The sequence below is a fragment of the Cucurbita pepo genome, chromosome 6, assembly GCF_057944985.1.
Source record: "Cucurbita pepo subsp. pepo isolate OVF chromosome 6, ASM5794498v1, whole genome shotgun sequence".
Lineage (NCBI taxonomy): Eukaryota > Viridiplantae > Streptophyta > Magnoliopsida > Cucurbitales > Cucurbitaceae > Cucurbita > Cucurbita pepo.
In genome coordinates this window covers 13,370,508-13,442,596 of record NC_141803.1, presented here as the reverse complement: position 1 = coordinate 13,442,596, position 72,089 = coordinate 13,370,508, and the positions used below count along the sequence as shown (strand labels likewise).

At 37.6% G+C, this 72,089-nt stretch overlaps 3 protein-coding genes, 1 long non-coding RNA gene and 3 other non-coding genes across 8 annotated transcripts; 4 read left to right on the top strand and 3 right to left on the bottom strand.

Moving 5' to 3' along the window:
- Positions 1 to 6,367: 6,367 nt before the first annotated feature.
- Positions 6,368 to 8,860, bottom strand: LOC111784480 (uncharacterized). 2 transcript variants are annotated; one of them, XM_087125000.1, is made up of 3 exons: positions 8,579 to 8,860; positions 7,866 to 8,425; positions 6,368 to 6,735 (listed from the first exon to the last, which is right to left on the bottom strand). In XM_087125000.1, exons 1-3 carry the CDS (start codon positions 8,796 to 8,798, stop codon positions 6,586 to 6,588), a joined length of 930 nt encoding a protein of 309 aa, XP_086981126.1. In that variant the 5' UTR covers positions 8,799 to 8,860; the 3' UTR covers positions 6,368 to 6,585. The 2 variants fall into 2 exon arrangements, with proteins under 2 accessions (XP_086981126.1, XP_023520940.2); XM_023665172.2 differs by having other exon boundaries at positions 7,866 to 8,422.
- A 20,402-nt stretch (positions 8,861 to 29,262) lies between these two features.
- Positions 29,263 to 38,132, bottom strand: LOC111784481 (SET domain-containing protein). Its single transcript, XM_023665174.2, has 5 exons — positions 37,396 to 38,132; positions 37,253 to 37,295; positions 37,070 to 37,170; positions 36,163 to 36,261; positions 29,263 to 30,301 (listed from the first exon to the last, which is right to left on the bottom strand). The coding sequence occupies exons 1-5, from the start codon at positions 38,095 to 38,097 to the stop codon at positions 29,381 to 29,383; spliced, it is 1,866 nt and encodes a 621-aa protein (XP_023520942.2). The 5' UTR covers positions 38,098 to 38,132; the 3' UTR covers positions 29,263 to 29,380.
- On the bottom strand, positions 33,394 to 36,155 carry LOC147792343 (uncharacterized). The gene is made up of 2 exons (XR_015421491.1): positions 34,301 to 36,155; positions 33,394 to 34,153 (listed from the first exon to the last, which is right to left on the bottom strand). It is a non-coding gene; the product is annotated as an uncharacterized LOC147792343 (long non-coding RNA).
- A 10,294-nt stretch (positions 38,133 to 48,426) lies between the features above and the next one.
- TRNAL-CAA (transfer RNA leucine (anticodon CAA)) lies at positions 48,427 to 48,510 on the top strand. Its single transcript has one exon. It is a non-coding gene; the product is annotated as a tRNA-Leu (tRNA).
- Positions 48,511 to 50,727: 2,217 nt separating this feature from the next.
- Positions 50,728 to 50,811, top strand: TRNAL-CAA (transfer RNA leucine (anticodon CAA)). The gene has a single exon. It is a non-coding gene; the product is annotated as a tRNA-Leu (tRNA).
- Positions 50,812 to 52,688: 1,877 nt separating this feature from the next.
- LOC111784485 (small nucleolar RNA Z247) lies at positions 52,689 to 52,828 on the top strand. Its single transcript, XR_002813543.1, has one exon. It is a non-coding gene; the product is annotated as a small nucleolar RNA Z247 (small nucleolar RNA).
- A 6,376-nt stretch (positions 52,829 to 59,204) lies between these two features.
- Positions 59,205 to 60,012, top strand: LOC111784482 (uncharacterized). Its single transcript, XM_023665176.2, has one exon. The coding sequence runs from the start codon at positions 59,290 to 59,292 to the stop codon at positions 59,773 to 59,775; it is 486 nt and encodes a 161-aa protein (XP_023520944.1). The 5' UTR covers positions 59,205 to 59,289; the 3' UTR covers positions 59,776 to 60,012.
- The last annotated feature ends 12,077 nt before the right edge of the window (positions 60,013 to 72,089 follow it).

The window sequence follows — 72,089 nt, the reverse complement described above, 5'->3', positions numbered from 1 at the left end:
AATTTACGCCTAGACAAGAGCTTAAGAATCTAAAATTCATGAAGTGCTCGCAAGAACAAGAAATGTATACAAGAAAAAATGGAGACAAAACACTCATAGTTGGCATGCACGTTAATGACTTGATCAATACTAGTACAAATGTGGAAGACGTCTAAGAGTTCAAGCAACAAATGATAAAAGAACTTAAGAAGACTGATCTTGGGTTACTCACATACTACCTCAGCATTGAAGTGGACCAAAGGAAAGATTGCATCATGCTAAAGCAATTGGACTATGCTAAGAAAGTGTTTCAGCAATTTAAGATGGCAAAGTGCAACCCGACCAAGTAGCATGGAAGCAAAGTTACAACTTATTCACCATTCTATCAACAACACTAACTCATCGAAAGTCAGATGTACTTGACTCGTACTCGTCTGAACTTTTCATATGATGTTGGAATGGTAAATAGGTACATGGAAAATCCTACTATGATGCATCATCAAGCGGTTAAGCACATTCTCCACTGTGAAGAGAACCACGAGTTACGAGCTGAAGTATCAAAGAGAATAAGGTTATGAAGAACTAGTCAATTTTACTGATAATGATTTAGCTGGAGTCATTGACGACATAAAAACCACCTCATAGTAGCACATATCTTCATTTAGTGATTATTATAGGGATAATGTTATCTCAACTAAAATTTGATCTCTTGGCAATCTCAGAAGTAGCGAAATGTGGCACTATCTTATTGTGAGGTCGAGTTCATGGTAGCAACTACGACATTGTGCCAAACATTGTGACTAAGAAATTTTTTGACCAAAGTGACCGAACATGAACTAAATCCGATCACACTCTACGTTGACAACAAATCTGCGATTGCATTGATAAAGAATCCAATATTTCACGGACGTAGCAATCACATTGACACTCACTTCTACTTCATTCGTGAGTATGTCGAGAAAAGACAGGTTTTTGTGGAGTTCATATGCACCGGAGAACAATATGTAGCTATTCTTACCAAGGCCCTAGCAAGGATTAAATTTTCAGAGACGTAGAAGTTTCTAAGAGTGAAGAATCACGAACAAAGTCTAGTTTTCGATGTATGTTCTATGTATGCTCTATTGACAACAACAAATAGAATTGAAAAGTAGTGTTTAAGGTTCTTCTATTTCAAGAAACTCTTCCTTCAAGTTCTTATTTCTACTTCAATTTATTTGTTTCAGTGTACTTCGATCAAGGGCCACATCTAACATCGTAGTCTATGCGATTGTTTCAGTTTTTTACGCCTCTCTTAGGCCTTGATCGGCTCATTCACAACTTGCCTTTCTCCATGATCATCGCATGTCTTTGATCTTCCTCGTACTTCATGTTGAAGATCTCCTCCACCCTCGATCGTGGTACCCTTGCATGGATCAGTAACCATACATTGTTGAAATATCATCACTAGCCCAATAGAGTCAAGCCCAATAATTGTACGAGCCCATCATATATTTATTTTAGTAGAGATTTAGGGAAAATATCTCGAGATTTGAGGAGGAAGAGATCTAGATATTTTAGGAAAAATATTCAGATTTGTTAGGTCTAGATTTAGATTTGTTAGGTCGGTATGCTACCGTATAAATACCCCTCCACCCTACCTACGTTATTCATCCAAGCAATCCAAAAAAAACAATAAAAGAAAAAAAGCAGTAATATTCTACCGAGTGTCTTGTATTCTCTTATCGATCGATTTTAATAAAGAGTGCCACCACAGTAAGTTGCTTTCTTAATTTCGTTTTAAGTTTTGTTTAATATCCTATTTTTAACCTTGGATTGGTCCGTCGTAGCACCTTGGCCACTTTCTCGATTCTACAAACTGCTTGCTCAAAGTCATTGTCGCCACTTGCATACATTGCAGACACTACATGCTCGGTACCCGAACGCCATCAATCATGTAAATCTACACACGCTAAATATCATGCACCATAACCCCAAATTAGTTGAAGTTTCTACAAAGGTGAGTTTCTTCGATTCAATCGGTATAACTTTTTCCTCATTTTTGTTGGTCTAATTAAGGTTTGGTATTTAGTTTTGGACCAAAATTTTATGTAGGCCGAAAGATGTCTATCTTCGTGGTTAGAGACTCAATCAAATAAGTATCTTTCACATTCAATGACTTTAGAGCTAGGTTACATGTGTATGCCTTTGTCGTAATTGTGTTGTAGGTAATTCATGTGATAGTTATGCATAGATGCATACACATATGTTGGGTTAAAATACGAAACTTAAACACTTTCGTTTTCGAGCCATTTGGGAGTCAAATTCCATAGATGTTAATATTGGAACTTTTTTCCTCTTTGAAACAGGGTCGTTAACTCGTTCATAAAAGATGTTTTCTCGTTTTAGTATCATACTATATCCACTAAAGATTGTCCTAAGCTTAAAATAAGAAAGAAAAAAAATATTTACTCGTGTCAATAAAGCCTCACTACCTCAACCCTGTCGAGAAAACCCTCATGAAGGCACTTAAATCATTATGTGAAAAAACTAAGTTTTTCATATTTTTCAACGAAGTTGCAAGAAATACTCATGTTTGATGAATTTGACACTAGGTTAAGAATATCACTTATGGATCTAATGCATTATTATTTGACATATGTAGTTGTATAAAAAAAAAATTGTGTTGTAATGGCTCGACTTTGCTAACTATGTGTTAATTCTATTCGTCGGAGTAAAGTTCATCAAGCCTCCTTCACATGTACCTTACGTGTTAGTTCCTATTGGTTAGAGTAAAACGACCCAAACTCCCTCATGTGTACTTCAAAGAATTGCACATTGCGTATTATTGATTGCGTATTATTTCAAACCCATTTTTTCATATACGAACAAGAACGTTCATGTAACGTTTCAGATTTTCTATTTTTGCCTTATTTGGTTGATTGTTATTTTTATTTCTATATATGACAAGATATTATGTTATACATTTATTATTGCCCGAAAAAGTGCAATTTTCAACATTACCTAAAAATAAAATAAATAATTAAAAGCTGGACTTTTATTACCTAATAGAAACATTCATATTTCTATGAGTTTCCTTATCCTAAAACCTAGAATGCAATTGTCTTCAGATTATTTTTATATTTCTATGCCCAACTTCTTACCTCCCTTGAAAACGATTTTCTCTCTAAACTTTACTCCGGAACCTTGGAGTTGCTCTTCGGAGGAAGAATCGGATAAGGAAGGCAAGGTTTTTGGAATAGGGTCGAGCCGCAGACGCACACCCAGCAGCTCCGACAGCTTCGCACGCGCACACAGTGCGGGTCGGCTCGCACGTGTACGAAATCGGCTCGGTTCCGTCAATTCCCGCAGCTCGACTTGGTAGCTTAGTTGGCCGGCTCGGCAACTAGGCTTAGCGGCAAGGTATCTCTATAATATATCGATTCCAAGGTTTTTGGCTCTTCCAAAGCGGTTTCTGCCCTTAGTTTTACCATCCGAGGTCAGTATGGTTCCTAAACATTAAAGACAGATTAGGTCGGGGGTTTATTTTGATAAATAGCATGAGGTTTAGCTAGGGTATGTTATGAAAGGTTCTAAGTTTTTATGTGGTTATCATAGGACGTATTTAACCGCTGGGACTAGCTCATTGTGAGAGACTTCAACCAAGACCATCGAGGTAAGTGACCTTACTGTTGGAGTTAGCTTACTAGGTGTTGTATGATGGTGCGTGCCCTGTGGCCCCTACATGCACCATATTTATGTGATATGATTATGTGATGTATGGATGGTGTTATGTGATGTATGAATTTTGTTGACTGTTGACTGTTTATGCTATGTGAAGTCATGAATGAGATGTTAGTATTATATGTCATGAATATGTTGATCGATGCCATAGATACACGTAGAATTATCGAGTCATGTCATGAGATGTTTATGCAACTAGAATGTTTTATGTAATATGCCATGTAATGTAAGTCATGTGAGATGTCATGTGATGTAAGAAACGTAAATGTGATGTTAGCACTGGTTATGTAATGGCATGTTAGATATGTTAAGGGACCTCATGCATATATGTATGTCACGTGCATCAGGATTCTTCCCCTTTATGATACGAAAGAATGAATTACGATATTTATGTTCGTCATGATATCATGCGGGCACTTTTCTGTTCTGTGGTGTCTGGCGACGTGTAACACGTTGTGCCCGACCAAGCTAGACCCAGGGGGTATGTATACGAGCCCGCCTGGTGGGTCCATGTATGAGTACATGGGTCGTGTGTGAAGGAGTGCCACACACCCAACCCTACCCAGAATAGGAAAGCGCCCAAGGCTAAGAAAAGTTTATGAAAAGTTAGATCCTGCTCATATGTGGTCCCGCTCATATGTTGCATGTGTTTGCATTCCTAACCCCAACAGTGGGGTGACTTACTGAGTATTTCATAAAATACTCAAGCCACTTGAAAAATGTAGGTAGCACGTGGCTTGAGAATTTTATGAAATACTCAGTAAGTCACCCCACTGCTAAGGTTAGGATTGCAAAGACATGCAACATATGAGCGGGACCTAACTTTTCATAAACTTTTCATAGCCTTAGGCGCTTTTCTATTCCGGGTAGGGTTGGATGTGTGGTACTCCTTCACACATGGCCCATGTACGCGTACATGAACCCACCAGGCGGGCTCGTATTCATACCCCCTGGGTCTAGCTTGGTCGGGCACAACGTGTTACACGTCGTCGGACACCACATAACAGAAAAGGGCCCGCATGATATCATGGCGAACATAAATATCGTAATTCATCCTTTCGTATCATAAAGGGGAAGAATCCCGATGCACGTAACATACATATATGCATGATGTCCCTTATCATATCTAACATGGCATTACATAAGCAGTGCTACATCGCATTTACGTTTCTTACATCACATGGCATCTCACATGACTTACATTATATGGCATATTACATAAACATTCCAGTTGCATAAACATCTCATGACATGACTCGATAATTCTACGTGCATCTATGGCATCGATCAACATATTCATAGCATATAATACTAACATCTCATTCATGACTTCACATAACATAAACAGTCAACAGTCAACATAATTCATACATCACATAACATACACAATCTACAGTCAACACCATCCATACATCACATAATCATATCACATAAATATGGTGCATGCAGGAGCCACAGGGCACGCACCATCATACAACACGTAGTAAGCTAACTCCAACAGTAAGGTCACTTACCTCGATGGTCTTGGTTGAAGTCTCTAACAACGAGTTAATCCCAGCGGTTAAATACGTCCTATGATAACCACATAAAAACTTAGAACCTTTCATAACATACCCTAGCTAAACCTCATGCTATTTATCAAAATAAAGCTCCGACCTAATCTGTCTTTAATGTTTAGGAACCATACTGACCTCGGATGGTAAAACTGTGGGCAGAAACAGCTTTGGAAGGGCCAAAAACCTTGGAATCGATATATTATAGAGATACCTTGCCGCTAAGCCTAGTTGCCGAGCCGGCCAACTAAGCCGCCAAGTAGAGCTGCGGGAATTGATGGAACCGAGCCGATTTCGTACACGTGCGAGCCGACCCGCACTGTGTACGCGTGCAAAGCTGCCGGAGTTGTTGGGTGTGCGTCTACAGCTCGACCTGATTCCAAAGACCTCGCCTTCCTTACCCGATAAGCGACGAAACCCTAGTTTCCGCCTCCCCGATTCCGGCGACGCGCCGACGATCCCACAACGTCCTCAACACCGATTTCCGACGGTCAACCTTCTTTGACACAATGATCCCAACTTCAATGCCTTACTTCTACTCGATTCTTCCTCCGAAAGCAACCTCAACATTCCGAAGGAAAGTTTGGAGAAAAATCGTTTTCAAGGGAGGTAAAAGGTTGGGCATAGAATATAAAAATAATATGAAGACATTTGCATTCTAGGGTTTTAGGATAAGGAAACTTAGAGAAATAGGAATTTTCCTATTAGGTAATAACAGTCTAGTACGAATCCTTCTATTTTCGGGGAGATTACATTTAATTATTTATTTTATTTTTAGGTAATAACTCGTTGAAAATTGCACCTTTTCCAACGAGAATAAATACATAACATAATATCTTGTCATATATAGAAATAAAAATAACAATCAACCAAATAAGGCAAAAATGGAAAATCTGAAACGTTACATTTTGCTTTCAAAATTTGATGAAAATGTTTTCGAACTTATTAATTATTATATAAGTTCCAATATTCTTAATGGAACACCGAGTAAAATTTTAATCATTCTACCTCGATTATTTATTTTATACGCTCCTTTATTATTCTTTTATGAGTTTTTAATTAACAACGAACGTGCACAACATCAATCAACCGAATAGTTCCATGAACACAAGCTATTTCGAGTATTAAATTAAGTATTATTGCACACCTTGTCCATTACAACTCCACCCACTAAAAAATATTAAGACCACACATTATACAACATACATATAAAACATTGGCCATAACATTTCTATGATAAATACACAACATTTTTTATTTTATAAGCTTTAAAAACCCATATATTTGATAGAAACCTTTAAAATGGACATTATTTGATCTTGCTTTCATGGGCCTATTCATATTGGTTTCTTGCCTCTTCCTTCTCGTGGTGCTCGTGAAATGCATACCCACCGGCCCCCACGGCCACCGCTGCCGCTACCTCCTCCTCTACCTTGTGCCTGTGTCCATGCTCTGAATCTTCCTTTGCCTCGTGCTTCTCATGCTGTTCATACATTTGGTGGCCATGAAAATAAAAGTTCAAAATAATTTAATTTAATCATGTCTACCCATATAATAATAAAATTGACCAAAAAATAAAATAAAGTATTTGGACTAAATTAGCAGATATTGTCTACCCGTTTCGTATCATCGTCAGCCTCACGGTTTTAAAACGCGTCTACTAAGGAGAGGTTTTCACACCCTTATAAGGAATGTTTCGTTTCACTCCCCAACCGATGTGGAATCTCACAATCCACCCTTTTTGGGAGCCAACGTCCTCGTTGGCACACCGCTCAGTGTCTGGTTCTGATTCTATTTTTAATAGTCCAATTCCACCATCAGCAAATGTTGTCCACTTTAGCCCGTTACGTATCGTCATCAGTCTCATGATTTTAAAATGCGTCTACTAGGGAGAGATTTTCACACCCTTATAAGGAATGTTTCTTTGCGCTCTCCAACCAATTTGGAATCTCACAGTCCACCCTTTTTGGGGTCCAGCGTTCTCGCTGGCACACCGCCCCGTGTCTGGATCTGATTCCTTTTGTAATAGTCCAGGCCCACCGTCAACAGATATTGTCCACTTTAGCCCGTTACGTATCGTCATCAGCCTCACGATTTTAAAACGCGTATACTAAGGAGATATTTTCACACCCTTGTAAGGAATGTTTCGTTCGACTCTCCATTTAATGTGGAATCTCACAATCCACATTTTTAGGGACCATCGTTCTCTCTAGCACACCGCCCGGTGGCTGAATCTAATTCCATTTGTAATAACCTAAGCCCACCGTTAGCATATATTATCCACTTTAGCCCATTAGATATTGTCATCAACCTCAACCTCACGATCTTAAAACACGCCTAAAACACTCCTACTAGAGAGAGATTTTCACACCCACCTAAAAAAATGTTTCAGTCCAACCAACATAGAATCTCATAATTGAAATTATAGGCAAAAGATTTTGAATTTAAACTAAATTATTATTTTCATACAATTTTAGCAAAAGGCTTGTTAATTAAAAAAATATATATTTTGAAAATTAATTTAAACTATTTTGAAAATTTGAACTTTAAATAAAAATAAATAAAATAAAGAAGATTTATGCATGAAATTTATATATTAAATATATTATATACCAAGGCGAAGGCACCGGCGGCTGCAGCTCCGATCTCCCCGAGGTGCTCAAGGTGCTTGTGGTGTTCCGCTTCCTTTTTGTTATCTGTCCTATCCCCACCACCGTACTCGCCGCCCTGATCTTCCAACCCGCCGTACCCACCACCGTACTCCCCGGATTTATGTCCAGACTTACCTTCTATCTCACCGTATCCACCACCGTACTCAGTGTCCTTATTTTCCGACTCACCATAGCCACCCCCGTACTCGGCGGCAGCCTTTTTTCCAGACTTACCATAGCCACCACCGTATTCGTCTCCCTTATCTTCCGACTCACCGTACCCACCCTCATACTCAGTAGCCTTATTTCCCGACTCACTATAGCCGCCGTATGCGGCGGCAACTTTATTTCCAGACTTACCGAGGCCTCCACCGTATTCACCTACCTTCTCCTCCGACTCGCCATACCCACCACCGTACTCGGTGGCCTTATTTTCTGACTCATCATAGCCATCACCGTACTCTACGGCGACCTTATTTCCGGACTTACCAAAGCCACCACCGTATTCGCCTATCTTATCTTCTGTTAAGAATGAGAAATAGAATTGGATCAAATTAGAATTCAATTTTCATTAATATAAAAAAAAAAAAAATATATATATATATATATACTACCAATGAAATGAAATAGTTCCTAACTAATTATTATTATATATTATAATATCTTCTAACTTACCGTAATCTCCACCGTCATATTCGTCGGCCTTATTTGATTCACCGTAGCCACCGCCATAACTGGCGGTTTTATTTTCGGAGAGGTCAGAAGAGTAGGTGGAATTTTTGGAGAATCCAGATTCGGAATATGGGGTGGTTTCGGAGGGGATATTTTCTTCCTCCTCCTTGTGGCGGTGGAAAAGGCCGTGGTGGTGGTGGCGCTGGTGGTTCTCCTCCGACATGGTGGTTTCTAGTTGATTGTATTGTATTGTATTGCTAAATTTGATGTCTTGCTATGGTTTGAGCCAGGAATGGCCCAAGTATTTATAGGGGAATTGGGAGGTGGATACACACCCAGTTAAGTTATTTAAGTGATTTATTTAATTTCATTATATATTTAATTAAAATTTGTCACTTAATTTTAATATTTTTTAAATAATTAAAAATTAATTTTAAGGTAGTTAGAGAATAAATAATAAAAAATATTTAATTAAAAAATAAAATAAATATCTATATCTATATATATATATATTCCCTTATCTGATAGTTATATACAGTAAGCGGTTGTTGGTGTCTTTTTGCTTCCATTTCCATATAACACCAATTTCAATTTCTAAAATCTTGTTTTCAAAACGCTCTTTCGAAATCTCTTAGCACCTGTTTTTTAAAACTTTTTTCTTGAATTAGGACCAGAGGCTCGAGCATACGTCGCTTAGTCGTAGGTGACGCAAGAACGAATATATATAAATATATATATATGTATATATTTCTAAATTAATAATAAATTAAAATTAACTCGAATCTATTTACCCATTCAATTTATAAATTTTTCATTTATTTGAATCGAATTCAAGGCAAATACATTACGGGTCGGGTTGAATGGGGTTTTGGAGTCATCGAATATTTTGAACACTCATATATATATATATATAGATATATAAATATGTACCGACAGTATATTTATCTAATTGGAAAAGGAAATTAATATCATGAACAGTATTATTGATATTTGGAAATTATTTTTGAGATAAATGGGAGTGAATAAAAGCTGTTAGGTTAGGTGGCATTTAAATCAAGAAAGGATTTAAGTAATGGACGGTTGGGATTAATTTGGAGGTCCACGTAGATTTCTGATAAGCCTTGGGACCACTAAAACTGAATCCCAATCCATGCAATGTCGACATGACGTAAAGGGTATGGAACCTACAAAGTTCGACATATCGTCTTTATCCTTGGTAATGAATTTGACTCCTGTACAACATCATCCCAAATTACAAGGGAACGCGCCCTATACACGAAGAAATTATTGAATAAAGCAAAAATAATAATGATAATAATAATAATATAGTTATCTTCCAATGAAAAAACATAAAATTTGGACGTGATTATAATATCTCACGTTGGAAAAATCTTTTAAATTAATCCAACATTTCAGGTTGGTTGGATTAGTGACGTGAACCGATCCGATTGTCAGGTTACCATGTTTAAAATTTCATAAAACTAAAATATTAAATATTCACGAGTCACCATGTTCTTAATTTTTTTATAATAATTTTAAAACTCGGTAGGAATGGGTTAGATTGTAAACTTATTTTTTTATTTGACCTGACAAAAAATGTTAATTTGCAAACGGACCCAAACTTTCGATTTTTAAAAATTTCAACTCAATTCAAACTTAAAGAAATCTTAGTTCGAGTTAGTCGGATTCTTGTATTATATGTGTTGGATGAAAGTCTCACATCGACTAATTTAGGGAATGATCATGGGTTCATAATCGAAGAATACTCTCTCTATTTGTACGAGACTTTTTGGGGAAGCCATAAGAGCTTATAAAGTGGACAATATTATGCCATTATGAAGAGTCATGTTCAACTAACATGGTATTAGAGTTATGTCCTAAAACATGTCAATAGAATCCTCAAATGTCGAACAATTCTTATGCATACAACTAGATAAATTACAAGTATGCACAAGATCCGATCAATCTACAATCAATATGCAGATCAATTAAACATTGAAATTTGAAATCAAATAAGGAACATGCTCCATAACCTAACAAAATACCATAATTAAAATCAATTAAAAACCGATGATAGTCAAAGTTATCTACAAAGTGGGGTGCAAAAGATGAGATACAAATATTAACGATACAAAAACCCCAAATTTCACAAAGATAGATGTCTTGGAACGACCCCTTTATAACTGCATAGGTCTCAAACGCTCCACCACCTTTATCGGAAGTCAACGAAGACCTGAAAAAGAAACGTAGAATGGAGTGAGTATGATAGTACTCAATAAGCCGTCATTGCATCCCGTTCCTAGTAAGGTTCTAGGAAGTTTTGGCCTAATTCTATAGCTATCTGAGTTTTTGAATAAGGCTCGATGTTTCAAGTGGGTTTTTTACTTGTCAAAAACACATTCTAGGTCTAGACATTGTTCACCAATTTTTGGCCCCGTGGACGATGTAATTTAACTCTCGGGGGAATTCTCTTTTATATTCTCATACTTAGTATGCTTACTTTGCCTTGGCAATAAACGTTGGTATCCTGGGTTAAGGTGCGATCTCATTACATATCATTGAACAGTATGGTGTCTCTTTTAGAACATCTCTGTGTAAGTTTAACTGACGACCTTTCCATAGGAACTACAGCAGAAATTTATAAATTTTAGCATTTTGTACTCTACGAGTTTGCATATTCATACACGTTCTAAGATCTAATTGGATAGAGTTTTCATCAAGTCATCTCCTCCCGGACTTACACAATTAGAAAACCAACCATCAGGATTTTATTTTCCTCTTTTTTATACTGAATGTTACAAATTAGAAATTAAAATAGAACTACAATATTCAGAGACCGAAACATTTATAAAAATACAGTAGGTCACTTTTTTTTTTTTTTAGTTTCGATTCCTCGATTTTTCATTTCACATTTAGAAAAAGCGACCTCAGAGAACTTGTGACTCTAGTGATGAACGAGTGGATGGATAAAGTCTTTGCCTACTTAATTTGTTAATTAATTTCTTGAAAGAAAAAAAAAAAAAAAAAAAAAGGAGTTGACACGTGTCAACAATTAAAGTGGATTTTAAATAGAACTGATATGAGGATTTGGTTGTGATGGGACACGGATATGAATTGTGACCGTTGGAAGTTTATGTCGGCAACGGCATATTCTATCAGCTTCCAGATGGCACTATCTCATTAGCCACAAGCTTATGCTATACTAATTACTAACCACTTCCATCCATTTTCCCCATCGAATAAATAAATAAATAAAACTTTCTTCAATAATTTGTCCCACCCAAATTATATATATATATATACATATATATATTTATTTATTTTTGGTTAAATTAATATAAAAATATCTTATATTTTGTTTTAAAAAAATATTTCTAAACTTTACAAAATTTTAATTATATTGCTCTTACGGTTAATTTTGGACGTGGACGGTGTGTAGAATAATAAATACACATCCAATTAGCCCGTTTAGGATAGCTGCCTGAGAAATATAGACTGATATGATAGGTTCTACTCATGATTGTATATGTTTGCATCTAACCCCAACAGTGGGGTCTCTTACTAAGTATTTCTTAAGATTTTAAAATCACGTGCTACTTCTATTTCAAGTAAAGGCAAGGCAAACTTGTACGACTGACGAGAACATTACAGCTCAAGACTATGACACGTGCATGATGGTGTTAATATAACACATGCGTAAGCAATTTGAATCTTAGGCACTTTTAGACATCAATTATAGTAAATAACTAGCATGTTCATTAAGTATTAAAACTTATTGAGTTTGAATACTAACCTTTTGTAGTTCAAACTTCTTTTTCCTCACGAACCGGTTTCGAACCACCACTAGTGTCTTCTCCACTATCCTCTGGCCTTAGAACGGGATTGTGGAATCCGGTGAGTGACTAAACTTTTGTAGTTCAAACTTCTTTTTTCTCACGAACCGGTTTCGAACCACCACTAGTGTCTTCTCCACTATCCTCTGGCCTTAGAACGGGATTGTGGAATCCGGTGAGTCACTAAACTTTTGTAGTTCAAACTTCTTTTTTCTCACGAACCGGTTTCGAACCACCACTAGTGTCTTCTCCACTATCCTCCGGCCTTAGAACGGGATTGTGGAATCCGGTGAGTGATTAAACTTAGGAGAGATTTTGTATATGTGAAGAGAGTGTTTGTGAGAGGTTTTTCTCAAGGTTTTTCACCAAGAAGAAGGAGACCTTCCATGTACCATGATCACTCTATTTAAAGAGTCATGTTTGCATGTTCATGCAAATTTGAGATCACCAAATTTTGACACTTAAAATTCCACTCAAATGTTTGGGATTATGTGCCAAGCATGCATGTTTGAGCTAACCAAATTTTGACACTCAAAATTCCACTCAGACTTGTGGGGTTTATTTCACAAGCATGCAAGTTTGGTTAAACCAAATTTTGACATCTCAAAATTCCACTAACATGAATTTTTCCATTAAATGAAGTCAACATTTTGACTTTCTTCATTTTAATTCAACCATTAATTTGGATAATGAATTTCAGATTAAAGTAAAATTAAATGATTAATTAAACTATTTAATTAATATTTAATATTAATTCAAATGTCAATCTCAATCAATTCGGACACATAATTGATTAAGATATTTAAATCTTATTTAAATATCTCAGATTCTCTCTTTTTGTTTAATTCGAAAATAAAACAAAAATGCGGTTAAATATATCGTATATATGTAGCGCATATTCCCTAATTTGAATTCGAACACTTCGAACTCACTCGTCACACTGTTCTATGGTTTAGTCTGATATGAGCTAGCAGAGGGATCTAATGGACCTATAGTTCATGGGCTCCAACGATCCAAGATTAACCAGTTAAACTCATTAACCTTGTTAACCAACATTCGTTAACTACTAGGACACTCCACTATAGCCTAGTAGTTGCACTTCCCTCACTATAGATATATTTCTGTCCATTTGATATAACCATGATTAGTAAGTCGATCCTTCACAGGTTGTTCGTAACTAGAGCTGGGTCAATTTACCGTTTTACCCCTAAAGTTACTTCTTGTTCCTTATGTCTCACTGATCCTCTAATGAACAATTGGTTTGTGGTCCAACCAGTAAACCGAATCCCTCTCAGGCTAATGAGAGGGTGGGGCCCCTTGTTCAAGACCTGGAGTCAGTGCTTAAGGGAACTACCTCTCTTCTATCCCTAAAAGTGGGTAGGAGTGAATTCCGTCTTGCACCCCACGTCCCCAGCCATTCACCAAGTCTTACCCCTGTAATGGGAGGCCTATTGAGTCGACGAACTAGAGCCACTCTCACCCGTGCAAATCTAAGGATAATTCCGAATAAACAGGAGTTCATGGTTAGCTCAGGATTAAAACCGAGTTACCTAGGTTATCGAATGAAAAGAAAATCAATCTCAACAGTAAACGACATTATAAAGTGAGAGTGGTTTTCTTCATGGTCCGATCTTATGCAATACTCATTGCATAGAACGCCCCCACTCACATGTCTCCACATGTACAATTTAGTGATCACATTGTTTATATCATATACAAAAGTGGGCCGCATCCATAGTGTCCCCAGAATAAGATACTCAGCCTTATCCTTATACTATAGATCATTTTGACTATATACTTGAACTTGATCCACTCTTATGTCTCTACATATAGTTCAAGTAATCATACTATAGCCAGAGTGTTCTTAGTTTATTGGATTTAGATTAATGATCGTAAAGTTCATTTTATTCAATAACAATATTTACTGAATAAACAACAATAATAACTTTATTGAAAATAGAATATGTTTTTTGTTTACAAACTATGAGTTTTAGGACATAAAACCCAACAGTGCATAGGGTAGTTGCATTTATTTCCTTAGAGTTCTGTTAGAATAGGGTGTTTCATTTAGTATTTCGTTGTGTCATTTTAAAGATGTTTTCGAACATGTAAGTCTATGACAGTGTTTAAGATGAAGTTTATGTTTTATGATGAAGTTTAAATGCTTATTTTAGCACAAAAGGATTATGTTATAATAATGGTAGCAACTCTAGGTGAGTAGAAATCTAAGGTCGTTACCTGTGGGGTCCTATGCTCAGTTAAAAACTCAATCCTGACCTATGCCCGAGGCTTCATGCATTCCCCACGACATAGTCTAATACTTGCATCCACAGCTTCGTGCGTTCCATGTGAGACAATTTGTGTATCTATGTCCAAGACTTCATGCGTTTCTGGCGACATAGTTTGAATACCTAGCCCAGGGCTTCATGTGTTTCCTACGATGTAGTATGTTTTATCAGACCATGTTGCACTGCGCATTAGGAAGTCTTAGGATATCTTGGATTCTCGTTCTAAGAGTTCTTTGTTAATTCTTGACGCAAAACTAAGGATTTTTTTTTTTTTTTTTAACAATTACGCCCTAATCCATATGAGTCATAACCTTGATTTCTTATAAACTGTCTTGAAGGGTAGTTACGTACATTTCCTCTTAGTTCATATTCCAAAGTTATCCAATCCTCTTAATATCTTACATACTTACCCTTGATAAATGAGTCTCATATAAATTTTTTGTAGTATTTTGAGTCTTACAGGTCTTGAAAATATCTTAAAATTCTCATAGGGATATTTTGGTCATTTACCACTCCAAATCTTTGTTTAAATCCTAACATATTCCGATGGTCTTGTAACTTTTTCTAATCTCTTTAAACCATGCCATAAGGCTACTCGTCAAATTTCATGTTATTTAGAGGTCACTTTGGTCATAAGCGAGTAGTACATAATTGTAGGGCTATTTTAGTCCTTTTACACCTATCATTGGTTTAGCCCCTTATCATAATCTAATGATCACCAAATTTCATACATAATCTTATCATGTCATATTGAGCCTTCTCCTAAAATTTCATGAGCAACATAGTCCTTTTAGTAGGTTCATAGCAAGCGTTTCATTGAAATCAACGAGTTCTTGTGGACACTCGTGTTGGAAAACCTTAAATACTTATCTCAACATTAATCTCAACTTTCTTGATGACTTGCTTCTTTCCATCAATTAGACTAATAGTTTAATCTATTTTATGCATTACATGGTTCTCCAAGCCAAATTTTCTAAACCTTATGGTAACAATTTTTTTCTCCTTATAACCATACGAAGCATTATAATCAGAGGGTTGTTTCTTCCAACTCTTTTGTAATATTAGGAAGGAAGCTTAAAAGAACTCTCGTCTAAAGGTTAGTATTGCATAAACATAATGGATATTCGATACTTACAGATCAAGAAACTGATTCGCTCATGAACCTCTCCAACTCGTTAGTTTTATTGACTTCAATTACCTCTTTAATAGGGAATATCGTCTTTGGATTAATTCGACTGAACTCCTTGTCCACTCTCCGGTAAATGAATTAATTAGATTAGCTTCTTGCTTTGAAAGACTCAACCTCTACGCCTAAAAAATAGGGACAAGTGATTGACTTCTGTCGAATGAATAAGAAGTGTTTACAGTCTCATTCGGCAAAGGGTCATATTCAAGATGTGAACAAATCGGGTGTGCACATGATACCACCACCTAAACTGTCATACAATAGAATAGCCAAATAGGATGGAAATTCAGCCCGCTCATTAAAAAAAAAAATAAGCGATAGGCGCGCCGCAATCACGCATTCGAGTCAGTTGCCTTAAGACAGGAGAGAGATAGTTTACGAGGTTCTGTCTCATTCATCAGCAGGAGCTTTCTTCAAATAAGAATTTTGGAACCTTAACTATGGTAATACTTTTAAAATATCTTGATATGATTAGGAAATCCAACGTTAAATTACTACAACATTTAGTTCATATTGTACTATTGAAATATATTCGTGTACGGGCATTAGAAAGATTACCATAGAATTTCTAATTGAATTATAATTTTTTTTTACATTTTTAATTATAGTGAATCCTCTCCCAAATCAATTTTAAGTCATGGTTTCCCAGATTTAAGATATCTTGAAAATAGAAGACTCCAGTCCATCTCCATACATACCCTTTAAATTTTGATCATGATCGTAATTCCTTATCCAAACTGTGGCTCGATACTTTTAAATCATTTCATAACTTTCATACTTGCAGTTGTTCTCTGTTGTGCGCCGAAAGCGGAACAAATGTACTCACAACACCAAAGTTACTCAAGACATACAATATGACACTCAAAACTTGATGATTTCAACCGCATAATCAGAATCCACATAACCAGCTACACGATTGTCAAGATTAAACATTTCTTGTTTTTGAAACTTAATACCAACATCAATAGTGCCAAGAATGTACCTAAGAATCCATTTTACAGCCTGCCAATGCTCTTTACCAGGATTATGCATATAACGACTCACCATGCTTACTGCGTGTGAAAAATCAGGTCGAGTACACACCATAGCATACATCAACGCACCAACAGCATTTGTATAAGGAATGTTCTCCATATACCTTTTGTCATCATCAGAACTTGGACACATGGAAGCACTAAGCTTGAAATGAGGAGCAAGTGGAGTACTAACGGGTTTGGTTGAATTATTCAAACTAAATCTTGACAATACCTTGCGTAGATATTGAGACTGAGTCAACCAGACTGTACCTTTTTTCCGATCTCGCTCTATCTCCATTCCAAGTATTTTCTTTGCATTGCCTAAGTCTTTCATTTCAAATGTTTTAGAAAGCTCATCTTTGAGCTTATCAATCTCCATCTGTCTCTTTGAAGCAATTAACATATCATCAACATATAAGAGCAAATAGATAAACGATCCATCATCGAGACACCGATAATACACACAATGGTCAAATTGACTATGAGTATACATATGCTCTACCATGAAATGATCAAACCTTTTATACCATTGGCGAGGGGATTGCTTCAGCCCATACAAAGATTTCTTCAATCTGCATACTAAATGTTGTTGTCCAACTACTCGGAAACCAACTGGTTGCGCCATATATATTTCTTTTTCCAAATCTCCATGCAAAAAAACAGTTTTTACTTCAAGTTGTGCAAGCTCAAGATTAAATTGAGCAACCAAAGCCAACAAAATTCGAATGGAAGAATGTTTTACCACAGGTGAGAAAATTTCATTGTAATCAATACCTTCCTTTTGTGCGTAACCTTTAGCCACAAGTCGAGCCTTATAACGTATACCAGAAGAGTCTTCCTTTTTTGCAAAAACCCATTTACAATCAATTTCCTTCTTACCTTTTGGAAGTTGTACCAAATCCCAAGTTTGATTTATCTCCAATGATGCTATCTCCTGATACACAGCCTCTTGCCAGTGTAAGCTATCCGGGCTCTGAATAGCATCTTTGTAACTGTTAGGAACTCCATCAATCAAAGAGAAAGCATATGCTATCGTATCATCAAACCTTGCAGGTTTTCGAATTACCCTTCGTGGTCTATTCTTGGCGATTGACTCAGGTTCCTCCACTCTTTCATTCACAAGGCTTTGCTCCTCAAGACTTTGCTCTTTTTGTTCTAAGACATCAAAGTTATTATTTACCTGATCAATAGGTTCTTCAGTAGGAGCAACCACATCAGGAGAGAACACCACCTTCTCCACCTGCTTCAATGCCTCGTCATTATTTTCAATTTTCTGCAAAAACATTCTAGACTCATCGAATGTCACATCTCGACTATTAACAATTTTACTTGTTTCTGGACACCATAACCTATAGCCCTTCACACCTTTGCTAAAGCCCATAAACTTGGCTTTTTTTGCTCTAGGATCAAGTTTTGAGTTTGTCACATGATAATAAGCAGGACACCCAAACACATGCAATTTATCATAATCACTAACAGGACTACCTGACCATACCTCAAGCGGAGTTCTCCCACCGTTTCCAGAAACAGGTAAACGATTCACCAAGTGAACTGCATAACTGAGAGCCTCAGCCCAAAATGCCTTACTCAATCCTGCTTGAGACAATATGCATCGAACCTTCTCTATTAATGTCTGGTTCATTCTCTCAGCAACTCCATTTTGTTGTGGCTTACCAGGAACAGTGAAGTGTCGAATGATCCCTTCATCTCGGCATACTTTAAGGAATGGATCATAAGTATATTCTCCCCCGTTGTCTGATCTCAGCTTTTTGATTTTCCTATCCGTCTAATTCTCTACCATTTTCTTCCACTCTAGGAAGATTTGGAGAACCTCGTTTTTGTGCCTCATGGGATACATCCAAACTCTCTTCGAGTAGTCATCAATAAAGGTGACAAACCACCTCTTTCCTCCCAATGAGACATTCTTTGTGGGACCCCATACATCGGTGTGAACATAATCCAAAATACCCTTTGTTTGGTGTATAGCTGTACCAAACTTCACATTTTTTTGTTTACCAAATATACAATGTTCACAGAAATCAATTTTTCCAGTTGTGGCACCCTTAAGGACTCCTTGGTTCACCAATGTCTGAAGCGCCTTCTCACCAGCATGCCCGAGTCGCATGTGCCATAATTTCGATATGTCTTGTTCTTTCGAACTTGCCATAGCAGCATGCCCAATTATTGTGGTTCCGTTGAGGTAGTATATGCTACCTCTTCTAGTTCCTGTAATTGCCACCAAAGCTCCACGAGCTACTTTCAAATTCCCTCCTTCCAAAATGATGCGATAACCACTCGCATCCAAAACGCCAAGTGAAATCAAGTTTTTCTTCAAGTCAGGGACATACCTCACATCTTTGAGTTTTCGTATAACCCCATCAAACATCTTGATTTGTACTGAGCCGATTCCCATTATCTTGCAAGTACTATCATTGCCCATATAGACAACTCCACCATTGAACTTTTTGAAGTCCAAAAACATCTCTTTGTTGGGACACATATGATACGAGCACCCAGAATCAAGAATCCATTCAATGGTTTGGCTGGCTGATAGGGAGATTGTCAAGGCATCATCTGTATCAGTGTCGTCATCTTTAACCACATTGGACTTCGACCCCTTCTCTTTTAAGATCGAACAATCTTTTTTCCAATGGCCTTTCTGTCGACAATATGCACACTCATTTTTATCAAGTTTTCTCCAATTATCAGATCTACCTCTCGACTTTAATCGAGACTCTCCACATTCGTTCCTTTTTCAGGTAGAAGTCCTTCCATGAGCAGTGAGAACATTTGAGCTAGAGCTTTGATACGTCTCCTTTTCCTTCTTTCGCATCTCATTGTTTATTAAGCATTTGAAACATCTTCAAAATCAATATTAGTGATTCCATGTAGTAGGGTTGTTACTAAAAACTCGTAGGATTCCGGCAAAGAGTTTAATAACAACAACGCCTTGTCCTCGTCATCAATCTTAACATCAAGATTGAGCAAATCAGTGATGATTTTGTTAAAATCATCCAAATGCTCAGCCATGGAGATACCTTCCTTGTAGTCAAAACAGAAGAGTTTCTTCTTCAAATAGAGTTTATTTTCCACACTCTTCTTCATATATTTCGCTTCAAGCTTGTCCCATAATTCTTTCGCCATGGTAACCTTCATAAATGGATATTTCTGATCCTTGCCAAGACAGGATCGAATAATTCCACACGCTTGCCGATTTAATTTCGTCCATTTTGCTTCTGTCATGTCTTCAGGCATCTCCTCTTGGAGAGAAACATCGAGGTCTTGCATGACCAGCAAATCGCTAACTTCGCCTCGCCAAACACCAAAATTATTGGTTCCATCAAATTTTTCTACTTCGAGATTGGAACTCCACACTCTCGATCCATGTCGTGATGGTTCGGCCATTTGCAATAATTAATCTGGATGTAACTCAAAAACACAATTCTTGAAAACTGATTTTCAAGAGAATAAACACGATTGTGAGCACGTCTAATGGTCGATGAGGCCCAAACTTTCACAATACCCCAAATACCACAATAAGGCTCTGATACCACTTGTTGTGCGCCGAAAGCGGAACAAATGTACTCACAACACCAAAGTTACTCAAGACATACAATATGACACTCAAAACTTGATGATTTCAACAGCACAAAGAATGGCATTATATAGCCTTCTGCTAAACCTAAAAGATAAACTAACAAGCCAAAGACCTTGAGAATAGGTCTTGGTCCTAGAGAATACGGCTTATGACAGTGTTCAACATTCTCAAACTTAGATTCAAAATTTTAAAATTAGTAGGCAATGGATTTTCTATGTCTCACTGTTTTCACTAATTTATCCTCAAATGAAAATTCTATTTTTTTCCTTTGTATACAAGTCAACCTATGTGAATTGAATTCATGACATCAATTTAAGTTCAATTCTCTAAATTTTAGATGGGCTGATGTATTAGACTTCATGCAAGCATTAGAGATTTTGCATATATATATATATATATAAATATTATTTTTTTTTTATCAAAGATCTCATTTTCTATTATTACGGTTTTATTGTTACTCTTTTATGAAAGAATTTGATGAAATTATTTTAAGTTATCTATATTTTTTTTTTTACCTCTAGCATTTCAAAATTCAATTCTTTTGTCAGGCCAATCCTAGGTAATTCTTCTTATTCTTTAAAATCAAGTTTGGTTCTACGTTTCATTATTTTTAAATTGTGTTTGACTGTAAATATTAAATAAAAAATATGTCAATACTATTTAGTTGCTTTGATCATATAATTTAGACAAAACTAACCAATATAAAAGTTTTGGAGAATCGACTTATTGTGACTGTTCAATCCTTCCTTGAATTTCTACCCGCATCTATTGAAGTTAAATATGATTATGTAGAGAGTTTTGGGTGAGGGATTGGAGTTTTGCCTAATAGGTTGCTAAGGATAGAGAGTTATTTGGGGAGAGGGTTGTGAGAGGTTTGAGGAATCAGATTTTTTTTTTTTTTTTTTTTCAAAATAACTAATATTACAGTTAAGACGAGGATACATAGTTGACTAAAGCAGACAATATTCATCAGAAGTGGGCTTGAGTTGGTACAAATTGTATTAAAACCAAATACTGTACAAAGTACCAACAAGAACACTGGAGTCAAAGGAATGGAGTGTGAGAGGAGAAGCTCTCCCCATTATACCATTTAAAAAAAAAATTATATATTTATATAATAGAAATGGTATAGGTTTATTCACACTTGGTAAATACTTAAAAAATATACAATTAATATAGTACTTTTAACTATATATATATAAACTATCATTTATTACAAAATTAAAAAATGACAAACAAAATACACGGTTAATAAACTCGTGTTTAGCAAATTAGAATTCATATATAGATCGAACAAACTTACACTTAAAAGAATGGTGAGATTCTACATCAGTTACGTAGGAGAATGAAACATTCTTTATTAGGATGTGGAAACTTCTCCCTAGTAGATGCGTTTTAAAACCTTGAAGTGAAACACAACAGGAAAATCCCAAAGAGGACAATATCGGCTAGTGGTAGGCTTGAGTCATTACAAATGGTATCAGAGGCAGACACTGGGCGATGTGCCAACGAAGAGACTGAGCTCCGAAGGGGGTGTACTCGAGACGGTGTGCCAACAAGGATGCTTGGCCCCCAAGGGGATGGATTTGGGGGTCTACATCGATTGGAGAAGGGAACGAGTGCCAGAGAGGACGCTGGGCCATGAAGGAGGTGAATTGTGCAATCCCACATCGGTTGGGGAGGAGAACGAAACATTCTTTATAAGGGTGTAGAAACCTCTCCCTAGCATACGCGTTTTTAAAACTTTGAGGGGAAGCCCGAAAGGGAAAATCCAAAGAGTACAATATTTGCTAGCGGTAAGTTTAAGCTGTTACAAATGGTATCAGAGTTAGACGAAAAAAGCTCAAAGAGAACAATATCTGCTAGGGGAACCTAGCTTAAGATTCGATAAATCCGTAAAATTAGATGAAAAATAGAAACGGAGCTTAAGTTCCCTTTAAAGTTTATCCTGAGCAGCATTGTGTGAAAAGTACGAGGGTGATACTTAACATATCTATACTTAATAATTACAAAGTTAAGAAATACTCACTGAACTGTTGTAATAAAAGAAAAGTGACAAAGATCGAAAAAGAGGACGATGGATGAATTGGGATCACCTTCCACAACATATATCATTATTTTAAGCCCACGTCTCAAAAGTTTTAATTTCTAATCTCTATAGCGATTGTCCTTGATTGAGCACGACAAATCATCAATATTTTTCCTCTCACCAATAAAATCAAGAAAATGTTCAGTATCAAGATATTTGTGGTGAGCTATCCAAATTCCATCACGAATCCTAATCTCAATCTGGGTCTTGAATTAGCTACATATATTCTCAATCATTCTCGTAGACCGAGAATTGTGGTTGACAAACTATTCTCGATCATCCAATATCAAGACTACGTTATAAGCATCTTCAAATTTCTCACCAAAGCTCAAAGGTGGCATGCTCAAGATGTTTGTATTTTCTTTCACATCAGGATTCAAGGATGGAATGATTAGATAATGAGCAAGTTCTCAAGTTAAATAATCTCTCTCCATTATCACTAACAACGATCTTTGGCTTTAGAAGAACCTGTCGACCTATTTTCCCTTCCAACTGCTCCTACTTGACCCTAAACAAGATCTTCATGAAGGCAATATAAGATTGGTGATGAGATATCCTTGTTTGGGTTATCCTCTAACACTTCTTTAAAGGAATCAATAATGGATGCTTAGAGTAGCCAATACGCATAAACCTCTCAAGAGATTCGAGGGGAACATCAATCTTGGTGTTCTTAAATATCAAAATTTCCTTTTTTCAGTCAAATCCAGCTTCAAAATTTTAAATGTTGATTTAACACATCCTTATTACATTCACCATTGTCAATATATTCAATTGTTCCAACCAAATTAAATGGGACAAATTATCAATCCTCAAGTAAATTATTTAAGAAGTGAGGATATTCACTTGTTCCAATAAAATTAAAAGGGACAAATTACCAATCCTGGAGTAAATCATTTATGCATGATCTAAGAAAACCACATTGGGAGGCAGCTCTTCAAGTTCTAAGATACATCAAAGGTACTCCTGGTCAAGGACTCCGACCACCATTTGAAAACAACTTAAGATTACAAGCATATTGCGATTCTGATTGGGATAGTTGTTGAACTACATGTCTATTCCTGGGTTTTGCATCTTTTTTAGAAATTCAATTATTTCTTGTAAGTCTAAAAAGCAAACCAATGTGTCCAGATCATCAGCAGAAGTTGAGTATCGAGCTATGACATGACTGAGATACATGACTGAGATACATTCTTCAAGACTTGAAAGCTCCGCTGTCCGAACCAACATTGTTGTATGTTGATAATCAAGCAGCATTGCATATAGTAGCCAAACCATTTTTTCATGAACGTCCAAAGCATATTGAAATAGATTTCCATATAGTTCGGGAAAAGTTACAAGTTGGAATCATCATACCATGTTATGTTTCAACTAAAAATGCAATTGGCAAATACTTTCACTAAAGTTTTGGGAAGACATTAATTTGATTTTCTGAAAGACAAGTGGGGTGTGATCAAACTTACACTCCATGACTTAAGAGGAGTATTATAAAATTTGATTGAAGATATAAAGTTAGTTGTGGAATATATTTTATATAGCGGTAACCTGTGATTTTTTTTTCTTTTTTTTTTTTAAGAATTGGTTAGTAGTATATTTTGTATATTTTATCTTATTTACATGAGTTAGTTGCTAGCTTGTATCCTATTTAAACGTTATGAACATCAATGAAGATTAGACATTCAATCTCACTTCTGTTTCTCATTTTTAATAAAAATATATACTTAGAGTTCACAAAATCAAAAATAAGATGATCCTCGAGTGAATACTCTCTAATTAAGTGATGACTAACGTTACTATCAAACTTTAACTTAAAAACATTAAGAGTTTGATTTATCCGAAGAACTTGAGTAGCACAATTAGCAACCACAATATATTTTGCTTCACTACTACATCAGACAACTAAGTTTTTCTTTTTACTAAACTAAGATACTAAGAAACTACGAAAAATACACACTCGTCCTTGTCATCAGATGCCATTGAGAATTTTTTTCTCGCTTGGTCCCTAACAAACGTCACATCTCAATCTGATGCAAATCAACGGATCGACAATCTAACCAACACGGTTGTAACCACTCCGAGCATCTATTTCATTACATTCCAAACGCATATGGTACTCTATTTGGTGACCTATGTTGACATGTGGGTCTATTTCCTTCACAAAGTTTTGTTACTCCATTTTTCTTACCTAGGTTGTATGATATTTCCACATTGCAATCTTTGATTAATTCTAGCCACGCGCGCTATCTTATATTAAACGCCTTGGGTGAAGAAATGCCTCAAATTGTTAAGATTCGTGAAGATTTGGATTCTCTTCTCATATAGGTAATGTCTTCAAATCTTAAAATAAAACACCACTATTGTTAGTTTCAGGTCATGCATCGAGTAATCTCGCTCATAACTCTTCAATTGGCGAGACGTATATGCAATAACTTTCTTATGTTGTATATGGACACAACCCAATTATTATTCTAAGCGTCGTTGTACACCACAAAACCTCTTGCTCTTGTCAATACGATAAGCACAATTGTTTAAACTAACCTCTGCTTTGGCTTCGGAAATTTGGTCTCACAATCTCTACTATAGGTAAATGACTTTTCCTTAGTTGAGTAAGGTATGCAGCTATCTTTGAAAAATCCTATACAAATTGATGGTAATAGCATGCTAGACCCAAAAAATTATGTACCTTAATGACGGTGACTGAGTTAGGTTGCTTAGTGATTGCTGCTACGATCGTAGGATGAGCAAAGCCAAAATTTACTCTTATAGAATTTATAGAATTAGAGTCATCAATACCTTCATGAGATGCATCTCGAGTTCCTCCTCAAACTTGGAACATACTAAGATATCGTCAATGAACACAATTACAAGAGTGATTAAAATCTCCTTAAATACTATGTTCATTAGATCCAAAAAGATTATCAGTGCATTGGTAAGTCTAAACGATATCACTCTAAACTCATAATACTCATATATGTCTCCCTCATTTATCCTCAATTGATGATAGCTTGATCGTAGTTAAATTTTTTAGAATACTATTACTCCTTACAATTGATCAAACACGCATCTATTTACAAAATAGGATACTTGTACGACCAACTTTCGAGGCTTAGAATTACGACGGTCACGTACAAACGTGCATTATTTAAAAGACACGATATATATATATTTTTTATGTTCATTTCATCATTTTTTTTTTCTCCTTTTTCCTCTTCTTGTCAAACATTACAAATTCTCCCTCAGCATCATGCACCTAGAAGTTCGTGTTGTTGATTCATCCATTGAAACAATATATTTATGCTAAACTTTCTTCATTATCAGCTTAATATCCCTTAAGGGTGTTTGTGGGAGGGATACATGACCTTTGTCACGACCTTCAATTCTACTTAGCAAAATTCAAATTCCTGTCTTAAGCCTAAAAGCTAATCATACGCTTCATGATTCAACCATATAGGTCGTGTCAGGCCTACGCTCACTTAACGATTCCCCCGTCACCATATCTTATCAGCCCTTAAAAAGAAGATATGGAAGAATGAGAAATTGGTGTAAGTAAGAAAAAGAATATAACTAGAGATTTTCAACGTCACTGGAGGTCTTATCGGAGCTGTTAGGAATCACGAATCTCTACATTTGTATGATATTGTCCACTTTGAACATAAACTATCATGTTTTTGCTTTTGGGCTTCTCTAAAAGGTCTCGTACAAATGGAGATGTATTCTTTTTCTTATAAACCTACAATCATTTCCTAAATTAGCCAATCTGATACTTCCTCCCAACATTTCTCAATAGGGCAAAAGAGCCACGTGCAACCATGTCTGCTTAAGCTTTTTAGCCCAAGATGATGATTTGATAGGTTGATGGGACCTAGCATGTGGGAGAAAAATACAAGCTAACTCAGATTTGTGGAGTTTAAAGGAAGTTGGGGCTAGAATTTTGAGGGTCTTCGTTTAACCGAACTAGGGCTTGGGAGGCATTCACATTTGAATTTCTCCATCTACCAATAGAATTAAAATGAGTCTATGAGAAGAAATTTAGAAGTTAAAGGAATATTTCGCCGATGTGTTAGATGATATATGAAAGTTATTAAAGTTTAACGATATTATGAAGAGATAACTAGTTAGATTACTAAGGCAACTCAAAAGGTTAGCATCGTACCTCATATTTACAAAAGAAACATGAGATTGTTTGTTTGTCTCGTTCTTAATTTGGATTTATATGAGATTGTTTGTTTGTCTCGTTCTTAATTTGGATTTATATTAAATTACGGGTGCAAAGTGAGTGAATCTCATGCTAGTTAAGTTCTTCAAGGTAGTAGGTCAGGTGGAGAGTTGTTAAAGGATATGTCCAACCCACTAGTTAGTGAATACGAGGGGTATCAAAAGGTTCAACCACTTGAGAGGTTGTGTCACGGAATTCTTTCTAAGTTTACCTAAGATAACAAAAGGTCACACCGTCATTCAAGTAGTGGTGGGTTGTTGCACTCACAAGCTTACACATGTTACTTTGGATAAAGTCTCAACCCTATGAAGAATAGATGAGATTATGTGATGCCAATATTAGCAACAGCAACGTCTCTCAATTTCATAAATAGTTAGGGCTTTCAAATTAGATCTTATGGAAATCATTTACAGCCACATATATTAGGCTATTAGTCTGATACGGTTTGAAACTTGATATTGACACAATGAAGGCCCCAATGTGTTGGGACTAGGTAGGCAAACATGAATTTTTGGGACCAAAAGTGTTAGTCCAAGTTACCAATGAGGCCCAAAAGATCAAGGCAAGAATGTGCACGACGTAGAATAGACAGAAAATTTATGCCAACGTGAGGCGTAAAAACTTGAATTTTTTAAGTAGGCAACAAGATATTCTTGAAGGTGTTCCCAATGAAAGACATCTTAAGGGTTTGACGAAACGGCAAGTTAAGCCCATGCTTTGTAGCGACCCTAGTTTTCTACTAACCAAAAGTTACCACCGTTTTCATAACATGACTTCTTAGGTGGAAATAATCATTTAAAAAATCTTCATAAAATAATATCATGGACTTACATGTTTTAAAACAATCTTAAAGATATAATAAATTAAAATAAACCTAAGAAAAAAAACAATAATACCCTATATTAACCTATAGTCTAGGAAGTTAAATACAATTACCCTATGCATGTGTCATGGTCTTAAAGTTGTGATGATGCCGTCAACCGTGCACGGGTGTCTTGCCTTTACCTAAAAAGTAGAAGTAATACGTGGCTTGAATATTTTAAGGAATACTCAGTAAGTGACCCCACTATTGGGGTTAGTAAATGCAGAGACATGCAACATGAGTTAGACTTATCATTTTAAAGTCGTATTCTCTTAGGTAACTATCCTAAGCGAGTCATTGAATGTATATTTACTATTCTACACACGATCCGTACGTGCATGAACCCACCTGGTGGGTCCACGTTTGCACATGTGGGTCGTGTGTAAAGAAGTACTACATATCCAATTTAGCTCAAACTAGAAAGCCGCCAAAGAGAATGAAATGATGATTTAAATGATAAGTCCCACGCATATATTTACATTTCACAACCTCAATAGTGGGGTCACCTATTAAGTATTTATTAAAATACTCAAGTCATGTGTTACTCTTACCCTTCCGGTAAAGACAAGATAGTCATGCATGAATGATGGTGGCGACACGTAAAGACCATAGAACGATGTTAGGGTAGTTGCATTTCATCTTGTTTTATAGTCTTAGGTTATGTTAGGGCAATGTTTTTTTTTTTTTTTTTTTTTTTTCTTTTTTTTTTTTTTTTTTTTTTTAATTTTATTTATTTATTTATATATATTCTTGTTTCTTATATGTTTTTGGATTGATTTAAGAATTTTATTTTTAATGTGTAAGTCCATGACATTATTTTATGAATTATTTTAAATGAACGTTTCTTTATAAAAAAAAAAAAAAAAGGTCACGTCATACATATGATAGTAGCTCTATTTTAGTAGCAAAATAGGGTTGTTAAATTATAACTCGATCAAAAGTTCCTTAAGTATCACTTATTCTCTAATAAATAGTATGTTTATGATCTAACCATAAACTAAATTCGTCCCGAGCCAATGAGAGAATAGGGCCCATTATTCAAGTCCCCAAATAAGCACGGAAGAAAACTATTCATCCACTTTCCATATATGAAAATGAGTGAGTTCCATCTTGGAATGAGTAAATTCTATCTACTTTCTCTATATGAAAATGAATGAATTTCATCTCGCAAAATTATAGACATATCAAAGTGACTACAAAAAATCATTTTCACCTATGCTAGGAGCTCTCATAGACATGAGTGTTTATAACTCTCTCCATATTAAAGTTAAGTCGTCTATGATCATCTTATGAAATATTCGAGTGGTAAATTGGTTCTTTCCTAATCTAAAAGGGTCAATGGTTTTCATAATTGTTTTTAAATATTTGTATTTGTTTTAAACTTGAACGAAGAATTCAAAAGATAGAAACCATCGTAAAGAAATGGCAAGAAATCAAATCTGCTATTAAAATAAGTCTAATGTGTCAGAAATGAAATAGCCGATATAGCTCTGTTCCAGTTGGTAGAATAGAGAATTGAAAATTTTCGTGTCACCCGTTCAAATTTAATATTAAAATAAGCCTAATGTATCGGAAATGGCCGATATAGCTCAATTGGCAGAATAGATGACTAAAAATCTTCATGTCACCCGTTTGCTATTAAAATAAGGATAATGGGTCGGAAAGGACTGATTTTGTACTCAAATCGCAGAATAACTTATATTTCTACTAAACAACTGTATCAGTTCATGTCATGTAAAATACATTGAATCTGGGATGCCAAATGTGAATGGTGACCATAACAAATACTTGCTAAATAACCTCCATAGAATAAGCAATGGATACCAAGCTCAAAGATAGATTGGTCAGAAACATCTTGAATTTTACTACAATCACACGAACGATCACGGTAATTCGAACATGTCGTGATCGTCTTCGGCCAGCTGAAATCAAAGGGGTCAGTGAAAGCCTTCAAATATGAGCATTCATGAGCCAGAAAGCTCCAATATTTTTGTGAAATATTAGCAATGCAATTAGAAATACCAATCGAAAACTCCCGAAAATCCGCTTCTATAGATCGACCATGGATTCTACTCGTATTGAACTTATCGACCCATGAGCAGTTTAAACACGTTATTTCGCCCATAGGGGAGCTCGATTTTGAAGTGTTGGAGCCCCATAATGAGCTATGTTTAACAAGAATGAGCAAAGACTCTCCAGCAACAACCCAGCAATTTGCAGCAGAAGCAATCAAAGATGGTTCAGAAAGAAAAAGATGATGAGTAGCACCTGCAAGGAACAAGGAGTATGCTGCACTTGTTTTGCTCATCGTAGATGCGTTGCATTGATTTTCATCGTCATTCCATGAACGGACTTTGTAAGCCGATGCTAGAGCAGTGTACGCGTTCAGCAACAGGAAGTGCACGGGATGCAGCCTTAAGTTAAGAAGCTGTTTTCCGTCCCCGTCTTCCGCTTGCTCGTCGTAGAAACCTAAAGTAAGCAAGTTTTGAAGCTTCTCACAACATGATTCAGGAGAACCAATCGACAGGTACTCAGCGATGGCATTGTTGACATAATCATCTATTCTTGCTGTTGCAGTGTCATAATCAAAGTTGCTAATGGAAGTTGAATCAAGCAATTCCACATTGACAGCAGAGATTTCCTGAAGAAATTTAAAATGCATATCATTTTACTACGACACTATTCGAAAGAACAGAAATCACAAGAAATCTAACCACCCACCAATTATTATGAGACTGCTGCGGGAATGTTGCGCGGTATACATGTTAGGGAAGGACGATAGCGCTCTTTTAACGTTTTTCATATATTTGTTTAGTGTCACGGTTATGCTTGTCCAAGTCGTGTTGCCCATGGCCGCATTCCCATTACACGCTGAAACTCTTGCCTTGTACTACTTTATCGCTTTCTTTTACTGCTTTCCTGTTGTACTATTTCCTTTTTGTATTTTTTTTTTTTTAAGAGTATGACGTTTCGGCGAAATCATGGCTATGCCTGGTAGACATGAAATGCCTCAGAATGTACTGTAGAGGATACAACTAGTTGTCGAATTCTCCCTACCCGAAAAGTTATATACTGTTTATGCCGTTGTTGTCGCCTTTTTGCTTGCATGCTATATAACCTTAGGTGATTTTAGGTGGTCAAAGACATGTACTTCAGCAAAGTCCTCATTAGGACGGGCAATTCGCTGGAATTCTAGAAGGAGAATTTTGTCAATGGACTGTCAAAACACTTCTCAAGAATGATCAAAGACGGTCTTAAGACAAAGTATAATGGAACAATTCCATAGCAAGCTTTGGGAGTATTCAATCTCTAAAAATCAAGGTTGAAGGAAGAAGATAGGAGAAATTCAGAGGAATTTGGAGTATATGAAAGCAGAGAGAATAGCTCTTGTCTTCCAGATGGTAAGATGCATGAAGCGCAGTAGGAGTATTCAATCTCTAAGAATTAGGGTATTGTAAATACTAAGCTTAAGTCATGTTCAATCGCATTAGTTATGCTAGGGTATTGTAAATACTAAGCCTTCGTCGTGGTATTAGAGCCAAATTAGTGAGGGAAGAGTATTCAATCTCTAAGAATCAAGGTTGAACGCAGGAAGAAGATAAGAGAAATTTAGAGGAATTTGGAGTATGTGATAGCTGAGAGAATAGCCCTTGTGTTCCATGTGGTAAGACGCGGGAAATGCAGTAAGTCGTTGGCAAGCTTGGGTGCTCATTCATACAAAAGATTCCAAAGAAAATTTTATATCAACAACCTGACATCTTTATTAAAAAGACACTTCAATAAAGAAGAAAATGACAAATGAAGATTGACAACTTGTTGGCCACACAATAAAAGCTCACATGTGAATTATTAATCTTTTGTCTTTATGAATTATTAGTCTTTTGTCTCGGTGAATTATTAGTTTGCTTTAGGTTTTTTCTTAATTTAAGACTTTTAGAAAAACAAATCTCGCATCGGTCCTATCTTGCTAGATTTAATCTTATCTCTTAGTTTACGTTTATTTTCAAATCTGGAGTCTATAAAAAGACTTCTTGAATGTATAGAGAGACATTGGTCGATAGGTCTCTCTAAAATCAATCAGAAACCAAGAGAAGAAACCTTTATACTCCCCTTATCTTTCTTATTTTCGACACTTTAATAAACAAGTTCTTAAAAATGTTCCCCAAATAAAATCGTCTCATATCTTCTAACCAAGCAGAAGAAAGTTTAGATGGACACAGAGTGGGCACAAAGGCCTCACCATACTGTCAATCAAGAATACCATATGGCCAGAATTGAAGAAAAACTTCAAATTGAACTATTCCGAAGGTAGATACTAAAACTATTTACTAAGTTTCAACCTTCAATTTTACTCAAAGATCATGCATCAAATTCTCGGAGAAAAATATCTCAATTCATAGCAATAGGGAATCTCTGAAGATATCCCCGTCTTTATCTCCTTTCAAGACAAGAAACATAAAGATTTCTCAAATTCCTTATTGGGAATGGTTCAATCGTTCAATCTAATGACGTTTAGCGACTTTCGTAGACAGATTGAGTATCCATATCAGTATGGGTTGGAGATCTTGAGTCATTTTCATAGTGGATCGAGGCTCTTCTTTGATCGCAGTTGACATCCTTTACTTTTAAAGGGTCATATATTGAGCTTGAAATTCCTGAAATACTCGGTCTCGAACTCAAGAATTTTTTCACTTTTGGATTTGACGAAGGTTCTTCGCTGAACTTTATTTCAACGCTTCCGTTATCATGTACGATGATTTGAACAGGGTTTTGAGACTCTTTTCTTTTGAAAAAAACGGGCGTCTTCTATTTTTCAGAGAGTATTTTTAGTTATTTGATTCTAAGGGAGGGTTTTGGAACAGTCACGACTTTCCAATATTTGCTTCTATGAGCATAGTTGATCATTTTGGTGAGGATCTTAATGCTCTTGGAGAGATATTTGTATTCATGAACTTGTAATAACCTCTGAATCAACTAAAGAATGGGTTTCAGCCTTGATGTTCAAGCTTTTTTTATTATAGGTCCAGCATAAGGGATGATAATATATGTGGATCTTTGAGTGACAAAGTAAAATTTAGATAGCAATTGAAATAGACAGGTACATTCTCTAAATTAGATTGAACCATTTCCTGGAAGGAATTTGAGAAATCTTCATGTCTCTTATCTCGAAAGGAGATAAGGACAGGGATATCTAGCCCAAGTCTGAATAACGGTTTTATCGCAACTTGAACAAGACCGACGTGAAGATAATTAAACTCTTCACGGTGTTGGAGTATAAGAGATTTTGAAAAAAGATTCAGAGATTCCCTATTGCTATGAATTGGGATATTTTTCTCCGAGAATTTGATGCATGATCTTTGAGCAAAATTGAAGGTTGAAAATTGGCAAATAGTATTAGGATCTACCTTCGGAAGAGTTCAATTTTGAAGTTTTTCTTCAATTCTTGCAATATGGTATTCTAGATTGACAGTATTATTCAAGATGGTGGAGGTTTCCCTCTCCCATCTGAACTTTCTTCTGCTTGGTTAGAACATTTGAGACGATTTGATTTGGTAAACTTTTTTAAGAACTCATTCATTAAAATGTCGAAAATAAAAAAGATAAATGGAGTAGAAAGGTTTCTTCTCTTGGTTTCTGATTGATTTTAGAGATAGCTATCGACCAATGCCTCTCTATACCTTCAAGAAGTCTTTTTATAGACTTCAAATTTGTTTTTCTAAAAGTCTTAAATTAAGAAAAGACCTAAAGCAAACTAATAATTCACAAACACAAAAGACTAATAATTCACCCAGACAAAAGATTAATAATTCACATGTGAGCCTTCATTGTGTGACCGACAAGTTGTCAATCTTCGTTTGTCATTTTCTTCATTATTAGAGTGTATTTAATAAAGATGTCAGGTTGTTGATATAAAATTTTCTTTGGAATCTTTTGTATGATTAAGCACCCAAACTTGTCAATGGACTTACTGTATTTTCCGCGTCTTACCACCTGAAACACAAGGGCTATTCTCCCAATCATCACATACTCCAAATTCCTCTGAATTTTTCATCTTCTTCCTGCATTCAACCTTCATTCTTAGAGATTGAATACTTCTCTTCCCTCACTAATTTGGCTCTGATACCATGGCAAAGACTTAGTACTTACAATACCCGAGCATGACTAATGCGATTGAAAACTAGGCCCTTTTTCTTTTGAGCTAAAAATTTCAATTTCGGCAATCTTTTCGTTGGCCATTCTCGACGTATCTATTGCTGCATTGCTTCACTCTGTATCGTAATGGTACATGTGGGGATCAAGTTCGCCACTAGCTATTATCCTTTGATGAAGATGAGTTCCCCTTAGAGTTAACACACTAGGCCATTTTAGTGGTTGCTTACCTGCATCAGCTTAGGATTGTTCCGGTCCCTTCACCAATTGGGCCTTCTTCATGATCGTAAGTTCCCAACACTAAATCTCAGCTCGTATTAGTGAGTCTCACCCATTTGTCCCCCTGCCATATTGGATGTAGATACGATTAAAGAAGAGGTTGAAGATGACCCCGAGCTCGGCAAGATCATCCAACAGTTGCAAGATGAAGGGGAAAAGCTATCCAAATTCTCCTCTCATCAAGGAACATTGAAATACAAGGGGAGGTTACCATTATCAAAAACTTCCACTTTGATCCCATCTACTCTACACATGTACCATCACTCTGTAATTGGAGGACACTCTGGTTTCCTACAGTCCTACAAACATTTGACTAGTGAGTTGTATTGTTAAGGCATGGGGTTTATTGAAGGATTGTGTAGTCTGTCAACGAAACAAATCAGCTATGGGGTTTATTGAAGGATTACTACGATCAGAAGGACATGATACCATCTTAGTAGTCGTGGACCATTTCGGTAAATATGCTCAGTTTTTTGCCATCAAACATCGATTTACAGCTAAGACATAAGCATCCCTATTTATTAGAAAGGTAGTAGAGTTACATAGGTTTCCAAACTCAATCATTTCAGACTATGCTAAGATCTTTATCAGTCATTTCTGGACTGAACTTTTTCAGATACAGGGGACTCAACTCTGGCAAAGCACTCCATACCACCCTCAGGCAAATGAACAAAGGAAAATAAATATGTAGAATATTACCTTAGTGTTTTCGTGGTGAACGTTATACAATAGTTGTGTTGGGCAGGCATAACACCACGTTCCATATATTCAAAGTGGTGAATGGCAGGGCACCTCATCCTTAGCTATTGTATGGAATCCAAAAAAACACCCAACTCCAACCCGGATGAAACAAAGGGAAGTGGAATTTGCAGTAGGTGATTGGGTTTTCTTCAAAATTCGTCCTTATAGACAGGCATCACCACCAAAGAAATGTAGTGAGAAGTTAGCCCTGAAGTTCTTTGAACCTTATTTCATCGAATACAAGATTGGGCCAGTGGCTTATAAACTCCAACTTCCACTTGGGACAACAATACATCAAGTATTCCATGATTCTCAGATGAGAAGGCTCTGGGAACAAAACCATCAAGTACAGCCTAAGCTGCTTGTGTAGACCAGTGATTTTGGATGGAAAGTTGAACGTGAGGAAATTTTCAGTTATCAAAAGAATAGCACCACGGGCATGACTAAGTTATTAGCCAGTTGGAAGAACTTGCTAGATCATGAAGCTACTTGGGAGCAACTTGGGAGCAACATGGGAGCAACTCAACAATGTCTCCGACCCCAGCGGGTGATGTTAGGCCACCAATTACTAATTAGTACACTAGGAGGGGCAAGAAAGACATGGAGCCTGCAAGTTAGTCAGATGAGGGCAGTTTATGTAACGACCCAAACCCACTGCGAGTAGATATTGTCCTCTTTGGGCTTTTCCTTTCAGGCTTCCCCTCAAGGCTTTAAAATGCGTCTGCTAGGGGAAGGTTTCCACACCCTTATAACCAATGTGGGACATAACAATCCACCTCCCTTTGGTGTCCAGCGTCCTCGCTGGCACTCGTTCCTCTCTCTAATCGATATGAGACCCCCACCAAATCCACCCCCCTTTGGGGCCAGCGTCCTTACTAGCACACTGGCTCGTGACTACCCCCCTTCGGGGAACAGCGAGAAGGCTGGCACATCATCCGGTGTTTGGCTCTGATACCATTTGTAACGACCTAGATCCACCGCTAGTACATATTGTCCTCTTTGGGCTTTCCCTTTCGGGATTCCCCTCAAGGCTTTAAAACGCATCTACTAGGGGAAGGTTTCCACACCCTCATAAAGGGTCTTTTTGTTCTCCTCCCCAACCAATGTGGGACATCACAATCCACCCCCTTCAAGGCCCAGCGTCTCCCTAGCACTCTTTTACAAGGAGATACCTTACATAAACATCTTGAACATTTTCACTATGTCAAATACATTTTCACTATGTCAAGAAGTGATACCAAACTCCTCCTAATCGCTAAGGAAAAATTTGAATTCATAGCCAAATTTCAAAAACACAACAAGTTGTAAAAAAAATTTAATAGTTTTTCTTACTTGCAAAGCATGGTCCACATAAGTTGGGGGCTTGGCATTACATCGCTGGCAACTGCAGACAAATTTATATCTTGATCGCAACTCTGACTGCCTCATTGCCTGAGATAAAATCAACAAATTTCTCACAAATCTATTCCACAAGAAGATGCAATTAACAACGATATTTGTGATGTCCCACATTGGTTCGGGAGAAGAACAAACCACCATTTATAAGGGTGTGGCAACCTTCCCCTAGCAGACGCGTTTTAAAGCCTTGAGGGGAAGCCCGAAAGGGAAAGCTCAAAGAGGACAATATCTGCTAGCGGCGGATCTGGGTCGTTACAATCCCTTTCGGTCTTCCCCTTAAGGCTTTAAAACGTGTCTGCTAGGGGAAGGTTTCCACACCCTTACAAATGGTATCAGAGTTAGACATTGGACGATGTGCCAGCCTTCTCGCTGTTCCCCGAAGGGGGGTAGACACGAGGCGGTGTACCAGTAAGGACGCTGGTCCCCAAAGGGGGGTGAATTTGGGGGCAATCTCACATCGATTGGAGGAAGGAAAGAGTGCCAACGAGGACGCTGGGCCCCGAAGGGGGGTGGATTGTGATGTCCCACATTGGTTGGGGAGGAGAACAAACCACCCTTTATAAGGGTGTGGAAACCTTCCCCTAGCATACGCGTTTTAAAGCCTTGAGGGGAAGCCCGAAAGGGGAAGCCCGAAAGGGAAAGCCTAGATCTAGGGAAAGCCCAGATCTGGGGCGTTACAATATTCCACAAGCATCACATTCATTTACTCTGCAAATCTTTGCGTTGAAATATATACCAAGCTCATAATGAAATTTGGCATGCTTATGTGGAACTTAGTTCAGAAATTTCCACTGAAATATTATGAAGGGAAGATAACAAAAATAAGATAGAACTGCAATACCTTAGGTTGCAACAAGTCACAGTATGCAATCGTGACTGCTTCGCCATTCCTTATACTCTTTATACTCCTAACCATGACTCTTGGACCATAACCCTGAAAATCTTCATCAAAATTCACATGAATATATACAAACAGGGACAACAACAACAGCATTTAACTGATTGCAAACGTGAAGAAACACACCTTTTGTAATGAAATGCGAAAAGTTTCTACGAACAGTACTCATCTGCCATAAACAATCATGCAAAAGCTCTCACTAATTTCACGAGAAAGGGAGAGAAACGCCCATAAAGAAAATGAAAGCTATTCGTAGTTGAAACAATTACTTGACTGCAACTTCCTTCACCAGTACCAATGTCAGTACAGAAGGGGGAAATCCGTAGCCTCGTCTTGATGGAATCCGACGGAGTTTCAAATCTGTAACAAGCATTGGGAGAACAACTGTGATTGATCCAGCAGAAAGTTGGATGGTACACAGCAATCCCAATGGTTCGGCCAACCGAATCCTGAACCTCGACGGCGTTGGTCAAGACAAGGCACAGGATAGCCTCTTCCAAGGCGTTGTCATAGCGAATATCGGCAGAGTTCGTCCGTCTGGAAGCGGCAATGGCGTCGGCACCTTTCCGAATCTTGACGAAAACCTCGGAATCGTCTTCAGCAAGCATCAATTTCTCCCGATTTGTGAGAAGGCCAAAGATACGCTCGGGAGGAGCAGAGCGCCAAGCGGAGGGATCAGAGAGAAGGAGGTGGAGGAGGCGGAGGGAGGCGCGGAGGTCGGAGGTGTCGGAGAAGGGGAACTGACCGGTGGAGAAGGCGGCGGCGGTGAGGGAATCGGAATGGGAGCATATAGGGGAGCAGTAGCGGAGGAGATTAGAGTGAGAAATTGACGAATTTGGGAGAGGGGAGAAACAGGAGGAGCAGTGAGTGAGGAGGAAGGCATCGTGGAGAGCGGCGGTGAGGGGAGGCAACGGCGGAGTAATGTCTTCCGCCATTTCTATGTCTTCCATTGCTCTCATTTCCATCTCCATTTCTCTCCTTACTGAAAATGAATGAGTACGAATATTATTATTTGATTTTAAAAATATATATTAACATATGTAATTTACATTATAATTATTTTCAAACATAACAACTCGGCTCGGTTGTTACAGACCACCTTGTAATTGTTACAAATAATTTGATTCAAATTGGTTAATGTGGAGACATGAGAGTGAAGATATTTTATATAATATATTTCAAATGATTATTATATGCAACTCAATATAGTAACTATATTATGTACAAAATACAAAGAGGTAAGGAATGAAAAAGGGTTAAAAGGTAAAAATTGAAATTAAATATTTAATATGTGTAAATTAGAAAAATAACCCGGAAAGGGTATTTGTGGAAAAATAACCCTAAAAGAGTTAATTGGGAATTTAAACCACATGCAAAAGGTATCTCGTAATAAACTAAATTTACGAAGATAATCCTAAAAAGTGGCAAATTGTAAAAATGACCTAAAGATGGTAAATTCGATCCACTTAGTAAGGGCATTAGCATGTTTATCAGTCTCAAAAGTTTACGGGACACAAATAGGTAGCTCGAAGAAAAATAAGTAAAGGGGCTCTCAATTTCTTTATGTAAGTTTCGATCCGAAAATTGAGAAATCTCTCCTCCACAGTGAATTTCATTCCTTAAAGCTTATTTGTAAAGCTTCATGGCAAGGAACGGAAGTCTAGAAGTAGCTAGAACCCAAGACCCAAAAAAGTTGATATGGGTCAAGTTCGATATGGAGTCAGTATGGAGTAGCCTATTTTCGCTCAACATATCTTAGTTATTTTTAACCATAATAGCTTAAACCTATCTCAAATAAGACTATAATATTCATAAAGAAACTGAGTTGAAATAGTCCCTAGATCAATGAAAAAGATGTGAGTTTTAGAGGGGTCGAGAACTATCTTTGCGAGTCATTTGTTGGCTATAGGTAGATAAAGATGATGTGGCAACTCCAATATTGGCCACGTCGTTCCCTTTAGATTTTCTAGACCTTTGCTCACTATTTGGATCGGTTCACCTAGGCTTAGACTGGTTCTCAGAATAATTTTTTGTGTTCCAAGGAATATACTCAATTTCTAACCTACTCAAGAAATTTGAGGAAACATCAACTTTAGGAAGGTCGTGAAAAGTGAACCCAAACATGTTTGAACATGTAAACATCTAATCGAACCAGTAGCCAAATGGAGCAAGTTTCAAGAAATATTTGTAGGTTCGATTAGGACCATGGGCAAATGATTAGAAATCATATCCAGAAGCTTTATTGACCTAGTATCATGATTGCTAGGCCTTGAACCTAAAAGTACGTTATTCAATAAAGTTAACGTATTTATAAGCTTTCAGGTTCTGATATGCTCGGACCCTTTCCTACTAGTTTCAACCCTTCAGAAGCGTTGAAGGTTAGTATGACTACCTTTTAACTATTGTAAACTTTTGGAGACTAGTTTAAATTATTTATGCAAAATGAGGTTTTAGTTAGTTTAAATTATGAGGAGTAAGTTTAAATTATGTTATGCTAGATTAGGTGAGCCAATTCCCATTGTAGGATGCTAAAATCCTCAAGTTTCTCGAGTAGAATTAAATTTCAGAGAGCAACGTTGAGCTAGCATCAAAGGGTCGTAGTGGCTTCTAAGTCAACCAAGTAAGTGGCCTTACTATCGGTTTGGTTATAATTGTGTGTTGTATGATGACGCGTGTCCATGGCTTCGCACATGTCATATGCTCATATAGTTAAACGGTTACGAGATGATATGTGTACGTTATGATATGTTAATGTTGTATTGTATGTGATGAAATTGTATGTTTACAATATGATATATTAAGATAGAATATGTTTGAAGACCTGCTCGTGTTATGATACATGATATGATTTGGTACGTTAGAAGACATGATAAGTTTATGATATGAAATATGTTCGACATGAACAATATATGATATGATTAACATGCAATGTGATGAATTGACACCCCGATATACACATGGAAGTTATGGTAAAATGATATGATATAGAGGAAGATGCTAAGGGGTTGTTATACATGAAAATGAAAGGAAAAATGTTGAGACCTCATGCATCGGGATACCCTATTCCTTTTACGATGGTACGGATGCGTACGTTACGAGGTAGAAAAACGATCATTATGTTTACTATAATGTTGCTATGATGGTAGCTATTCCTAACGGGTGTCTGGCATCAACAGCTACCATAGAATGCTTGTCCGACCAGAAAGGGGCATAGGAGGTATGCAAACTAACTAGTGGGTCCATACTCGTACATGTGAATCGTGTGTAGAATAGTAAATACACATCCAATTACCCGCTTAAGGTAGCCACCATAGGAGTGATAGGTCCCACTCATGATTGTATATGCTTGCATCTAACTCCAATATCGGGGTCATGTACTAAGTATTTCTCAAAATACTCAGGCCTTGTGCTATTCTTATTTTTCACGTAAAGGCAACGCTCCCATGTACGATTGACCCGCATCGCAACCTAAGAGACCATGACGCATGCATAGGGTAGTTTCAAATTGAATTTAGTATATAGGTCAGTATAAGTTAGTTGCATTTCCATTTAGAAGCACATAGGTTAGTACAAGGCATTTTTACCTTATGTTATTTTTAATTTTTTATTATTTTATTTAAAAGCATTCTAAAAAACATGTAAGGCCAAGATTATGTTTTTATTATAAAGTTTTGAATGAAGTATTTTCGCATAAAATGTCTATAATATGTATATAGTAACGACTTTAGATTAAGTATAAATCTAGAGTCGTTACACAGATAGTTTACTGTTCTAACATGAGGATGATATATGAATAGATAGTTTATTGTTTTCACTAAAAAAAAAAAAAAAAAAAAAGTGATGCGAAAGTTAGTTTACTGATCTATCTCAGGAACAGGTAATTATTAGTCAACGGTACCACGAAAAACATTTAAGTTAAAACCTAGTAGGAAAAAATTTAAGTTGTATTGCGCACTTGTAGATTTAACTTGTATATCTTTTTACCTTCTCACGGGTTCATAAATTTTTTACAGTTCATGATTCGATGCATAGAAACACGAGTCGTCACACTCGATCTTAATTATAAATGATTTATGAACCTATGAGAATTTATCCTTTGATTTACATGAGTGTGAGTGACTTATGTAGCCGATTCAATATGCCTATTATTTTGAGAACTTAACTAAATAAAGAGTTAGAATATAATTTAATGAGATGAAATTCACTGCTTCCTGTACCGGGACAAGTAGATGAATAGTTCTAGTAAGTGTTGATTTCGAGACTTGAACAATGGACCCTGCCCTCTCACTAACTCAAGATGGACTTACTTAAGGGTTCAGATGTAATTATAGGGGTAAAATAGATTTTTTACTTCATTGTAATTATGAATAACTCAGTAAAAAATTGACTTGCCTGTAATAGTTATATTCATGGACACAATTTATCTACGGTACATAAAAGTGTAATTATATGTTTATAATGGATAAACCTCTAATTTATGAATGAAAATTGATTAATTAAAAAGTTTCATTAATTTAATCATATTAAAAGAATCAATTTAATTGAAATAAAAATGGAAGGATTTAAATTAATATTTAATATATTAAATATAAATTAGAAATATATACATAGTTCAAAACAAATCTTTTTAATATTAAATATAAAAAAAGAGATTTTTTTTTTTAAATTTAATTTGAGAGGTAAAAATTAATATTTAATATAAAAGATGCTTCCTATTAAATATTTAAATAATTAATATGTATTAAATATATTAAATAAAAAAATATATTTAAATTTTCATGAACTTATATAATAGGACATAACACGCAAAAACAAGACCAAAGGTTCATTGTCATGGTCGCGTAATTTGTGTTCTTGGGTCACTTATACCTAAGTCCTAGTTTTATGTACCTTGTAGTCCCTCACCCTTCTGACGGTGGATTTAAAGAGCTTGAGAGGTATATGGAAGTTCACGTTCATTTTCACAGACAATATTAATCAGTTCAGTTTCTACGTGTCCATGTGGTCTCCCCACTCCTCTTAAGGTGGGTTTACAGCGTACGAGTTTTATATAGAAACTTTCATGGTGGGTCTCGAGAGCTTAAACAGTATATGTATAACGACTTGAAATTTTCTACTTAATTTAAGGTCGCTACTATATACATATCATAATTATTGAATGCGGAAATACTTCATTTAAACTTTCATAAAATATAACCTTCCGCTTAAAACACAACCATGGACTTACATATTTTGAAAACATCTTTAAAAATGATACAATAAAAGATTAAATAAAATAAATAAACGTTTAAATTAAAAAAATCCTATCCTAGCCTAAGTTTAAGATAATAAGTACGACTACTCTATGCATGTGTCATGGTCTCGAGTTGCGATGCCGTTACCAGCCGTACAGGAATGTCTTGCCTTAACCTGATATAGAGGTAGCACATGGCTTGAGTATTTTACGAAATACTGAGTAAGTGACCTCACTAATGGAGTTAAATGCAAGAATACGCAATGACGAGACCTATCATATCAGTCTCTTTTCCTACGACACTATCATATCAGTCTGTTTTCAGTCCAATGCGCCCCGACCTCCACAGATCGTTGCTCCTCACCCATGCCAACAAGCTCAAACCAGAGAGATTCGACGCTTACACCGCCCCAAACAACCACCAAACCTCCTACCACACGCCCTAGAACTTATCTACAAAAAAAATAAGAGAAAAGGACGAGAGACAGAGAACGAGAAGGAGAGAGAAAAAAACTGTGTTAATGCCGGCGAGAACCGAGAGTTAGAGAGGCTGAGGAAATGGGATGGATTTACATCCTTAACCCTTCAACCAAATCGGTGGCGTCATCAGGGTGCGAAATACGTCAAAATTGAGCCACAACAATCGAGGAAACTGTCGAAAACGTCGTCATATTGTGGAGAGAGAAAACGTTGAAAAATCATTGAAAAATGAGTGAAGAAGACGAAGCCCGACGGGTCGGACCAGAGTTAGAATAACCCGTGACCCAATCCACCACTATAGACTTAGAGTTGCACTCTTATGCTCTGCAGTACAAGTTATGTCCAACAGTCGATTCTTCACGAGTTGTTCATAATTACAGCTGGGTTAAAAGTTCGTTTTACTCCTGTAATTACATCTTTCACCTTAAGTACCACTGATTCTCTAATGAACAATTTTTTTTTTTTATGATTTAATCATAAACTAAGTCCCTCTCAGAGGCCAATGAGTGGGTGAAGCCCCATTTTTCAAGTCTCGATATCTTTATTAGTACTTAAGAGAACAACTTATCTATTTTCCTTATATGGAAAGGAGTGAATTCTATCTCATGATATTATGTTCACAACTCTCTATTTGGGTAATTCCTTAGAATGGTAGACATATTGAATCAACTAAAAGATCAATTCTCACCCATGTAAATTAAAGGACAAGTCCTCATAGGCAGTTCATAACTCACTCAATATTAAGATTGAGTCGCATATGATTATCATGTGAATTATTGATCTTCTCAATTAACAGATTTATAAAGAGAGATTAATATTTTTTGGTCCAGTCTTATACAAACTCATTGTATAGGATACTCCGCTTACATTTCTCCACATGAATGATTTGGATCAAATCATTTGTAATCCTTACAAAGTGGGTCGCATCAATAGTGTTAGTGAGAATGTTTGATTAATCCACCACACCTAAATGGTGTGAAAATTATCTTATTTATAATCAAATAAATTACAAGGATATGGAAAGAGTAATAAACGGAAATAACAATAAATGGAAAGATACCTATGGTAAGAGATATTTGCCTTATAATAAAACATCAAATATGATATATATGGTAAACTATAATTTATTACTAAATATCCTTAACACCCCACCGCAAGCTAAGCGTTGGAATTAAACGAATGTGAAGCTTGAATCTGAAAAATTCAACGAGAGGTTGAGAAACACTTTTCGTGAAGATGTCAACAACCTGGTTCAGAGGAGGCGTAGAGAAACACTTTCTTGGCCATCGAAAACTGCAGAGGGGTCGTCGCTCAACGGCGATGCTGCCTTGGCTTCGGCAAGAATATGTCTAACCCACGAAGAGGGATCGTCGCGTACCGACGATGCTGTCTTGGCTCTGGTGAGAATATGTCAACCCAAGAAGTAGAAGGGAAAACCTAGAGCAAGGGACAAAGACAATGTTGAAGCCGGAAGAGTCGCCACGATGGGTGAAGGAGCCAATTTCGGCTAGAAGGGCGGTGACGACTTGGTTGGCGAAGAGGCCAGTGCGGCGCCCAAATTCCAAAGGTAAATCTCTACAGAAGGTTGATAGGTTTAGGTTAGGGTTTATGTGAAGGATGAAGGGAAGATTCGGAAGAAAATGAAAGAGACTATGTTGGTTGAGGGAAAATCGATTATGTTGGAAAAGGTGAGGTTGTATGTACAAAGTATGGCGAAGGGTGATTTGGAAGTCAAAAGGGTGGAGCCGAAGAGTAATCAATCAGCTATGCATGTGGCAGTTATGGAGACCGCCTTTGCGGCTTCAAAGCCAGCAGTGGTGGTGGAGAAGAAGATGAGTAGGGAATTCAGAAGCCATTGAAAATAAGGGATCGGGGTTGCTAAACTGAAAGTACTCTGATACCATGAGAATGTTTGATTAATCCACCACACCTAAATGTTGTGAAAGTTATCTTATTTATAATCAAATAAATTACAAGGATATGGAAGAGTAATAAACGGAAATAATAATAAATAGAAAGATACTTATGGTAAGAAGATATTTGCTTATAAACATCAAATATAATATATATGGTAAACTATAATTTATTACTAAATATCCTTAACCGTTACTAGGATAAGTCACTCAATTTTATCCATATACTATAGACGCTTTAGGTTATTATTTGAACATGATCCTCTTGTATGTCAACCACATATTGTTCAAGATTACATTAATAATCTTGGATTTTCATACCATGGATAACAATTAAATTACAAATCAAAGAATAAAAATTATGGTTAGAAACTAAATAATTAATTACGAGGTTTAGGGCATAAATCCTAACATGAAGACACATGAATGATATGATGACTGATATGAGAAACGTTATCATATGAATAAAATGATAGCGGGGGTTATATTTAATTATGATGAAAATGAAAAAATGTTGGGACCTCATCCATTAATGTATGCTCATGCATTGGTGGATACCCCTATTTTTTACGATGGTATGGATGCGTACACTACTAGGCTGGAGGAACGACCATTATGTTTTACATAATGCTGCGTTGACGGCTACTACTTCAAACGGGTGTTTGACATAGAGAGCTCCTAGAGTATGCTCGCCTAACAAGGAAAGGAGTCCAGCAGTGTGCGAACCGACTGGTGGCTCCATACTCGCACGTATGGGCCGTGTGTAGAAAAGGAATTACACATCCAAATTGTTCGTTATGATATAACCGTAGGAAAATAGACTGTTATGATAGGTTTTGTCATTGCATTCGCATGTTATTGCATTATAACTCCAATAGGAAGTCTCTTACTGAGTATTTTTAAATTACTCAAGTTTCGTGCTATTACATTTTTCAGATAAAGGTAAGACGTCCTTATAAGGATGATGGAGGCATCGGAACCTCGAGACCGTGGCACATACATAAGATAGATTTGCATTTTCTTGAGTAATATAGGTTAATGTAAGTTGTGTAACGGATTAGACAAAAGAAAAAAAGTCAAAGGCGTCCGTGGTCGCCGGCTAGACTCGAAAACCCAAGGTCTGGACTTCTTCTGGTAGTCGTGAAGAAGATGAAGTCCAACCCAAGGTCTGGACTCGCGACCCAAACCGAAACCACCCGTAGCCGTGAACCGCAGCCCAACCCATCTACGGACATCGCCTCAGCCCAGCCCAATCCACACCTCGACCTAACCCAATCAGCCGTGGCCCAGGAACAAAAACCAAACCGACCCAGACCGCAAGCCCAATCCACCTGCAGACACAGACGTCAGCCCAATACCCGACGCTGACAGGCCAGCCCACCTGCAACCAAAACTCTTCAGCCGTCGCAACCAGAATTCGTGACCGAAGTTCGACCCGCCCGACGACCCACGCCTTGACTTGAGTTTAACCCTGCACACGTGGCCGCTTCTGGTTGCGCCACGTGTTAGTGACTGACGCAAAGTCCCCTCAGCTCCGGTGGCTTAATCGGCTCGGCAGCGGCTCCACAATGGGTTCTCGGCTTGGGAATCCTATTTATGACCTATTCAGCAACGTTTTGACCTTCTCGGACGTATTTCGACCCCGTTTAAGGAAAAATAGGTCATTTTACGGCCGTATTTCACAAATTTCAAGTTGGAAATTAATTATGTTTGTGATACAAAGGTGTCGAACAATCCAATAGGAACCAACCACTAACGAAAGCGTAGGACGCATACGAGGAGCTAGAAGCTTACGTATATATTTTAGGGAGTACTTCGGCTAAGGTCTACCATGTAAGTGGCTCTATCGTCGCAGGTTACGCAATTGTGTGTTGTATGTTGGCATGTGCCCGTGCATCCGCATGTGTCATTAATTGTATGTTAAATTGTTACGATTTATACTTAAAAGTATGCAAGGTGAATGTATGTTGTTTCTGAAATGACTTGATGTGCGATATAATGTGATGTGATGTATTGTGCTTATAATATTTATGTGATCGTTAAGATGTGTTTTGTACGAATTACATGTCATAATATGTTATAATGAAAGCATGAAATGTAATGTTACGTTCCTTAAATTGTATGTAAACAACATGATATGTGTGACATGAAATTACAACCTATAGTATAAAATATAATCCCGTTAGAATTATGCATGATAGGAGGACTAAAAAATGAAAAGTAATATGATACAAATGAAACTGACAACGAGGTTATATCTATTAATGATAAAAGTAAATATATTGGGTACCTCATGCACTATGTGTGCTCATACATTGGGGGAATACCTCTATTCCATCACGAGGGTACAGGCGCGTACACCCAAGGGCAGGAAAATGATCGTTATGTTTTAAATAACGTTGCCATGACGGTTACTAGTTCTAACGGGTGTCCAACCTAAAGAGCTCCCAAAGTATGCTCGCCTGACAAGGAAAGCTCCCAGAATATGTCCGGCCTAAAATTACTAATCTGACGTGATTTACTAGAATTCATATAAAATTATTGACATTTAATTTCTAACTTAAAGCTAAACAATTGTAAATAATTTAGAGCAGATCTAACCTATAATCGGATGTGATTTCTTAAAAATGAAATTAGGATAAAAGAAAAAGAAGATTTAACATATACCTAAACAAACTGATGAGCTTTCTCTTCAATTAAATCTGCTTCTACTAGTCATTTTCGTCTCTTCAATTAAGCTGATGAGTTTGATCCTGAGTCGTGGAAAAGATTTAGTTCCTCTTGAACTCGTAAAAAGAGGTGTTATGGTTTTTTTTTTTGGATTGGTGGAAAGAGCCGAGAAGATTTTTATTCAAACTTTAAGAAACGCTTGGAGAGTGGAGAAAGTCGATTTTGACTGAACCACTATAAAACTATGGTGTTACTTCCTCCCACTCTATCTTATTTAATTTTGAAGTTCTTACGTGATTTCTTAATTTTTTTTTCATAATTGTTTATTATTTTAATTTATATACTTGTTACGTGAATTGTGCCTTTAAATTAATATAGAATTTTTGATAGTTGGAAAAATTAAATTTTAAATATTTTTTTTTGGTCAAAATTCTATTCACCCTTTTGAGGTCTGTCGTACCGATCCAACACAATGACCATTAATGATTGTCTACCCAATACACACAAAGTCCAACCATTATCATACTCATTACATTAAAAAATCATATGATGCGGTCTCAAAATACATATTTTTCATGACCAACAGAGCATGACATCAAACAACATACAATATATCCAACCATATTTAGAAAAAAAAAAAAAAAAACGGTTTAGTTTCAATAAGAAGGTCCCCTCCCTCCGACGCTTCCCTTAATCATTACTGTTGGATGAAAGTGTCCCACATTGGTTAATTTAGAGAATGATCATGAGTTTATAATCAAAGAATGGAAGCCCAAAGTAAAGCCATGAGACTTTATGCTCAAAGTGGACAATATCATACCATTGTGGAGAGTCGTGTTCATCAAATCCTCAAATGTCGAACAAAGGACTCTAAAGATTGTTCCCCGCTATGAATATTTTTTTAGAAAATTAATATTGTTTAAATATTTATGACAAAATTATCATCAAATTAAATAATGGTTGTTTTACAACAAATATTAAACTAATTTTTACACAAGCAAAATGTCAGGATGGCCGAGTGGTCTAAGGCGCTAGACTCAAGTTCTGGTCTTCGTGAGAAGGCGTGGGTTCAAATCCCACTTCTGACATTTTTATTTATTTCTTTTTAATTAAAGTTTTAACGTGCTAATGGGCAAATACTATAGTTATGAGAACCATGTGTGGCTACTTTGGATGTGTAGTACTTTCCTACACACAACCCACACGTGCGAGTCTGGATCTCTAGGCGGTCTATAGCGACGAGTACACACAACCCACACGTGCGAGTCTGGATCTCTAGGCGGTCTATAGCGACGTTCGGTGGTCAGCATACCCCTAGGTGTCATGCTCAACATGATCATCGTCATCATTATAACGTGCGCGTCTGCATTCATCATCATAAAGGGGAAGTATCACGATGCTTCTATCCAGACAACATGCATGAGGTCTCTCCATTACTCATCTTAAAACATTTTCTTACATAACCCTGGTTTCATCTCTACATGCTCATTAGATATTTATGTTAATATCGTTGTTCATACTCTTTAAGGTTGTGTCCTAGACCGATTTCTTGACATGATGGAACATGGCCTTCATCACATACAACATGCTTAATATGAAAAACATCATCATATTAAGGTAACAACGTTATGCATCATAAATTGTCATCATAATGCCATCAATACATCATAATCATCAAGTATCATCCTAAAGCTCATGTACGTCACCATATGTCATAACTCATCATCATACGTCATCACATAATCAATATACGTCATTATATGTAATCATATGTTCTAGCTCATACATCATACATCAGATTTCATACAAGTTTCTAGCTTATTCTATAGTAAGGCCATTTACTTGGTTGGCCTTAGCCGGCGTTCTCCCTAATTTAAATAGCATTAGCTCTCTTTCCTTGAATGCTGTTACAAACGTCACTGGAGTTCGTTTCGTATTAGATTGTTCGTCACCTTTCGTTAATATTTTACAAATAATTAATAATTCAATTGACAAATGTGAAGTACGACACTAAAACGGCCTCAATTACCTTAATCAGTGCAGAAATAAGTTTGGGAGGGTCAGAACGGTGGAGATCGGGCTAAAATACGACCTGGACTTTACACGTGGGTTGACACGTGGCAGAATCAGAGTGGGTCATGTTAGGTGCAGACGGCTTCAGGTCGAGGCGCGGGTCACGGGTTGCGGTCTCGGACATTGCAGGCATGGACCGCTGTAGTGGACTAGGCCGGTCTCTCCCTCTCCCTCTCCCTCTCCCTCTCTAGCGCAATATTTCTGGTGGTCGTAAGAAATATCGCATTCATCGACGACTGAGGAATTTTATTATTTTTATTTTTTTAATTAACGGGACGTTACTACTTTTTTTGTCAAAATTCTATTCACCTCTTCTACGGTTGTCATGCTGAACCAACCCAATGACCATTAGTGGTTGCCTACCCAATACACACCGAGTGTAACCATTACCACACTCGTTACATTCACAAATCATATGATGCATACATGCAGTCCAAAAACATCTATTTTTCATGAACAATAAAGCATGACATCAAACAACATACAACATATCGAACCTTATTTAGAAAAAATAAATGGTTTAGTTTCAATAAGGTCTCTTCCCTCCGACGCTTCTCTTAATCATTACTACAAGTGTTTGCCTAATTTCAACTTAGACCAAACCTACATTAAAAGATCTACAAACTAATCTAAACGGCATAGGTTATGACAATTCTAAAATTTACCAAGCTTTATTACTCACAGTTCTCCTACAGAATAAATGATCCTTAATCCAACTTCTTCGACAACTCTTTAAGCTGGTTGGTTGACACATTGAACTTCTTACGGGTATCTCGATTTCAAATTTTAGAGATAAATATTAGTTCTTCGTAGCATCCAAAATCGAGATTGAATTAAAATAACAAGTTTTTTAAGTTGGTAAATTTTCTTTCTTTGAAGCATAGTTTTATTTTTTAGAATATTTTTTTTGAAAACTAAAATATTGAGAATTAATTTTTTTCCTTCAAATTTAATTTCTAAAATTTTCGAAAAATGTTCAAATAATAATTTTTTTTTGAACTTTTGGTGATTTAAAAATTAATTTCATTTTCTTATTTTTTTTTTTAAAAAATAAACAATATATTTGTTCCCGACATATTAAAAACTATGAATATTTTTAAAATAAAATTAATATTTTTTTAAAGATTTATGACAAAATTATCCTTCTAAAGAGACAATAATTCTATTTCCATTCTAAATTAAATAATTATTTTTTTCACAAAATCTCAAACTAATTTTTTGACAAACAAAATGTCAAAATGGCCGAGTGGTCTAAGGCACCAGACTCAAGTTCTGGTCTTCGAAAGAAGGCGTGGGTTCAAATCCCACTTCTGACATTTTTTTTTATAAAGTAGTCATTTGATGAAAATGATATAGTCAAGAGTCGGCCATAGCATATTTACAAGTTTGTCGTGGTCCTAGAGAGATATTTGACCATGAAATCGTGAACCTCGTAAACTCACCATTTTATAGGGATTTTATTGACCATGAGATCGTAAACTCGAGTTTCACTGTCTCTTTGATTGAACGAGAAAAATAGGTGAAAAGAGTTTCAGTGGGTGACGGGAGTTTTTGACATAAAAATTCGTAAGCTAATTCAAATAAGAGGTTACAAAAATGACTCCACTATTCGATATCTTTTTGCACCGTTAGTGATTTTTTTATGATCCCTAATGGTACAAAAGTATCTCGAGGAGATCTACAATTTTCGTGAAAAAATCGTGGGTTGATCGAGAAGATGCTAAAAAATGAAAAACAAAAACAAAAAAAATAAAAAAATGTACCATGGTTGTAGAAACTTCTCTATGTTCTTGCATTGTTAACATGGTTTTATGATTCTTAATGTTATAAATGCATCTTAAAGAGATCGATATCAACTCATCACGCTATTGTCTTGGCTGCACAATAACAACCTCCTTCTGAAAAGCATAAGACCAGCATTGTGAGTATAAAAATACTCTGCAATCAACCTACTTGTAGACTCTATATCACTTTTATGTCGAAATCAATTTATATGTCATATCCAATCCTTTACCTCGATCCACGACTAAAATATCAAGTTTTATCTCATTGTTTATCCAAAGATAGATTCTCAAGTATATGATGTCAAGGAACCAAACATCTTCCTTCCTCGATTGATTGAGCTTCCTATATGATGTCAGCAACATTTCTTCTTTCTCCTCAAGCTTAGCATAATTCCTTCTTTCCTTCTCCCAGTGGGACACTCAGATTTAAAATGTCCTAACTAATGAAACTTGTAACACTCAACTGTAGCTTTGTTGAATGGATGTCCACCTCTTCCTCTACCTCTTCCTCGAAACCATCACGAGCTCGATCATCTCCTCTTCCATCGATTCTATTATCGTATGTCACTTTTAGTGTTTGTTCATCACCTACACGTTCATTCAATTTTTTCTCATGTTTCACCAAGCTGCTTGACAATTCATCGCTAGTTAAAGTTGTTAAACGTAGAAGGTTATATCTATACATAGTAGGAAAATTCACTATTCTTGGAGCTGCGTCTCCTAATTTCCAGGTTTGTTGCCGTGGATCAAGGCCCACGCATGTAATCTTCATTGTACACATCTCCTTCCTATATATATATATGAGGCCGTGACCCATAAATGTCATTGCGCCATTCAACCTAACATGGTATCAGAGCCAAGGTTTATTCATTAACAATGTCTAACATATTTTCTTCCTCCTCCTCCTCTCCATCTACCATCTCCAACACGATCTCATCTACCATGGCGTCAACCTTTGCCCCAATCTCTCTCCACCATGCTGTCACAATCTGTCTCACCAAGAAAAATATCATATGGCGCGCCCAGCTCCTCCCCTACCTACAGAGTACGAAGCTTATGGGCTACCTCAATGACACCATTGCTCACTTGCCAAGTTGATCCCTTCCTCAACCACTGCTGGTGCTGACCTAGTCTCTAATCTGGCCTATGATCGGTGGAATGATCAGGATCAACAGGTCCTTAGCGGCCTTCTCTTCTCCATGTCTGAGGATATTCTTCGTGATGTTATTGCCACTACTACGTCCAAGGAAGCGTGGGATACCCTGCAGCAGATATTTTAGTCGACAACTCATGCTCGTACTATTCAGATCCATGTTGAGCTCGCCACGTCTAAGAAACGCGATCTGTCTACTACAAATTATTTTTGCAAGATCAAAGGGTTGGCCACCGAGCTGGCCGCCGCCGGCTTTGCCCTGTGGGATGATGATGTGATCGCGTATCTTCTTGTTGGTCTTGGCCCTGAATATGATCCCTTCGTCACCCCGATGACTACCAAGAGTGATGCCCTCACGCTTGATGCTGTGTTTGCACATCTAATGACATTTGAAGCTCGCCAACTACAACACCAGGCTGAACTTCAGTTAAATCCTAGATCTTTGACCAATTATGCTGGTCGTGGTGGTTAGCAGAAGAACTGTGGGCGTGGGGATCATGGTCGTGGCCATCCTCGAGGTGGCCACCCTTTCGTGCTGCTAGTGATTGTTGTGACCCCTTTGCTCGCCTTCCTGCCAAATCTGAGGCAAAGTGGGACATACTATCGTTCGCTGCTGGTATAGGATTGGATGAATCCTATCAAGATGAATCTCCTTCTGTGGCACTGGTGGCTACTTCCTCCTACAAGATTGATCTAAATTGGTATAGCGACATAGACACCACTGATCATATCACTAGTGACCTGGATCGTCCCGCTGTGCGTGAACGCTATCATGGAGGCGAACAAGTTCAAGTCGACAATGAAGCAAGTTTGCGGGTTTTGCATACTGGTCATTCTTCAATTAATACTGCTGCTCGTCCTCTTGCATTGCGTAATATTTTGCATGTGCCTGAAATTTCCAAACATCTTCTTTCCGTTCATAAATTTTTCCGTGATAATGACGTAATCTTTGAATACCATCCTTGACATTTTTCTATTAAGGATCCACGGTCACAGAAAATTCTTTATGACAAGAGGTGTGAGTCTGGTCTCTATCCTATCAAGCCATCTGATGTCGATGATCTCAAGCACGCCTTAGTGAGCAGATCTACTACTTTCGTCCAATAGCATGTACATCTTGGACATCCTTCATCTCAAGTAGTGAAGTCAATTTTGTGTCTCAATAATATTTCGTGTGCTAGTGAGTCACCTTTGCCAGTTTGTAATGCGTGACAGTTAGCAAAAAGTCATCAACGGCCAAACACTAGATCTTTTCATCAGTCTTCGTCATCTTTGGAACATATTTTTTTTTTTTTGATGTTTGGGGTCCTGCACCTCCATCTGTTTGGGGCTTTAAATATTATATCAGCTTCATTGATGACTTTAGTAAATTTTCGTGGATCTATTTGATGCATGATCGTATAGAAGCTCCTCGTATACTTTTGCCGTTTCAAGCTCATGTTGAGCATCTCCTGGATACTAAAATCAAGTGTGTCCAGTCTGATTGGGGTGGGGAATATCAGAAAATTCATAAGACATTTTTCGTTCTCTTGGAATTGCTCATCGTGTTTTGTGCCCTCACACACATCAACAAAATGGGTCTGTTGAATGCAAGCACTGTCATATTGTTGAAACTGGCGTAGCCCTTCTAGCTCATGCTGATGTACCTATTAAATTTTGGGATGATGCATTTCTTACAGCCACATATCTCATCAATCGTCTTCCTACCACATATCTCATCAATCGTCTTCCTACTCTTGTCATCGATAAGAAATTTCTCTTAGAGCGTCTTTTTCATACCTCACCAAATTACTCCTCATTAAAAAATATTTGGGCATGCTTGTTGGCCTCATCTTCACCCTTATAACAAATAAAAGCTCTCTTTTCGATCCAAGGAATGTGTCTTTCTAGGCTACAGTTCTTTACATAAAGGGTATAAGTGCCTTGACACAGATTCTGGTCATGTATATATTTCTAGAGACGTCATATTTGAAGAGAATATTTTGCCATTCAAGAGAGCCCCACCCAGTTCTTCCCCAACCTTGCAGCCGACGCACAATGCCCCTGATTTGTGCATCTTGCATTTGGGTAACAACATTACTAATTTGGAGCATGATCACATGCATATATCTATGCATACTAACTCTTTAGATGTAGAAAATCTGGTGCCCACATTAGCTTTGGGATTGCCGCTGCAATCCTTCGCATCGTTGCTGCATGAATCAACATCGGTTATTTTGCCAATGATTGGGGCCTCAGATCCTCCGCCAGCAGATTCTATTCCCGCATCGTTTAGGGCCACCCGGATTCTTTGGGCTCCGATCCTGGTCAGGTCCTCGACCGCTAGTCGACCAACTACTCTCCTCACAACGGCTAGTACGACTGTCTCCTCAGTTGCAGATCCTACACCTATTGCTCATCCCTAAGGTACTTGATTGAAGCACAATATCAAATAGCCCTAGTTGCGTACAAATGGAACAGTAACGTATTCTATGGTTCAATCTTCTGCCTTTAAACCTACTTCACATATTACAGCTATCGAACATCTCCTCTGACGTCAGGCAATGAATGATGAATTTCAGGCACTTCTAAAAAATAAGACATGGCACTTAGTTCCTCCTCGTGTTGGTCTTAACGTTATTGATTGTAAATGGGTTTTCAAACTCAATCAAAAGCCAGATGGTTCTATTTATCGCTACAAAGCACGCCTGGTTGCTAAAGGGTTTAAACAACAGTATGAAGTTGATTATGATGATACCTTCAGTCCGATTGTTAAGCTCACTACCATTCGACTCTTATTATCTCTTGCTGTTTCTTATGGTTGGGCTATTCGGCAGGTTGATATTCAGAATGTTTTTCTTCATGGCCTTCTTAATGAAGATGTTTATATGAAGCAGCCCCTTGGATTTGTGGACTCTCAACATTCTCGTTAACTCTACAAGCTGGATAAGTCGCTTTATGACCTCAAACAAGCTCCACATGCCTGATTTTCTTGCCTTAGCTTCAAACTATTACAACTAGATTTTACACCTTTAAAGGTTGATGTCTTTCTTTTAATTTTTAACAAGGTGGGCATTCAGATGAATATCCTCATCTATGTTGATGATATTATTATCATCAACTCATCTTCTATGGCTACTGAGAAACTTCTTACACAACTTCGGGATGATTTTGTCGTCAAGGATCTTGACACTTGGAGTTATTTTCTTGGGATTGAGGTCTGTCATACTTCTAATGGACTTGTTCTGACACAACATAAATACATTCAAGATTTATTGTCCAGAACCAATATGCTCACAACCAAATGTGTGCCCACGCCTATGCTTCCTAGTGAGAAGTTATTGGATGGTGGTGAAAAGCTCTCGAATGAGGATACTACTCGATATCGGAGTGTCGTTGGTGCTCTCCAATATTTTTCTCTGACACGTTCTGACATCTCCTTCTGTGTCAACAAAGTGTACCAGTTCATGTCCTCCCCAATTTCTGTATGGGCAACTGTTAAACGGATTCTCCGTTATCTACATGACACTATTGATATGGGCTTGTGTTTTACAAAGACCAGCTCTGTTTGCTTAGTACCTTCTTGGATGTTGATTGGGCCAGGAATCTTGATGACCGTCGAAGCACTAGAGGCTATGCGATCTTCTTTGGTGGCAATCTTATCTCTTGGAGTTCAAGAAAACAATCGATAGTTTCTCGTTCTAGTACGGAGGTCAAATACAAGGCGGTTGTTGATGCCACTGACGAATTAATCTGGATCCAAGTCCTTTTACGTGAGCTCGAGATTTCTCAAGCGCGAGCACCTAGCCTGTGGTGAGACAACATTGGTGCCACCTATTTGTCCGCCAATCCAAACATTCATCGACAGACGAAGCATGTTGAGGTTGATTGTCACTTCGTTCGTGAACGAGTATCAACTCGTCAGCTTGATGTGCAGCTCATATCTTCCAAGGATCAGCTCGTTGATATCATGACAAAGCCATTGCTAGCTCCTTCTTTTAGCATTTTTTGGTGCAACCTGAACTTAGTAGTGTTGGATTTTATGTCCTAAAACTCATAGTTTGTAAATAAAAACATATTCTATTTTTAATAAAGTTATTATTGATGTTTATTTAGTAAAGATTGTTATTGAATAAAGTGAATTTTACGATTATTTATCTAAATCCAATAAACTAAGAACACTCTGACTATAGTATGATTACTTGAACTATATGTAGAGACATAAGAATGAATCAAGTTCAAGTATATAAATAAAATGATCTATAGTACAAGGATAAGGCTGAGTACTATATCCTGGGGATACTATGGATGCGGCCCACTTTTGTATATGATATAAACAATGTGATCACTAAATTGTACATGCAGGGACATGTGAGTAGGGGCGTCCTATGCAATGAGTATTGCATAAGATCAGACCATGAAGAAAATCACTCTCACTTTATAATGTCGTTTACTGTTCAGACTGATTTTTTCATTTGATGACCTAAGTAACTCGATCTTAATCCTGAGCTAACCATGAACTCCTATTTATTCGGAGTTATCCTTAGATTTGCATGGGTGAGAGTGGCCGAGTTCGCCGACTCAATAAGCCTCCCACTTGAGGGGTAAGACTACGTGAATAGCTGGGGACATAGGGTGCAAGATTGAATTCACTCCTACCCACTTTTAGGGATAGTAGAGAGGTTGTTCCCTTAAGTACTGACTCCAGGTCTTGAACAAGGAGCCCAACCCTCTCATTGTCCTGAGAGGGATTCGGTTTACTAGTTGGACCACAAACCAATTGTTCATTAGAGGATCAGTGAGACATAAAGAACAAGAAGTAACTTTTGGGGTAAAATAGTAAATTGACCTAGCTCTAGTTACAAACAACATTTGAAGGATCGACTTACTAATCATGGTTATATCAAATGGACAGAAATATATCTATAGTGAGGGGAGTGCAACTAATAGGCTATAGTGGAATGTCATAGTAGTTAATGAATGTTGGTTAACAAGGTTAATGAGTTTAGCTGGTTAATCTCGGATCATTGGAGCCCATGATCTATAGGTCCATTAGGTCCCCTGCTAGCTCATATCGAACTAAACCATAGAACAGTGTGATGAGTGAGTTCGAAGTGTTCGAATTCAAATTAGCGAATATGCGCTAAATATATACAATATATTTAACCACATTTTTGTTTTATTTACTAATTAAATAAAAAGAGAGAATTGGAGATATTTAAATAAGATTTAAATATTTTAATTAATAGGTGGGATTAGGATTGACATTTGAATTAATGTTAAATATTAATTAAATTGTTTAATAAATCATTTAATATTACTTTAATTTGAAATTAATTATTTAAATTAATTGTTGAATTAAAATGGATTCACTCCATGGAAAAATCCATGTTTGAGTTAGTGGAATTTTGAGTGTCAAAATTTGGTAAGCACGAACATGCAAATATAACTCTATAAATAGAGTGATCAAGTTACATGGAAATTCTACTTGAAAAACTTTGAGAAAATCTCTCAAAGCTCTCTCTTTACATATACTAAATTCCTATCAAGTTTCGCCACTCACCAAATTCTACAATTCCGTTCTAAGGCCGGAGAATAGTAGGGAAGATACTAGTGGAGGTTTGAAACCGGTTCATGAGGAAAAATGAATTTGAACTACAAAAAGTTAGTACTCAAACTCCTTGAGTTTTAATGCTTAAGAACATGCTAGCTAATTTACTATAATTGATGTACTTAAAGTGCCTAAGATCCAAATTGTTTCGGCATGTGTTATAACAATACCATCCGAATTTGTTTATGATCCAATCATAAACCAAGTCCCTCTCGAGCCGATAAGAGGGTGGAGCCTCATTGTTCAAGTCTCAAAATCAGTAGTTAAGAAAACAACTCATGTACTTTCTTTATATGAAAATGAGTAAATTTCATCACATGATATTACGTTTCCAACTCCCTATTTGGTGAAGTCCCCAAAATTGTAGGCATATTGAATAGGCTACAAGAGACATTTTCACCCATGAAAATTAAAGGACAACCCCTAATAGGTAGGAGTTCATAACGTACTCATGATTAAGATCAAATCGAATATGATCATCATGTGAAATATTAATATTTTCAATTAACGAATTTATAAAGAGAGATTAGATATTTCTTGGTCCAGTCTTATATAAACTCATTATATAGGATACTCCTACTCACATGTCTCCACATAAACGATTTGGATCAAATCATTTGTAACGATTACAAAGTGAATCGTATCAACACTACACTCATGGCTACGACCTTTTCCTTACCCATGAATGACTTGAATCAAATCATTTGTACCAATTACAAAAATATAAAACCTTTAATTGCTCCCTGAATGGCTTCTCCATCCAGCTCGTCACTCTTGTTCTACAACCTTATCCTTATCCAGAAGTAGCGAAGAAGTCAATCATCAGCAACCGGAGGATCTTATGTTTTGACTGATACAATATTTCTACATTTAATTTTTTTTATTAATTTAAATTGTGTCGGAACACTCCTAATTTATGGGAATTAGGGAGTCAAACCCTTAATAATGAGAAACTTGGATCGAAAGTCCGAGAGAAAATATACTAATAACCAATTTCTCAAAATAATATCTAAAAATAATAAAAAATATATTTCGAGTTATTTTAGGATAGATTTTTTATTTATTTTCAAAATTTGTAACTACTCCCGTATATGTAGGAGAAGTGTGTATCTATATATCTATATCTATATATATATATATATATATATATTTATTTATTTATTTATTGAAGAGAAAAATAATTTAAATCGTTTCACCAAACCCTTCGCCTCTATCGCTTTCCCTCTTCTCCAAAACCTCTGTCTCTCCGCTGCCTCCAACACCATCCATGGCTTCCTTCCTCGGCTCCAACTCTCCACAAGTTTCATCTCTGTCGTCGTTGGAGATCAAATTCGTCGGAATCTGCGGAAACTATCAGATTGATCGAAGGCCGGCATCTCCCGGCCGTTCGATTTCGGTTCAGAAGAATCGCGACGGAAATGCGAATGCGGTTGCGTCGTCGAATAAGAGGAAATGGTGTATGTGTTCTCCGTCTACTCATCCAGCCTCTTTCCGGTGTTCGCTCCACAACAAGAAGTCGAGGCACTCTGTTAATGCCCTGAATCGCAGCGAGTTCTCGAACGGATCGTTGGATTTTCGTAGATCGGCAATGACGAATTCGATTGCCAGAATCGGAGGCGTGGAAGGTGCTGATCTCGTGAAGAGAGCTTTATCGGCTTTGATTAGGCCTTCTTCGCATCAGTTGCGGCCGCGATCAGCGTTTCAACCTAGACCTAGCCGTCTATCAGTCATGTCAAAAGCAGAGCAGGAGTAGCCACACATTTTCCAGCCCTAATCATTTTTTTTCCCTCTTTTTTCTTTGGTCTTTTGCTACTGGTAGTAGGTAGGCTGACTATAGTTCTAATTTAGGAAATGATCATGAGTCTATAATAAAATAATATTATCTCCGTTGGTTCCATTGATTGGTGTATCCAATAAGGTTATTACTCACAGTTAATCTAAACTCTTAATCATTACTACCAGTGTTGGCCTAACTTCGGCTTAGACCAAACCTACATTAAAACAGTGCATCAAACTTCTTACTGGTTTCTGGTAAATATTAGTGGTACGTTGCATCCAAAATCGAGCATAGACAAAAAATATATCATTTTGAATAACAATATATTTCTTCAATAAATTAATATTTTAAAATATTTATGACAAAATTATCCTCAAATTATCATTCTAAAAAGATGTTAATTGTGAATATTTTAAAAATAAAATTATTTTTAAATATTTATGACAAAATTATCCTCAAATTATTATCTTAAAAAGATGTTATTTGTGAATGACAAAATTATCAAATTATTATCTTAAAAAGATGTTATTTGTGAATGACAAAATTATCATTCTAAAAAGATGTCAGTGGGATTTGAACCCACACCCTCTTACGAAGACCACTCGACCATCTTGACATTTTGGATTCAACAAATTAGTTTAATATTTGAAGTGAAAAAATAATTAATTCTGACCAACTTAGTTCGATTCATCCTAACTAGTTTAATTCAATCTTCTCTAGAAAACTATTAGATCTATGCTATTTGATTCGATGAGGTACGTATCTTATTGGAGAAGTTATTTTTATCCTTACCATAAATGAAGATTAATCATGTATATGAAAGACTATATCATAACACATAAACTATTATATAAGGCCGAATACTTTTATTAAATACTGATAACTTGTCCATGCATGAACTATTATGTCATGACATAGCAAAATTTTATGCTTGGCTTAAAGCTTTCTTTGAGCCTTTGTTTGTGTATAGCTTTTCTGGCGAGACCCAAGACTACGAATTCACACTTATAACGACCAAACCCGACGTCGAAACACTTGGTTCATGGTATGAAGTGGACCACCGACGATCCCACATACAAGAGAGGTAAGCTTTATATGCTTGAATAAGGTCGTGTGTCGTCGGAATCTAGATTCAATTTTTGGGTTTAAAGGCTCATAGACCTGTCATTTTAGACACCTACAAGCCACGAAACTTCGTGGAAAAGAAACATAAAGTCCAACAGAGAGTTAGAGGAGAAAAACGATGAGGAAGGACGTTGGAAATAGTCACGGAGAAAAGCGTGATGAGAGTCGGGTGAAGAAGACGAATCTGTCGGATCCGGATCGAGGTCAGTTTCAACCAATAACCCACTGCCAATCCATTGGTTTCGGCCCAACGTGCGTTCGCAACCCAATGTCATGTCATTTACGGATACCGTGCCGGATAACGGGTGTATTTAGCAACCTTCAACACGGGGGCTGGGGCGTAATATCGGCACACCCGTGCCGTTCGGTACTGTCCTTGAAAAACCCATTTCAAAAGAAGTCGCCCGAGAAAATCGTCTCGGCACGCTCGCCCACACTGTGACACACGTATGTGCCACAGGGTAGCTCACTTAGGCCATAGGGCCAAGGGTGGTGGAGAGCTAACACCTATAGTACATTTTGAGTCATTTTCAATTTTTCAAGCATAGACATGATTTGAGTGAACGGTCATACAGTGTCGTGCATTGTTCATCCGGTGTCCGATTGACACCAAATTTGGTGAGCATTCATATTTCATATGGACGGACTTAACTCCCAAACCGCATGTCCAAATTCCTTTTGGAACCCCAACTTTTGAGGTTAAGGCCCGAGATCCTACCCGGTCCTTCAACAAGCCTATCTTTACCGTTCTTGTCTATCTGATGTCTCTGTCTTGCTTATGTCTCAACTAGTCTTCAATGTCTGCTCTGTGTGGTATGTTAGATGATGAATCGTCCTCCTCGATCGCATCATGACACTCGTCTAGGCCCTCGCGTGGCAGGATGACACCACTTTAGGGTCGCCGCTTCTCTTGTCGCAACGTGGGGGTCACAACCTACTCTCTTCATAGTTAGGTTGTGACATTCTCCCCCACTTAAACTAGTCATCGTTCTCGATGACTTACTTGCTTGGGGGCACAACCATTGTTAGGTTGTGACATTCTCCCCCACTTAACCTAGTCATCGTCTTCGATCACTTACTTTGGGGCACAACCATTGTTAGGTTGTGACATTCTCCCCCACTTAAACTTAAACTGGGCATCGTCCCGATGACGATCTGAACTCTTTGACTGTTGCTGACTCGACCCGCTAGATTTGTTGTGTTTTAGACAAGTATAAAATTACTAAGCACCTGACTATCCTTTGTCATAATGCTCATCTTACTGACACGCCTCGGTCAGCTGGGGACAAGTTCGAGTTGATGCTTCTGACTTCTCTTTTGTCATATGGCACCACATTCTAACTCTTGACTTAGTCAGTTGTTGGGTGAACTTGCCCCAACTTTAGCTTGGCACTACTCTTGGCCAATTTGCATACTTTCTGAGTGACACATAACGGTACACCTTGCGGGGTGTGGCTCATAAGCCAACCGCAATATTACTCTTTGCGGCACCAACGACTATGGGAGCGGAGTCTAGACAGCTTGTTATTGACTTGCTGGGAATCAAACGTGCTTCAGATGGATACGAAAACTCGTGCACACTATCTACGGCCTATCCCCCTTCGGACCTATTTCTGTTGTTCGCCCATCTTGGACTCGGCCACTGAGACTTGCAACGTAGACATGGCTATTTAGTGTTTGTCATAGTTGTGGGTGAGGCTGACTCTCTCTGCAGACACTCACCAGACAACTATGGACTTCTAAGGGCACTCTTTCCTTGTTCATGGCCAACTTGGCCTCAACGTGTGTATCCTCCGATTAACACAACCGGGTGCAGCCCTCGGGGTGGGGCTCGCAAGCCCAGCCGCAACACTCTCTCGTCGTGACCACTTCTTCTATTGAGCAAAGTCAAAAACTTTTTGACATAGTCTCTTCAGTTGTTGGCGCTACCTTTCGGCCAACTCTTTGTACTCTGCCACCTTCATGTGGCTTTTGCTGCATTGACACTTCTCTTGGTCTTCTCACAGCTTCACTTTTCTATGTCTACTTCTAGCTTGATGCTCACTTATCGAGCGGATACTGGTCTCGACAACTCTTCTGGAGTCATCCACCTTAGGCACAAGGTGATGGCTCAAGGAATACACATGTGCTCGCATGTTGGAGCACTTTTACGGGGTGAGAGACCTATTGATTCGGCTCTCCCCCACTCGAACTCGGTTGCCTCTTGGCAACAAGGTTGTCCTCCCATAAGGACTTGCATTGTACTAAATTTTTGTACTTGACCGACATTTGTCATTTCCTGACTCTTGGCTTATCTTCTTGCAACCACTGACACTATTCCTCTAATGTGAATGATTATTTGGAAAGCACCGACTTGGTGCACATTCTGTTTCATCTTATCTTACCAATTATCGGAGCCCCAAGCCCTTGGAAAATGAGCTTGGTTCTTGCTTTGACGGGTACGCACTCCCCTCAATAATGTGTCATGACCGACTACTGCCACTGATGTTTTGACAACACAACTTTCCTGTCAGCACCGACACTCTTGACGCACTTGTGATGTCTTTCGTTTGACCCTCGGGTTCTTTTCTCTAGCTATCTTGTCCACTTCATGACTACAAGCTCTTGTCAAATGAGCTAGGTTTTACTTGATGGGTAGATCTCCTCATACTGAAGTGTCGACACATGACACTAATGAACTTCGGGTAGTCTTGGCTTTAACCCCCAACTGATTCTAATTTTGATCGGCAACTGTCCTGCCCACTCTGGCACTCTTGACACACTTGCAAGGTTTTCGATCAACTCTTGGGTTCATTTCTCTTGACTATCTTGCCCGACTAGACACACAAAGTGTGACTTTAATACCAACTGTCACGATCCTACATTTTTTACCTTGCAGTGTCGTGATCTTGACACGCTCACGACCAGACTTAAGAGAAATTAAGCTCCATATATATTTTTTGCCCCGACTTTGTGGTTTCGTCAGACCTTAGGCAAGGTTTGTCTTAGCCACTCGAACATTGCTTGTGCGGAATCCAAGCTTATTCGTCTACACACGCCGCCTATGCGTGCATGTTCTGTCGTCCGCGACACAACCGACTTGCCTTTATACTAAGCCAAGTCATTCGGCTCGATCTTGCCTCTGCTCGGGCCAAGGTCTCTCAATGCAACGTTGCATCTCATCTTGTCATCTCGATCTCCATCGACATGGTCCATATGTCTTGATGCCATCTCGAGTCTCAGGATGTCGTCGGCCATCACAACTTGTTCGGTCATGCCATCGAGAATGGGCCCGCTGTTGACTTCTGGCAATTGACATGAAAACGTCAACGAAGTAAAAACCAGTCAAAGGAAAACTTCTTCGAAGAAGAAAATATGGAAAACAAAGGGAGAGAATATCTGGGCTGAATACCGGATCGATTTCATTTCTCATTAGTTGGGATATTTAAATAACAAATTACATCTAAAAATGGAAAGACGTGGGAAACTTAATTGAGGCGTTTGCAATGGACGTGTACTTCCCACTCACTTCAATTGTATGGGTTTAAAATTACCTAAAAAAATAGTTAACTAAATTAGGGATCACTCCTACTGAAACATAGAGATATATCTAACAAGTAGGATTTATCTAACAATCTCCTCCAAGCTCTATCGTATATCTACCTTATTGTTTGAACTTTGATTTGAGCTCGCCAGTCTAGGTGGTTCTCCTCCTCCCAGTAGGTCTTCCATCCTCCGGTACCTGGCCACCAGACCATCATCGTGATCGACATCCAGCGTCGAATTCGTAGTACGAGGTGTTGGGAACTCCATTGGATCAGGGGGTGCAGTTGGAGTTGTGGTTGGGGTTGGCATAGGCGTGCCCGATGTAGCTGCTAGCGGTGGTGACGGTTTCTAATGCTGCACTCCTCCTTCTCTCGGCTCAGTGACGAGGTACTCCACCGTGAATTGATTTGGGTTTTGGTCTGCCTCGGTCACGTCGTTCCACTGCCAAAAGGTGGTTTTGTCAAAGATGACGTCGTGCGACACGTGAGCTCGCCCCTCACAGGATCATAGAACTTGTACGCCTTGCTTCTGGGTTCGTAGCCGATGAGGACGACCTTCAGCCCTCTGGGATTGAGCTTGGCTAGGTCGGGAGGCACGTCCTTCATGTATGCGACGCAGCCGAACACTCGAAGATGATGTACCGCCGCCTTCTTGTTGTACCTGATGGTGTTACTATAACACGTGCGGAAGCAATTTGGATCTTAGGCACTCTAAGTACATTTATTATAGTAAATTAGCTAGCATGTTCAAAAGCATTAAAACTCAATGACTTTGAATACTAACCTTTTGTAGTTCAAATTTCTTTTTCCTCACGAACCGGTTTCGAAACACCACTAGTGTCTTTCCTATAATTCTCCAACCTTAGAACGGAATTGTGGAATCCAGTGAGTGACGAAACTTGATAGGAATTTAGTATATGTAAAGAGAGAGTTTGAGAGATTTTCTCAAAGTTTTTCAAGAAGAATTTCCATGTACCTTGATCACTCTATTTACAGAGTCATATTTGCACGTTCACTCAAATTTGTGGGATTATGTGGCAAACATGCAAGTTTAGTTAAACCATATATTGACACTCAATATTCCACTAACTTAAACATGGATTTTTCCATGAAGTGAAGTGAACATTTGACTTTCTTTATTTTAATTCAACAATTAATTTAAATAATTAATTTCAAATCAAAATAATATTAAATGATTAATTAAACAATTTAATTAATATTTAACATTAAATCAAATGTCAATCCCAATCAATTCTATCCTTCACAAGTTGTTCGTAACTAGAGTTGGGTCAATTTACCATTTTATCCTTAAAGTTACTTCTTGTTCTTTAAGTCCCACTGATCTTCTAATGAACAATTGGTTTTGTTGGGTTTTATGTCCTAAAACTCATAGTTTGTAAACAAAAACATATTATATTTTCGATAAAGTTATTATTGTTATTTATACAGTAAAGATTGTTATTGAATAAAGTGAACTTTACGATCATTAATCTAAATCCAATAAACTAAGAACACTCTGGCTATAGTATGATTACTTGAACTATATGTAGAGACATAAGAGTGAATCAGTTCAAGTATATAGTCAAAATGATCTATAGTATAAGGATAAGGCTGAGTACCTTATTCTGGGGACTCTATGGATGCGGCCCACTTTTGTATATGATATAAACAATGTGATCACTAAATTGTACATGTGGAGACATGTGAGTGGGGGCGTCCTATGCAATGAGTATTGCATAAGATCGGACCATGAAGAAAACCACTCTCACTTTATAATGTCGTTTACTATTGATACTGAGTTTCTTTTCATTCGATAACCTAGGTAACTCGGTTTTAATCTTGAGCTAACCATGAACTCCTGTTTATTCGAAATTATCCTTAGATTTGCATGGGTGAGAGTGGCTCTAGTTCGCCGACTCAATAGGCCTCCCATTTCAGGGGTAAGACTGGGTGAATGGCTGGGGACGTGGGGTGCAAGATGGAATTCACTCCTACCCACTTTTAGGGATAGAAGAAAGGTAGTTCCCTTAAGCACTGACTTCAGGTCTTGAACAAGGGGCCCCACCCTCTCATTGGCCTGAGAGGGATTCGGTTTATTGGTTGACTACAAACCAATTGTTCATTAGAGGATCAGTGAGAGATAAGGACCAAGAAGTAACTTTAGGGGTAAAACGGTAAATTGACCCAGCTCTAGTTACGAACAACCTGTGAAGGATCGACTTACTAATCATGGTTATATCAAATGGACAGAAATATATCTATAGTGAGGGGAGTGCAACTACTAGGCTATAGTGGAGTGTCCTAGTAGTTAACGAATGTTGGTTAACAAGGTTAATGAGTTTAGCTGGTTAATCCTGGATCGTTGAAGCCCATGATCTATAGGTCCATTAGGTCCCTCTGCTAGCTCATATCGGACTAAACCATAGAACAGTGTGACGAGTGAGTTCGAAGTGTTCGAATTCAAATTAGGGAATATGCACTACATATATACGATATATTTAACCGCATTTTTGTTTTATTTACGAATTAAACAAAATGAGAGAATCTGAGATATTTAAATAAGATTTAAATATCTTAATCAATTATGTGTCGGAATTGATTGGAATTGGCATTTGAATTAATATTAAATATTAATTAAATAGTTTAATTAATCATTTAATGTTACTTTAATTTGAAATTCATTATTCAAATTAATTGTTGAATGAAAATGAAGAAAGTCAAAATGTTGACTTCATTTAATGGAAAAATACATGTTAGTGGAATTTTGAGGTGTCAAAATTTGGTTTAACCAAACTTGCATGTTTGCCAAATAAACCCCACAAGTTTGAGTGGAATTTTGAGTGTCAAAATTTGGTTAACTCAAATATGCATGCTTGCCACATAATCCCAAACATTTGAGTGGAATTTTAAGTGTCAAAATTTGGTGATCTCAAATTTGCATGAACATACAAACATGACTCTTTAAATAGAGTGATCATGGTACATGGAAGGTCTTCTTCTTCTTGGTGGAAAACCTTGAAAAAAACCTCTCACAAACACTCTCTTCACATATACAAAATCCCTCTCAAGTTTAGTCACTCACCGGATTCCACAATCCCGTTCTAAGGCCGGAGGATAGTGGAGAAGACACTAGTGGTGGTTTGAAACCGGTTCGTGAGGAAAAAGAAGTTTGAACTACAAAAAGTTAGTATCTAAACTAATTAAGTTTTAATACTTATGAACATGCTAGTTATATACTATAATTAATGTTCTAAAAGTGCCTAAGATCCAAATTGCTTCCGCATGTGTTATATTAACACCATCAGGTTTGTGGTCCAACCACCAAACCAAATCCCTCTCGGGCCAATGAGAGGGTGGGGTCAATTGACCGTTGTACCCTTAAAATTACTTCTTGTTTCTTAAGTCCCACTGATCCTTTAATGAACAATTGATTTGTGGTCTAACCACCAAACCAAATCCCTCTTGGGCCAATGAGAGGGTGGGGCCCCTTGTACCAAACCAAATCCCTCTCGGGCCAATGAGAGGGTGGGGCCCCTTGTTCAAGACTTGGAGTCTGTATTCTATCTTACACCCTATGTCTCGAGCTATTAACAACCACCAAACCAAATCCCTCTCGGGCCAATGAGAGGGTGGGGCCCCTTGTTCACCCTTAAAGTTACTTCTTGTTCCATAAATCCCACTGATCCTCTAATGAGGATCCAAATCCCTCTCGGGCCAATGAGAGGGGAGGGGCCCCATGTTCACCCTTAAAGTTACTTCTTGTTCCTTAAGTCCCACTGATCCTCTAATGAACAATTGGTTTTTGGTCCAACCACCAAACCAAATCCCTTTCGGGCCAATGAGAGGGTGTGTTAGATGATGCATCATCCTCCTCGATCGCATCATGACACTCGTCTAGGCCCTCGCGTGGCTAGATGGCGCCACGTGAGGGTCGCCGCTTCTCATGTCGCAATGTGAGGGTCACAAACTACTCTCTTCATAGTTAGGTTGTGACATTCTCCCCCACTTCAACTAGTCATCGTCCTCGATGACTTACTTGGGGGCACAACCATTGTTAGGTTGTGACACTGAGCATGATACTCATGGGTCTGTTGACCTCTGGATGTCGCTACAGACAGCTAGCTCTGTTATAATGGGTCCAAGAGGGGGTGCAAACCACCTGGGAATTCATGCTCATAGGTGTGGGTCGTGTGTTCGTACTACACATCTAATTTAGTCTGGACTGGAAGCCACCCCTAGGATGCTTTAATGATAGGTCCCTATTACATTATTGCATGTGTTTGCATTTTCACAACCCCTATAGTGGGGTCACTTATTGAGTATTCTTCGAAATACTTAGACCATGTGCTACATCATTTTTTGAGTAAAGGCAAGGCACCCCTATACGGTTAACGATGACATCGCAATCAGAGACCAGGACACGTGCATAGGCTAGTAGCATATTTAATTTCCTAGACTTACGTTAGAATATGTTGTTATATATTTCATGTTTTAAATTATTTATCATTATTGTTTTTAATGTTATTTTTTTAATTATATTTTGTTTTGAACATGTAAGACCATGGCGATGTTTTCAACGGTGAAGTTATGTTTATTCTGAAACTTAGGATATTAATGATGATGTTTTAAGAGTTATGTTCCACATATAAGCTTAGGCTAAGATGACAGTAGTGACTTTAGGTAGCTAAAATCTAGGTGTTACGGTTGAAATCAGAGATCTAGGTAATAGATTCTAAAGACTAGCCTATGAGGTAGACTTGACACGTTCCATGGTCCCACCATCGATACCCCATCACTGTCACGTATGCCTTGCATAAGATAAGAAAAAGAAACGCTTTTAAATCGCATGCACTTTAATTTTTGATATTACTGATTATGATATGGTATTGTTTATGTTAAATTGGGAATATGTTGTTGATTGCATGCTGATTGAAGGATTATAATGTGCTATATTTGCAATATTATATGAGTTTGTATTATGCAATATATTATTATTCATATTAGCCCGTCTTAGACTTAAGAAATATGATCTTGGTTTCTAGAACCATGTCACTCTGATGATGACGTGGAAGAGAAAGATGAGGAAGATGATGACTCCCTAGTAGAGGTAGAGGAAGAGGTGAGGCTGAAGAGAGCCTACCACGAGAAGGATCAGTAACAAGGATGGATGCAATTGTGCCGCGTAGGTTGAGGTGCTACAAATTGCACCACCACAAGCTACGCCATCTCCACAAGCCACACCACCTCCAGCAGCACCAACGGCTAGAGTAGACTTGACCACTACAATGATGTGGGTCTCGTTTCAGACCATGATGCATGCCATGATGGTCACCCAAGAAGCCAATAATTTGCAAATTGTCAGAGGAGCGAACTAGTTAAGGGACTTCATACGATATGATCTCCACCCATACACCAGTACTATGAGAAATCCAATAGAAGCTCAGATGTGAATTTTGTCTTTGGAACCATATTCGAGTCGATAGAATGTCCAGATAACCAAAAGGGCTCTTGTGCGTCATTTGTGTTGTAAAAAAACACAAAAGTATGGTGGAAGGATAATAAGGATAGTATCAATCTAGGAGGGGGAGTTATGGAATAGGATTGGTTTAAGGAGACCTTCCTCAAGCTACTTAGGAAAGTAGAACGACTTAGGAAACAACAGAATTTTTCTCATCTAACTCAGGATGGACACTCGATGGAAAGATATGACCGAGATTTCATGAGATTAAAGACGTTTGCACCGTCCTTGGTCGACACTGAATAAAAAATGACTGAGAAATTTGTCTTGGGTCTGGACCTATAGATCCACCACACGGTGGAAGCTAGAGACCCAAAAATATATGAGGAAGCTTCGAGAACTACCAAAGCCTTAGAGAAGCCCAGAGATGAGGTACGATAAGAGCTGTTAGTTACTGTTGGAGGCAAACGACCTGATGACTTGAAATACTCAGATCGTCGACCACCAACGCGTAGGCCCTGCTATGCCAACCGACCTGCCCCACGACAAGCTGATAGATACCCTCTCAAACATACTGATAGACACCTAGAAACCAAGATGGGGCCAGAGGAAGTGGGGGAGTTAGGATGTAAGATCCGTGGAAAGTTTCACAGGAGAAGATGTATCGTCGGGACTAGAGCCTATTTTCGATGTGGCTAAGATGGTCATATCGCCATCAACTACATGGCCAAGGACACCAAAATGAACCTAACCCACCTTGAGCAGTGGAAGAGGCAGACAGACCGGTGTAAACTCGTGCTCAAGCTAGGGAATATGCCTTCACCAGTAGAGACACTAGGAGGTCTGACACCGTGGTGATAGATACACTGGTCATTACGCTTTTACCATGTTTGATTCTAGTTCTCCGCAATCATTTATAACTGTTCCTTTTGTTACACATGCAGGGTTCAAACTAGAACCCTTATTGCATGTATTATCTGTGAGTACCCTGCGGGAGTAGACTTAGTTGTTAAGAATAGAGTAAAAGATGGCCAAGTAACCGTAGCCGATGGAACCCTAAGCATAGACTTGATAGTAGTTAGCATGACATACTTCAATGTAATACTAGGCATGGATTGATTTTCTGAAAACCAAGCTAGTATAGGATGTCGTAAAAAGGAAGTGATAGTCTCAATGATGAAAGCTAAAAAAACTAGTTAAAGAAGGGGGTTGGGCTATATTAGCATGTGTCGTAGATGTAAGAAGAAAGGAAAACACCCTGGACACTGTACTAGTAGTGAATGAATTTCCAGAAGACCTACCAGGAATACCTCCTTCCCAAGTTGTAGACTTTGCCATAAAACTCGAGCCGGGAACTGGGCCTATTTTCAAAGCACCCTATCACATGGTGCCCGTAGAGTTGAAAGAACTCAAGGCGCAGTTACAAGACCTACTAGACAAAGGCTTCATCCGTCCTAGCGTATCTCCTTGGGGTGCGTCAGTGTTGTTTGTCAAGAAGAAGGATGACTCGATGCACTTGTGCATTGATTATAGAGAACTAAATAAGAGGACGATAAAGAAAAAGTACCCCCTCCCTCACATTGAAAACCTATTTGATCAACTTAGGGAGGCACGGTATTCTCCAAGATAGACATTTAGTCAGGGTACCATAAAATTGAGATTAAAGAAGGGGATGTATCAAAGACAGCATTTAGGACGAGATACAGTCACTACGAGTTTGTAGTGATGTCGTTTGGCCTCACCAATGCCCCAATTGTGTTTATGGAATTAATGAACCGAGTATTTAAGACTATCTAGACACATTTGTTATTAAGATCAATACGATGCTCTATTTCACAATTTTAAGTTGAATTTAATTTAGAAATGTAAAATACTAACGAAAGGAATGAGACAACCAAATAGGAAATGAACTCCGGCAACATTTGGAGTACCTCGAAGAACAAAAGCTTAGCAAACGGAAATTTAAGAAAACACTGGCTAAGGCCAAACAAGTGGCCTTACTGTAGGATAGGCTAGGCAATTGTTTGTTGTATGATGACACATGCCTAGTGGCATCGACACGTGTCCTTTATGCTCTATGATTATGATGTATGATGTATGATGTATGATGTATGATGTATGATGATGTGTATGAGTTATGTGATGATATTTAATGATGTTCTACGATGATTATGATGTGTTTA

Excerpts from the sequence above, each read along its gene's own strand:
- LOC111784480 (XM_087125000.1), bottom strand. The coding sequence starts at position 8,798 with ATGTCGGAGGAGAACCACCAGCGCCACCACCACCACGGCCTTTTCCAC. Across the intron at positions 8,426-8,578 it reads ATATGACGGTGGAGATTACG|AAGATAAGATAGGCGAATAC; the intron begins GTAAGTTAGAAG and ends CATTCTTAACAG. Across the intron at positions 6,736-7,865 it reads CCGCCGGTGCCTTCGCCTTG|CATGAGAAGCACGAGGCAAA; the intron begins GTATATAATATA and ends ATGTATGAACAG.
- LOC111784481 (XM_023665174.2), bottom strand. The coding sequence starts at position 38,097 with ATGGAGATGGAAATGAGAGCAATGGAAGACATAGAAATGGCGGAAGAC. Across the intron at positions 37,296-37,395 it reads GTGAAGGAAGTTGCAGTCAA|ATGAGTACTGTTCGTAGAAA; the intron begins GTAATTGTTTCA and ends TGTTTATGGCAG. Across the intron at positions 30,302-36,162 it reads ATGTGGACCATGCTTTGCAA|GAAATCTCTGCTGTCAATGT; the intron begins GTAAGAAAAACT and ends AAATTTCTTCAG.
- LOC111784482 (XM_023665176.2), top strand. The coding sequence starts at position 59,290 with ATGGCTTCCTTCCTCGGCTCCAACTCTCCACAAGTTTCATCTCTGTCG.